This window comes from Aphelocoma coerulescens, chromosome 20, assembly GCF_041296385.1.
Source record: "Aphelocoma coerulescens isolate FSJ_1873_10779 chromosome 20, UR_Acoe_1.0, whole genome shotgun sequence".
In the NCBI taxonomy this organism is placed as follows: Eukaryota; Metazoa; Chordata; class Aves; order Passeriformes; family Corvidae; genus Aphelocoma; species Aphelocoma coerulescens.
In genome coordinates, this window is record NC_091033.1 from 2,871,990 (window position 1) to 2,925,982 (window position 53,993).

Here is a 53,993-nt window from a genome sequence, read left to right on the forward strand (position 1 = left end):
GTCTAATTCATCTTAAAACGCTCTGTTGAAATATGTTTTGATTTAATGGTTTTTTTTGCATTGGCCTTGATGTCTACACCCACCCAGGTAGTGAGCTGGAGGCTGCAGTGCCTCATGAGGAGTGTGTCCCACAGTGCTCTGAGAGGCCTCTTTGCTGGAGCACTGGCATGGATTCTGTAAAATAGAGCTCCCACAGAGCCACAGCTGGACACATCATGCACAAGTTCTTCCTGGGCTCCTCGGTTTGGTTATACAAATCTCCTGCTGCTGCTCCAATAAGTGATTTCATCACAGGTTTAACACTGTCCTCGTCTCAAAGGGCCTCGTTGGGTCTTTCACCACCCTCAGCCAAAAGAGCATCACAAATACTGCTGACTCTTCTAGAGAACTTGGAAAAAGTCATTTTACCTTCCATCAAATCTTTCCTTCTCTCAGAAATTCCTAAAGGGTTTGTTTGGTTTCCTTTTGAGTGATTAGCTTGGAAAACTATAACATGTTTGGAGGTAGTTTGGTATAGTCATCTAGGTGTTAATTCTACCATTTGTTTTATCCGTCAGGATAAACTTGGATTTTATGGGCTTTGGGTGTGACAATAAGCAATCAGGTCAGGAAAATACAGTATCTGTTTTAAATTTACACAAGACAGGCGATATTTGGAAAAGCTAACAGTGATTTATTTGTGTTTCATCCTACTAACCTGTAATTGGGGTAAAATTTCCATTAGTCTCCTCAGGCACAATGACTCTGTCACGGAACATTCCTGGGGCTGTCTCTACACTTGAATTCCAATAAGTTTTCAGTGGAGACATTTTGGTGTGTGACAGGTAAGAATTAAATACTCTGTCTTTGTCATGTGCATATTTTATCATCTGTGTGCTGATAACATTTCAGATGGGACCCCAGGGGGACTCCTATGCTTACAAACGTCCCCTCAGTATAAATAACTACTCAAATTAAATACATTGAAGCAAATATTTGGTATACATATTTTACTGATTTCTGTATCCTGTGTCAATACCTCATGCAATGTGATCTTTACCCAGAAAAGTCAAGTCACTAAGGCTAATAACAATTTCAGTACTTGATTATATATATTCTTTGGTGTGATAGATGAATAGCAAGGAAAGCAAAGCCTCTTTCTAATCAATTCCAGTTACAAATAAGACTTATTAATAAATCAAATATAAAAATACACTACACATAGACGCTATATTAAAAAGTCCCCTTACTGTCATTGGCAGCTTTTTTCCTTTTCCTTTGTTGCCTACAGGTGCCATCCTGTCCTTGGCTGGGTCAGCTGCCATGTGTTTAGGTCCTTGGGTGGGTCTTGGCACTTTGATATCCTTGTCTGAGAGCCCCACCTTGTGCTATATCTCCATTAATGATGTGGATGATGGGGCAGAGTGAGCCCTCACAGGCGTCCCTGTGGGCAAAGCCAAGCTGGCCTAACCAGCCCTGTTTCAGTGGCCATCTGGGTGCCATTGGGGCACGTTTTGTGGTGCTGGTTAGACAATTCTGCAGGCTGGCATTAATATGACCCTTCAAATAAACCCCCAAACCCACAGAAATCCAGAATTCATCATAAAACACAGCTCTCTTGCTAAAAATACCTAATCAGTGCCAATCTCCCTGGTTGTTTGCTCCCTGAAATAACATCCTGCTTGTGATAACATTAACCCCATAATAAAGACTGTCCATTAAATTTTAAAAGGGGCAAATCCAAGCTTCAGAGCTCTCTATTTTGATTGCTATACACATGGGGCAATTTGGAATATCCACTTGAGAAGCAAACGAGAGACAGAAGCCTTTTCGTGTTTCCGACTTGGCTTAGCACTTGGGGTTTAACATCAGGCACCTGCAGATCGTCTGCAAGATGCGGCACTTGCACAGAGCACAGTAGTGACAGCAGGAATTCAAGTGTGGCTTGCAGGTTTTGAAGGTTGGCACACAGTTAGCAGCAGGCGGGGGCCTTGGCTTCAGAGATACCTCGTGTTCAGCATTTTTCTGGAAGACAAAACCAGGAGAATTCATAGACAGGTGAAAGGAGGGTGGCTCGAGGAGTGAACAGAGGGAGGTTCTGGGGGGATGAGCAGGTGGCTGTGGGAGCTGCGTTAGCAGTGCAGAGGTGTGGGGGGGCTGGGAAATGGGGAAGGGTGGCTTGAGACTGACCTTCTGAGCAAAATGACAAACTTCATTTTGACCATGACTGGATGGAGCGCTGGAAAAGGGTCTGTAGGGAGGAGTGTGGCAGCAGCAAAGAAAGGGGTGCAAAAATGTGCACAGATGGTGAAGTTACCAGTAAAACCAATTAAGGTGTTCTGTATGGATCTCCCAGCTTTTCAGATGAGGGAAAACTCCCTGTCAGGCTCTTGTTTGCTGAGCTCTGACACTGAGAGAGCAGGGCAGTGACTTGGCAATGCTCCACCTCGTGAGCTCGGTGATCCTCCATCTGTGGGAATCCTTAACTGCACACACAGCTGAGTGAGTGGAGAAAGACCTCTCATCTCCCCAAGGAGTGCAGCTTCTCTGCTGGGGACTTGGAAAAGTGGAAAATTTTGGGTTGCTCAGCATGTGCCTGGGAGCCAGGAGGGATCTCTGGAGCCCAGGCACCTTGTGCACTTCTGAAACTCAGAGTTATGGAATTGTTTGGATGGGAAGGGATTTTAAAGCCCACCTCATCCCACCCCTTGCCATGGTCAGGGACACCTTCTACTATCCCAGGTTGATCCAAGGCCCATCCAACGTGGCCTTGAACACTGCCAGGGATGGGGCAGCCACAGCTTCTAATTTTCTTTCCACCATTATTGTTTTGCATCTATTTTTACAATATTTAGAGCTTTAAACTGTATGTAAATGATTTAAATCAGGGAATGGCAGTAAAAGCCTTGCAAATGAATGCACTGAGGGAAGTAGCAAACAAGTAGCAAACTGTTCTAATCCAACAAAGTTTTCTGAGCAACCACCTACCTGGGAAGATTTCCTGTTCTCTGCCTCTTTCCTGCTGACTTTCTGGGATCTTCTAGTTAAATCTTCAATGAGAATAGCACAGCAAAATGTGAAATCAATTTTACAGAATGTTATTTCACCGAGATAGTCCTATTTTTGTGTGAGAGGAGGCAGATAACCTGTAATGCCACCTCATTGCTGCATGTTTTGCAGTGATGTTCATCTCAATTCAGAGCGTCTCAACTCTGTCGCTGCTGCTTGTACAAAGCAGAAGAGCAACTGATATTTGTATTTTAGAAGGGATTTTTTACACATTGTTTGGTAGATGCAAACAAGGAATTATTTCAGAGAAATAAAATTAAAGGTCTCTGAAAAAGACTGGGGTGCTCATGCACAGTAGTCACATGGACAAAAGTAGGAAAAATCTTTAGAATTCCATAATTTTTTCTGTTAAAATGTGGTGCTACATGCATAATTTTGGAAGGAATTAACAAGTGTAGCCTGCTTTCCACGAGCAAAAACTGCTGATTTATGCTGAGCATAAACTCTGCATCTGTGATTCTGCACCTTTCATTCTGCAGTGCTTTGCTCCCTCTCCACCCACAGGCTCATTTTACATAATGTTACTTGCAAAGGTGTTTCATTCATGTGCTTGTAACTTTGCTTTCTAAATATATTTGTCACCATATCTATTTTTAGATATTTATAACTAAAATGTAAATTCCATGACTGGGGCTTGTCTTGGGCTCTAACACAGCAAGACTGTTAAAGTGTGAGACACTTCCCAGCTCCCCAGCCTGTTGTGGTATTTTTGGTACCTTTATTCTGTGCGTGTGAGTTTTGTAATTAGCACTAACCTGTATGTAATGGATGATTGGGATAGAAAACATCCATATCCCCACTGCTGAATGGTGGCTCCTTATCTATTCCAGGATCCTCTATCAATATATTTTGAATATTTACTAATTGTTAAGATTTGTAGAGTTGCAGAATGAAGAATAAATATTTTGAGCTGGTTTGGGGGGTTTCATTTATTTATCTTGTAGTGTTATAAGTTAGGGGTATGCATCTCTAAGAAGCAGTGGGGAGAAATGTGTCACAGCTCAGCCCATCTGCCATGGGCTCACTTCTGTGAGAAGATGGAGAAATCAGTTGAAGGCATTGTATTTTATATCTCTGATTTTAATTGGGGTAAAAATGTTTTTGGAATCTTGAGAGTGAAGGCATCAAGGATCTTAAGGACCATGAAATGGTACAGCTTGGGAGGCTGCAGAACAGCACAAGCTTTGCTAAACTCCCAGTTAAAGAACACTGAGTTAAGTCAGGATTCAGAGGTTCAGATTTCTTTGGAAATGCACGTGTGGGGAACTGTTTCTCCTTAAAGATATTTCTCCTGAGCAAGAGCATGGAGAAAATACAGGAAACAAGGTAAGAACCAGAGTGCTTTAAACTAAAGCTGTAAAAGCCTGCAGAAAGGAGCTAAACAAGAGAAGCTTTATTTTTTTAATTATTAGCATTTTGACACAGTTATGGATGTTCTGTAGCTGATTATCTCCAAACACCTGTGAGTTTCTTGAAAGGAGAAGTTGGTGTAAATTACACTGGAAGAGTTAAGGCAGACATGAGGAAAGAATTTTGCGAAGAAAAGAGTTAAGCATCACCCTAAAGAAGTTCTTCCCAAACAGGACAGGTGGTCATCTGCCAGTAACCATAGGGACAAAGCTGGTCCTGTCTTGGATAGATAAATAAATGGCCCCTGGCTCTCCCTTGCGGTGCTCTTTTCTTCCCCTGTTTAAAGACCAGGTAAACTGAGGTTATATTAATTCCTGTTAATACTGTTGATTTCTCTACCACGAGAGCAGACCCTTAAAACCCTCACATTACGTTCTTTTTTCCTCATGTGCATAAGATTCTCAAAGGAAGATTATTGTGGAGGCCGCTGGGCCTGCTGGACAAGGAACGAAAGGACTCCTACGGTGGGATAAGTCCTCGGTCCCTTTCCAGCTCATGGTGACTGAAAAACTTCCCCAGAATGCTTTGTTCTGTTCTGTTCATGTACCCCAGTTCTGCCCCCCTCGTTGGCTCCATTGATACCCCCTCAGAGTTTCTCAATCAGTTCCCTTACCCTGGGCCCCCCATTGCTCTGCCCCGGGACTTCTCTGAGACCTCGCACGAGTGTGGATGCATTAAAGCTCTCCTGCAAACCCTTCTGTGAAAACTCTTCTGGCTCCGTCATCCTGGGACTGTTTCGCGGGCGATCCGTGGGTGTGTGCAATGTGCCGGCGGCACCGAGAGGCCTCCTTGGAGGCGCTTTGGGGAAGGTCGTGACACGACACCAGACAACAGAAACACGACAGCCCATATTAGCAGAAAAACTCTTCAATATAAAGTCTAATAGTGTGATAGGAGCGGAAGCAAAACCTGTAAAACTAAAATAAATGGTCTGATTTTTTTTTTCATTCTTCTAAATTGAGGTTTATCACATTGTCATTCTTGGGGGCTGCAGCCGTGACAGTTCTGCACCCTATGGAGGGCATTAAGCAAAGTTATCCAAATAATCCAGACTAATCAACAGCGGTGTTTTCTGCAAATCTTGTTAATTTGGCACCGAAGGGCAAGTTTTACTCACCTACTATGGAGATGGGTGGAAGATCTGAGAGGTCCATTTTGTTGGACAGGTCACATTCTGTCTTTTCCTCAATGACCAAGTGGGAATCAGCAGCTCTGAACAGGCTGTAGCAGAGCAGGAGGCTGAGGAAGAGGTTCTTTCTTTCCATCGTGGGGAGGAAAAATTCCATTGTCATGAAAACCAAAGTCAGTGAAAACCTGTAGAAGTGATGCAGGGGTATGAATCTCAGCAATGGTTTTCTGTCAGGTTGTGCAGCTTTAGCAACAAATCTCTGACAATTATTTCATTTCCAGCACTTTGCTTCTCGTACTGCAATACCTAAGATTGTAGTTGTAGGAGTGGAAAAATGCTAAGTCAAACAGAACTCCCCGAGATGGTCTTTTTTCCTGATTCCTTTCTCAGAAGGTTTATTTCCCCCTAAGACATGAGGGTCCTCCCATCTGAGCTTTACAATGGTTATTGTATGGCCAAGGGCAGAAACTCAATCACATCATCAAATTTCTCTCAGAAAGTCTTGTTTACAAACTTGTGCTAGAAAACATAGAAAAATAATGACAATTTAAAGCTGCCCACAAATTGTGTTTCCTGTTAATTTTCTTCTCTTAAAAATAAATAATGAAGTAATACCTTATTACACCTCCAAGTGGCTGCTGTAATCCCATATAAATCACAGCCGTGACTCATGTGAGTTATAAAAGGCCCAATGCTGTAACGTGTTTATGTGCCTTGGGGTTATGCACTGAATACCTTCCAAGATGTGGTGAAGCCTGGGATTTAGGATACTTATGGAGGCATCTGAGCTGTGGAGCATGGCCATTCACCTGAGATGACAGTCCCTGCAGGGTACACAGTGTGTGTCACCAGCCTGGACTCTTTTTCTTGTTCTTTCTTGTATTTCAAAGCTGATTTTTATTTCCATGTGCATCAGTTTTCTTCAGTGTCAGAGTTATGGGAGCTGCCAGCCTCCAGATTTGTGGGTGGCTTTGTGTCAGTGAAAAGCTACTCATAGCAGTAAACAGAGTGAGTGAAACCAAATGTTTTGGGCCATTCATCTGGTTGCAATGAGTTCATTACTGGGGAGTTAAAAGACAAAAAGTTTCTGCATTGGGAGGGTTTCAATCTGGTCACTGCTGCTACACTGAGTCTGTTCTGCACTTGCTTCTATAACCCCACTGACCCACTCTTCCCTGGGAGATGATCAGTATTAATGCTTCTAATTCCAAGCGCTTGGGATCATTGCTAAACTTGTCTGTTCTGCAGGCCATGCTCATGTAACAAATCAGTGCTGGGGGCATCGAGGCTGCTTCCACTGGTGGCTGTAGCTGTGCTATGAGGATGTTCACCTCTGCTCTGGAGCTGGGCTGGGAGCTTGGAGGGTTCAGTCTGGAGAAGAGAAGGCTCTGGGGAGACATGGGAACCCCTTCAGCCGTTATCAAAAAGAGGGAGAGCAACTTTTTACCCAGAGAGTGATAGGACAAGGCCGAATGGTTTTAAACTAAAAGAGAGAGATTTAGATTGGAGATTTAAAAGTTCTTTACTCAGAGGGTGGGGAGGCCCTGGCACAGGGTGCCCAGAGAAGCTGTGGCTGCCCCTGGATCCCTGGCAGTGTCCAAGGCCAGGCTGGAAATGGCTTGGAGCAACCTGGGATAGTGGAAGGTGTCCCTGCCCATGTTGGAACTGGATGGCTTTAAGGTCTCCCCCAGCCCAAACCATTCTGAGAGTCCGTGATTCATTCCTGGATCTGTTTGGGCTCCATTGGGATTTGCAGGGAAGCATATGCTGGATCCTTTGTGGTTTATACATCTGAATGAGCTGAAACTGAAAGGGATGTGTGTGACCCTGGAGTTTTACAGGGGAGGATTAACCTCTGGGGAGGAAGTGCTGCTTTGTCTGGACTTGAAATGCTGCTACACTGATTCTGTTCTGCACTTGCTTTTATAACCCCACTAACCCACTCATCCCTGGGAGATGATCAGTATTAATGCACATCTGGAGTCATTCAAAGCAGATGTGAAAGTTCAGACCCTGTCTAGGTCAGAGCCATGGCTGTGTGTAGGAGTCTCTTTTGAATGAGTTGATTCAAATTTTGTAATGTGAGACGTGATGAGCCTTTGATTTGATCCTGAATCACCTACTAGAGGAGAAGGTGCCTCTTGTTTGTTTTGTCTAGAAATTCCAGTAACCGAAAGGAACAAGTCCTGCCATGAGAATTTTTTGTTGTGATGGTAAAATTGTGGGCTTGAATTTTCAGCTATTGCAGTTTAGTAAAGAATCAAGGTGACACATGTGTGTTAATTCTCTACCTACTCTCATCTTGCAAACTCTTGTACAGAAGCTCAGCCCTCGCCCATGGCAATTGCCCATTTATAATGGAAGTATGTGAAAATATTTGCTAGGTCAGGACCCTACCCTGATCTTTTTTCTTATCTTCAGAAGAGTTGCCCTTTTACTGGCTTTTTCCCATCTCCTTTCACAAAAGATGTCCAAACCTCCCTGAGATTTCTTGATGCTTCCTAAAGACTGCCCTAACACACACCTACATGTGTAAATAACCATTTAGGTCATAATGTTCAGGTCACAATTAGAACTTCTTTTCATGTAACTGATTTTACCAACCTGAGTATCCCTGGTGATGTTCATATTCTAGAGGTATATGTTTACAAGTCATAAAATAAATAAATAATTACTTGTGTGCCCAAAAGCTTGTCTATGTTTTCCAAATATACAGTTGGTCAAATATAACATATTGCCTAAAAAACTTAGCCTGCTTAACATTTAAGTTTGCTGATTTTTCAGATCTAGGCTTATAGGGAAGAAAGAAATTTTTTACAGTGAGGGTGGTAAAGCACAGGTTATCCGGGAAGGCCTTGATGCCCCATCCCAGGAAACATTTGAGGTCAGGTTGGAGGGGTCTTTAAGTAACCTGGTTTAGATGAAGATGTCCCTGCTCATGGCAGGGGAGTTGGACTAAATAACCTTTAAAGGTTACTTCCAACCCCATCTATTCCATGATTCTGCGACACAGGGCTTGTCTGTGGCAGGTGGATGGAGACATTTGGGCTCTGATTCTTTCCTTGCCCTGAGCTGGAGTGAAGAGAGCAAGCTGGTGAGCTGGAAGCTGTTTTGCTTTGCACATAGTGGTGTTCATGCTGCAGATTTTTCTTTTTAAAGCAACATTTTAAAGGAACATTAAGTAACATTCGTTACAGGATATGCTCTGGGAGATTCCTAAGATTCCTGTGCTGTTCAGGTCAGCATGTGCTGCCCTGCTGGAGTGTTGGCTCTCACAAAGCTGCCTGATGGACACCACGTTGCCATGCCCCAATGTACTGTTTAAACAAGCTTCCACCCCAGCATGCTGTTTTCATTGTACTTCATTGTCTTTATCTCAGCAAAATTGCCAATGGATGTGATTTAGTCTGAGCAAACAGTAAGATTTTACAGCTGGCATCTCTTCATTTCAAACAGCAACACCTGAATGATGGATGGGGTGGAAATGCAAACCTGGCTCGTTTTGAACCCTGGTGCACGTGGGGGTTTTTAGCCACAAGCACTTGGGTGGTAGGGATTGTACAGCCCTGGGGTGAGGGTTTGAACCTGGAAATTGCACACATTGGTGAATACGCATTTGATCTGCAAAATTCTATCCACTGGCTGGAAAAGCAACGCTCCCTGGAGCAGTAGGATCTGTGAGGTGTGAACAGCTGAGTTCATGGAGGGGTGAAGGAGGAGGAAAGTGGAATCAGAAGTGAAACAAAAAGGTGTTCATGGCCCCAAAACTGCCAGAGCTCGAGGAGTGTTTGGATAACACTCTCAGGGATGCACAGGGTGGGATTGTTGGGGTGTCCTGTGCTGGGCCAGGGGTTGGACTGGATGATCCTTCTGAGTCACTCCAACCTCAGGATATTCCATGATTCTATGATTAATCTTGGGTTTCCTCTTTTGCATCATATAGCAAAACCCTTCCCTAAGTTTGTTTTCTTTTTCTGGCACTAAAGAGAGGTTTACTTTTCCATTTTGCCCATTTTTTCCCTTCTGGGACTCATCAAAGGCTGATGAAAGCAATCAAACTATTTTCCATACCTCTAGCTACCTTCACATCTGTTTCTTTCTGAGCACTTAAATTTAAAAGTTTATTTTCCTTTTGAGCCCCTAACAATTTAGAAGTAAATAGCTTTAATAGTGGAATCTTGAGAGGGTTCCCATTTCCTCAATGTTAAAATGTGTGAGGAGAACTTTAAAATTGATTTTTAAATTTTTGGAGACTTAGTCTTGCCCAGCAATGAAATTTAAGCAGTGAACTTTAGCTGCAGTTTAGCAAGTCGTGTAAGGAAATGGTTAACATGTTGCAGTGGTCTTGATTGTCAAGGGAATAACAGAATTCTATTTAAAACCAAAACAAAGGGAGACACTTTGAAAGTTTGTTGACTGTCAACAGAGATCACAGTACCCTTTTCTGTACCATTGCCTCTCTGCTTTGGATTATTATATTCAATATGTAAATAAGGAATTTCAATCTTTACCCCAATTGTTGCATTTCACAAGCATTTTTCCTGACTGTAAATTTGGAAAATGACAGATGATGGGAAACAACTTCTTTCTAGTTTTAGTCAATTTTTTTGTGGTGTCATATTAAGTCTTCATGGAAATTCGGTTTGTCTGGAAGCACCCGACTATATTCAACACTTGTGAGGAGAACTGATTTCTTACCACAGCTGGTTTCACTCTGTTCAGAGATTTATCTTCATCCCCAACAGAGTGAAGATTGCTCATGAAGCTCAGTTTCCAAATGTTTTGTTTTCTAATCTTTTCACCTCCAGTGACTTTGCCAGGAGAAAGGAAGGCTATTTCCCGGTAAGGGAAGTCTCTGTGTGCACATCCCTCCCTTCCATTTGACCTTCAGTGCAGATTCAGTACACATGGCTTTTCCCTTTGGGAGATATCCCATGTATCCCCATCTGCTACTGATCATAGTAGGAAACCCTCAATATACTCTCAGTTTTCCTCTTTTCTGCAGCACGGTGAGATGCAGGATAATAAATACCACTGCACTGCCCAGAGAGAAGTGTCATGGCCACTGCCAGCCCCAGTGCTTGAATGGACACTTCTCTGCAGGGTTTGTGTTTCATTAGTGCACATCACTGGGGTTATTGAAATATAGATTTAGAAGAAACATAAAGATTTAAGTCATAGGCTAGCTGTGTTGGAATGGGTAGAATAGGAAAGAATTTGGGCCCAGTGAGAGTTAATTAAAATAGTTAGGAGAGCTGGACCTGAAATAGGGTTTTAGATGTTAGTAACTGATTACCAAATAACTGATGATCGGTCATTTGCATGTTTCCCTAGCTGTGCTTAGAATGAGGAGTAGAAACATTGATAAGTTGGTGTAGGGAACAAGGACAATTACCAATTTCCTCCCTTTGTGGGAACCCATCCAAAAGTCACACAAGAAGAAACTTACAGGTCACTAAAGTAATTAGGATTGTTAAAGTTCAGAGAAGCAAAAAGGTCAAAATGAGGAAGATGAGTTACTTCATCTTTTTTGGGACCACTGACCCAATTCAAGACCAGCAACTCAATTCAGAGCACACACTGTGCATGCTTAATGACATTTAAGCTCATTTCCAGACGAAGTGGAGAATGGGAGGTGTTAATGTTATGAATATGCATTTTTATTTTGGATAGTCATAATTTTTGTAAATAAAAAGCTTTGTGTTTGCTTGTATTGGGGCCCTGTGTCTTAGGGAGCCATCCCATGCAGTGCCTGGCACCAAATAAACATGCACTTTCTAACTCTAAACTGTTAGAGAGTCTTTGTCTGTCTCAGTTGAATATCGATATTAGATCGATATTCATATTTTGGTAAATCATTATAATTACCCCAGCACTCCAGCTCTGCCAAACTTGGCTGTTCTGGAAGCCATGAGTAGTACAGTGCTAATCCCACTGGGTTTTGACATTGAATCAGGAATTCAGATTAACCTTTACACGTAACTACAGTAATCATTGCACAAATGTGTTTACACAAGCCACAAGAGCTGTTGTGTTTGTTCTGAACATGATCCCTTATTTATGAGTCAATGATTATTGATTCCACCCCTCCATATATCTATTTGTTCTTATTCAAGAGACAGGATAAATGTCACTATTGGATTGTCCCGTTTGTGTACTTATTTCTGGGCATCATTCATTCTAACTTCTCTTTTCTGATTTGCTCATAAAAAACTGCCCATGGTTGTGGAAAGCAGGTTCCAAGAGTGTTCCAGTCTCACATTTCATTCATTATTTCAGGTCCTGCCTTTGCATTTTGGCTCATTTAAAAAAAAAATGCAAAGCATTCAGTTGTGGTGCTTGGGTCTAAATATAAACTCGGTGTGGTTAGAACTGATCCATGTGCTGTCTATGGAGACAGCCATGTCTGTAGCTGAAAAACAATTTTTTTCAGACTTTCAAACAAAATCAGGTCCAAGTCTTTTTTCTTTTAAGTGTAACAGTTGAGGCTCTTTTTACAGTTTTCCTCTAATGCCTCTACTTAAAACTACTAGCTAATGTTTTCCTCCAAGCTACATAATTTCCCTTAGGCTACCCAGGAATGACCCTGGAGGAAGAGCTGCAAGTGAAGCTTGGTGCTTACACTCCTTCCAGTCAGGGATTTCATCCATCTGCCCAGATGCTGCCAGAGAGGGACATTCCTGCTGCCTGTGTGAGACCCTCGCTCGGAGCGTGGTGGGATGGCAGGACACCAAATTCCTCCCTGTTGTGGCCAGGTGGCTGAAAGAACTCAGCTTTCCCTTTTAATAAAATGGGTTTAAATCCTTTTCCATCTGTATAAAATGGTGTCATCTGCACTTGTTTTCAAGCAGAAAAAAAAAGGACATGAATTTCTGGGATTAGGATTGCTATGGGATGCCAGTGCATTACATCCAGATTTCTGCTTCTTTTCCCCTTTAAATTGAAGCCTGTAAAATACTATTGACCAAAGTCAAACTGGCAAGTGGTGTTGGAGGGCTTCTCTCAGCTCATTCTCATTCCTTTAGTTCTTTCTCCCAGACTCTGTCTGGTCTTTTGTGTATATTTTTGTCATTCCCAAATAACAGGGGCCTGGTCCAAGAGGCACTGTCTCTTCTCTAGTTCCTCTATACCAACCCCACAATCAGTTCACTAAAATGAATTGTGTTTGTTGTACAGAGAGAAGTGCACCAGAGAGAATTCTGTAGTGCTTGATGCAATATGCTGTTTCTGTGCAATTTTAACCTTTTTTAAACTTTCTGAACTCAATCTACCCTTCTTGCTCCTTTTATTTAGATTTTCTGTTTTCTTTCATTTTTCAACCATCCACTGTGCCTTGTTACTTTTGACAGAATTCCCTCTAGGCAAATTTCTCTTGCCTGCCATGTATTTAATTCTTTTTCCTTTGCACTTTTATTGCTTCTCTACCTTGTCCTCAGTATCTCCAGCTGGAGAATCCTGAAGAATGAAGCAGCGAAACTGGATGAGATGCAACAGTGCAGAGACCACATTCAAACACTTAAGCTTGAGAGCAAAAAACCATTTCTGAAGGTAATGACTTCTGGATTTCGAATCATAGATGAACTGGCTGTATTGTTTGCAGCATAACCAAGAGCAAGAACATGATGCAGCAGTGTATAAAAAGGAAATTGAACTCCAGGGTGTGTCTAGAGAAATACTTTGTAACTGCAATATGAAAGCATTTAGTATTCTATGCACATACTGGCCTTCATTTAGAGAACCATGTCCAGTTTTGGTCACCCATGTGGAGCAAAAATGTGTGTAAGTCAGAATAAATGCCAGCAAAGAATAATAATTGCCTGAGATAAAAGGTGATCCAGCAACATCTCCAGTGATCCTGTGCTTTACACCCAACTTCCTTATACCCCACCTGGCAAAAGTTCCCTTTTTTTTGCATCAATCCTTCCTATGACCTCCAACTGTGTGGGGCTCCTTGATGCCTACAGAGCAGTTAGGAAGGTCAGACACTATAAAAAAGATTTGCCATGTGCAGGACTATGCATTGACAGGCATAATTGGGCTTGCATATATTTAAAACTGCTGATTTACAGATGCTGTATACATTATTGTGTAAATAAATACAAATGCAACCGTTTTTAATTCTGTGTGTGTATGTGAGGGGGGGACAGCTCAGCACAGACTCTTTCAAATCACCCTGTGTGTATTTTTCTCTCACAGCTATGCTGGTTTATCAAGCCCCCTGTAATTAGGCATATGTCAGACTGTTCAGACCAAAACCACTTGAGCTTGGATAGGCTGAAAATGAAGAAAACAAATTTCCTTCTGGAGGATCTTCAGCTGAGTTCTCTCTCTCTATGTGCCATCATAGCTCAAATTCCAGGTTAAAAAAAGGTGGGAATCACACTTTATGGCAGCGAGGAGCCAAGACTCACTGGCTTTCAGAGATAACTGTGGTAAGACTGTAAAGGAAGAGTCCTCTTAGAAGTAAAACTTGTCCATCACAGCCTCTACAACTCAGGATAAATGACTCTGCTTGTTCTCCTCTCTCCTACTGCCCACTTGGAGCCATCCCTGCTCAGATGCTCCATTCTTTGTTCTGGATGGACAGAACAACAAGCAGAGGTTTGAATTACAGGAGAAAAGGTTCAGATGAGATGTAAGGGAAACCTTTGCCATGTGCAGGGTAGGAAAGCACTACAATCCTTGCCTGGAGATAATTATTCAGTCTCCAAAGTCGGGGAGAATTAGGAATGAATTAGATGTCTGTCAGTCAGTCTGCCCTGACACTTCTCATATGCAAAACTAACTCAGATGCAAAAAGAGCCCCCAAACCAGACAAAACCACACCCTCCCAGGAACTATCCAGTGTGATGGTGGATATAAAGCACCATCAAGGGTTGGATCCTTGTCTCACTTTTCATACAGATGTCACGCCACAACTGAGGATGGAGTGAATCTCCAAACTAGAAATAGATTAATAACAGAAAGACTAACATCTAAAGAAGTAACTCTGGTGCGAGCTGTGTTCTACCCAGGTGGAAAAGGCCCAGGGAATCAGTAATTCTAAAGCCTGTTTGCAGGGATGGGGATGAATGCTGCAGCTCTTGTAAATGGTTTCAGGGATGTGGCCTGTACCAGAGCTATTGTGCTGATTACTGTGTTTGCAAAGGCTTTAGAAGTGACTACTGTTATGAATGTATTGTGATGTTGGCTTTGTGCATGGTACATAATGTTAGAAAAACTTTACCTAGGTTCTGTAATGTAATACATGACATAGAATGTCTATTGTTTATGTAGTCAATTTAGAAAAGATAGGCAGAGAAAGCCTTCACATTCCTGGAGTATCTTATCAGAGAAGAAGACCTGAAACCAGAGAGAAGAATTTATGGAGGGAGCAGAGATGGAATGGAGCCAAGGAGGAAGATTAGGCTGATGGGACGATACACAGAAACTCCAAAGAATTTATGAATCATGCATGATTGTGACGAATGTGCAATAAGAGATGTGCTTTTAAAGACGATCTTTTGGATGTAGAGGTGTGCCAAAGCTCTGCCAAAGCACATGGCTGTAACACCCTTTTTGCTATTGTCTCCTAATTGTCCCTTTTATTAAACTTTTTTAAGTTTTACAAAAGTGAACCTCTTTTTTCACACTACTGAACCTGTAATTTAGAGGAACCTTGAGAAAGTAGCCTGAAATCCCCAGAACAGGTCTGGATTAACAATGTGCTGCTAAATACCTTGGAGGGAGAAAAGTTGTCATGAAGCTGCAGCTTGCAAAAGCAAACAAGACCATTGGGATCACATGGTCTGATTTCTTCCAGGACAGGCTGGAGGCCCTGCCTGGATTTCAGTACTTCAGGCTTAGTTGAACCAAGTGATAACACCTCTGGTAATTCATTGCTGTAAATTTGTCCTCTTTCAATTTCTAGGAACTGAATCCTTCTAAATCTTCTTCTTCACTGTGGAAAACGCATCTACTTTCTTTTTTCCCCTCCTGAGAGGTGCTTGGATGAGCAAGCAACTTCCTAATAATCTCCCAGCTTGGGTAAACAGGTTGAACCTGTAGAATTACTAAATAGAAATTATTTACTTTTCCAGTTCTTTGGTTATCCACATAGCTCTCCTGTTCAGCTTCCTAAGTTTTCATTAGAGGCAGGGGTAGTGCTCCTTTAGTGACCTTGACTGTGCCAAATAATCTCCTTACTCCACTCTAGTCATCTTTAATCAGGTTCTCTATTTTCCACTCCAAAATTTTGCTAGGATCTGAGTCAAGCCAATGCCCACACAACAACTTAATTATCCACAGGGTCATTAAGTTAGTGATAATTACCTGGCTATTCCCTGTCTTACTGAAAAGGAGCTTCTTACCCAGCTTCACCAACAATTAGCACCTAATTTAAGATGGCTATTTAGCATTCCTTCAAGGGACAGCTTGGCATTTAATCTGTTTCCAAAGAGTATAATTTTGTTTCCTGTTTTTAAGTAATTCTAACATTCTGTTTTAATACCATCAACCTCTTATAATATTTTGTCTATTAAAATGACATGTTTTCCTGGTCCTAGGGTTGTTTGGAGCTGAGGGACAGGACTCTTTGATTGTTTGAAAATGTGCTCTTGTCTTCATACTGAGATTTAGGGTATTTTTTTTGAAAGCATTCTTTAAGTGCTCTCTCCCGTTCCTCATTTTTTTGCATGTTTAAGTCTTTCTAGCTCAGTTGGGGGGAAATCTAAGTTATAATGATTTCCAGCTCTATGGAACTGTCTCCAGGAAAGTGAGCATGTGAAGAGGGGAAACCAGGGAAGTGCCTTTGAACATTGTATGAAAGAGGAAGTTGTCAAGCTATTGCTGCTCCATTTTCACTGTCTAGAGAAACCCCTATTGTAAATCCTTATCCCTTTGCTGTCTTGTAAGAGCTTGCACATGGCTTTGACTAAGAGACATTGCTTTTTTGTCATGTCCTTCTCCTCTCTTCCAATGCATGACTAGATACAGGCTTTACAGGCATGGCTGTGGGAGATTTCCTGTTGGTGTTCCCTTTGAAGCCTCTGTTGTTTTGGGCTTTGTTCTATTTGTACATTCAGAAACAAATTGGCTTTTATGTTACAATCAAGTCACCTAAAAGGTAAAGGGTTTTTTTTAATAGAGTATTTGGTCTGTGACTGGAGGAGGCTGATGGTGGATTTGCCTCTGAAATCCTCTGGGCAACAACAATCCCTCTGGCCACGGTGTTAATGTGGCAAGTAAGAACAATGGTCAATTTATATCTGGTGGTAAAAACAAAATTAATTTCCTGTCTGGCTTTTCATGCTGATCAATTTTAAGCAACTTGCTTGTCAGTCAGAGGGCAGAGCCGGGAGAGGTGCTGAGGTCCATGTGATAGCTGTTGGCAGAGGGTGGGAAGCAGAGTGAGGAGCAGGAGCTGTGGTGGTGGCAGAGGTTCCCACTGAGTCGTACATGCCCAGGAGATGGGATGCAGCTGTGCTGCTTGTGGTGCTCAATCCAGGATGTTGTATCCTGGACTTGCTGGGACCCTGAGTGTTTCTTCCCTGCTCCAGGTGATGGGGCTGGCTCTGATACAGCACAGCTGTACCCCGGGATCAGGTTGCTGGGGGAGAGCTGGAAGGTGCCCCCCAGGGGCTCCCTGCTTCCCTTGGATGCCGTGGAGAAGGGAGGAATTCCTGCTTAGCTAATGGCAGACAGACCTGCTGAAGGGAAACTTGAAGGGGCTATGACTAAGGGGTTAAATTTAAGAGAATGATAAAAGTCTTTGTGTTCCATGTGTAATGGAGTTTCTAAATATCCCATTCTTTTTCCTGCCTGTGTCCTTGGCATCCTTAGTGAGAGGGTCTGGCATGTTAACATTGGTTTGTAAACGCAATTTCTTCTTGAGAATGCCACTTGCATATTGGTGACACATGTTGGCCTGTCCCGGCTGAGAGTGCTGAGTGGTGGGGGGGGTGGGGAGACCTTCCTGGCTGTGGATGGGGAGAAGAGGAGCTTCCTGGACATTCTTTCCACATCCTGGCAAGGCTGTGTTATCCTGACTGTGGCACAGACAAGTAAGAACACTTGGAACCATTGGATTTGCATGGAGTAGCTGCGAAGTTTATCTGTTGTACTCATGTGCCCCCCCCAGAAATGAGGAAATAGAAAATAAGATTATTTGCGTTGCTCTTCTCTGTATGTGGAAAATTCTGGGATCAGGGACTCAGATGTCGTGTCCCATATGGAAGGAAGATATTGGAGCAGTCTTGGGTATCTGTGCAAGATCAATGGGAGATCTGGACTGTCTCTACAAAGCACTGTGAGGCACAGCTTTTCCAGGGAAGGAGGGAAATCCATGTGTAGCCCAGAAGTGGGAAGTAAGGATGAAGACAAATGTCTGGAAGTGACATCAATTAATGGACTAACTGCCCATAGGAGAACAACAAACATTCTAAGAATGAAGTAACGATAGACAAACACCCAAGGAAAAGAATGTATGTTGTGCATTTGGGATGAGAAATGCTGTTCTGGGAAGCAGGAGTGCAAAAGGGTTTGGGATTGTGGTGGAAATGAGCTCACAGCGTTACATTGCTGTCAAAAGTGCTAATGGAGCTCTCAAAGGGGAAAATTGGAGCAACTTCAATAGGAGGGGGAATATATGTTTGAGATCAGTGTGGCTGTGAATAGCCAGAGATCTGCCGGGATGAACCAGGCTTCTCACAGAGATATGATGGAACTCCTTTTATTCTATTGTCAGACCCATGGTTATACCCTAATTCCCCAAGCACACATAAGCAAGCTCCACACTACTGGGTCACAGCTACTGTTCATGTGGCCTTTAATAGCAAGTGATTGGTTACAGATTAATATGCACACGACTAACTAACATAAGTCTTTCCCTTTCTATGGTCAGCATCCCCCTCCCCAACATCCTGTTGCTTGCCACATCAGCATTGCTCTTCTCTTTTTTCCCTAGTCAAGGACAGTTCACTAATATAGCTTGGATTGTGCACATACACATGTCCCTGTTCACTCAGCCATTTCTCTACAGCTGTCTGGAAGGCACTCCAAGAACACCGCTATTTTATTGGAAAGTGTTTGGATTAACCAAAGAATGATCAAAGAAGTCGAAAAGAGCCCCCAAAGCTCAGTTCCTGGAATTCCAAAGGAAGAATGGAGAGTGTCTCAGTTCCTGAGTGTGCTTGGCAAGATTAGAATGAGAATGGGGTGAAAAATGGGTTTTCAAGCAAGATGACAAAGCTCTGATGAGATGAAGCTGCCAGAAGTAGAAGACAGGTCCAAAACATTTCCAGGATTTAGACTGTTCTGGTTCAGTAACAACCATACTTTAGAATTTCTGTCTTTGGCTTTTCTACTACAGAAACTTGATTTTTCTAAGAAATACAGCTTCTAAGCAAAATTGCTGGAAATTACATCATTGTCTGTGTTATGGGCTAGCTAATGACTAGAACTTCAGTTTTATTTAGGATCTTACCAGTCTCTGAAGCTGTGCCAGGAGCGTGGATGTTCACTTCGGCTCTGGAATTTTGGAGACATACAATCATGGAGACAAAGATGTTGCTTTTACAGTTATGGCACTACCACTATGGTTTTCCCACCAACTGACCTACCTCTCTACTTATTTATGTCAAAGTGTTTTTCTTTTTTTCTTTTTTTGTAACTTTTAAAAAATTTTATTTTTCATTAAAAAAAAATTTAATTAAATTTTTCTTTATCTTACATTTTGATATCTCTGAAACCACTTTAGAACATGGAAAATAAGTTACATCCAGAGTGTCAGGTATTGAGTCAGACCTATTGAAGCAGCCCATTTCAAAATCTTAGGAATCTACTGAAAGAACAAGCTTTGAAATTCAACATATAAATGATTAAAAGCTCAGAGTGAATCTTAAATAATCTGTTAGTAGATGTTATTTATATATATATATATATATATATATAAAATATGTAGTAACATATTATATATCTGTACATCTGATGATTCACTATGGGCCACTGGATGGTTCCCCACTGGGAATGGGCCACTTTCTTAATTTTGCTTTTAACCAAGTACATTCCCACCCACAAAAAACCATGGATGTCTCTGTCAGCTGTGCCTTCCCAGAGTGTTCCCCCAAAAGAACATCCCTGCTGCCATCAGCAGCTGGACCTGGGACCTGCAGCTGCTCTGAGCAGCCTTCTAGGGCTTCTTTTCACTGGTGCAGGAAATGCCTCAGTAATGGGCACTTTTGAAAAGTTCATGGCAAAATTAATTTAATGTTTTGCTCTGCCGGGAGATAGGAAGATGCTGATGTGCACACCCAGACATTTTTAACTGGGATATTTCTACTGTCAGGACAAACCCCATATTTTATATTTTGCTAAACAGATAAAATTATAACGTTGAATGGATTTAAAATGCTTAATTCAATACTATCTGTAATGTAATGCCTTTCTCATTATCCCAGGTTGTTTTTTTTAATGGCGTGAGCATTTCAAAATGCAGAGAGAAGCAAATGGAAAAGGTGTAGTGAGTGTTCCCTGCAGGGAGTGCTGCCTCCTCTTTCCTAATCACTGAAATTTTATTTAATTTGCACTAAGTATATTAAAGTTTAACCACCCAAGGAAAGAAATTTGAAATTGTGTGATTTGAAAGAAAAAAATAAGACTATTCCACTCAGGTTCAGGGTTTTTTCCATTAAATTTGCTTTTTAAAAGGAAGGTTGGTCATATGCTAAAAATAAGAAAGTTAATATTTCTTGTATGTAAATATCCTCCATGAACATGCACACTTAATTAACAAGGTGTTAATTATTTAGTCGAGGGTTTTAGTAGGTGTTTAGTCTGCAAAATACCAGGGGCTAATTCATGTGTGTATCTCTCTTTCTGTGTCTGTGTGTAACAGATTGTAGGGAGTGCTAAAGAAAAAAAATCCATATTTAAGATGGCAAAATCCTTCCGTTTTCAGTGAATTGGGGTTTTTTAGGTACAAGAAAAAGGGAACATAACCAGGGAAAATACTCTATCTGTTACCACTTGTGTAATTTTGCATTTGGACTAGAATGCTGTGAAAGCTTTCTGAGCCTGCCTCAGTGGGGAAAAAAATCATTATTCTGTGAAGTGGGAGATGGATCAGGAAGTGAAACTCTGGTATCTGTAAAGCAAACATGAGATGTTCTTGGGGGAAAAAAAAACCCAAACCAGAACAAATAACCAAAGAAAAACCAAACCTGACTAAAACCACCAACAAAAAAGGCTCCAAACCACCACCAAAACCAAACGACAGAAATCCCCTCTCAAGCACTAATAAGCATCAAAAGACCTTTTTTTGATAGATATTGGTTAAACTGTCTAAAATGAGGGACTTCAGACTATCCAAATGAAGTGCCCAGATTCCAAAGGGGCAGGCAGGGAGCAGAGCAGTGATGCCTCTGCAGGACCTTCCCTGGCTCGGGCAGAGTTTCTCACATTAAGAAGATGCCCAGAAACTCCAAAATTTCCAGGCACAGCAGCGAAGGCACTTTAGAACACAGTGAGCTCTCCTCTGCCTTCGCAGTGTGGCTGAAAAGCAGCAGAAAGAGAGCTGTAAAGTATAGCTGGAGAAATAAAGCAGGGAAAAGCAGACAAAAATCTGGACAACAGAAAGAAATTAATCCTTTTTGGAAAATAACGACTGTAATAAAATGACCCATAAATTTGTTCATTTTCCAGTGATTGTAGGGACTATGAAATTGATAGCTTTGCTGCAGAAATTGATGTTGAAAGAAAAATTCTGGTGCTGCAAACAGCAATCAGAAATGATCTCTGCATTTTGTGTATCTTGTTAACTGTGTAAAGCAATGGTTGCTTGCTGAACTCACACAAAATGAAAGAATATTAAGAATACTAATGGAGGACTGGAGAATGGCATGTGTGTAGTGTAGGATTAGTTTTTATGAGGTGCTACAGAGAAAACTGACAGGGCAAGTTAGAAAAATAATTACAGTCTGATGTTAGAAGAGAAATAGTATCATTCCTAAAATAGATAAAATCTAATCCCTTGTCTTTCTGAAAGCATCAGGAAAATAAAGATTTATTTCAACATTGTATCATAATTTTATTTACTGCACTTAGGGGAATAAAATAATGTCACTAATCAATTGGAACAGTGTAAAAATACAGCTGAGGAAAGGTACGTTGTTAATGTTAAAATCATGTAATAAAAGAGTGGCCAGGGATAATATAACATCTAAAATAATTTCAGGAAAAAAGACTTACAAGTAGACTAAACAAAAAAAGCAAAATTTGCAAGAAAAAAGCCTGAAGAGGCAGAAACACCAAACAGAATCGAAACAACCTAAACCACAGGCAGTGCCTGGAAAAGAAAGATTTGGAGTCGAACAGAAAACCGGAGCAAATAAATGCAGAAGAGCAAAATGGTAAAATAACAAAGTTAAGAGAGTTTTAAAACTTCACTGCTTGCCAGACCCGCGAGGGAGATCTGCAGGACTGATCTGAGTAAGGGCAGGCAAATCTCCCCGGCGCAGCAGGAAAACGGGATCGGTTCCGCCCGGGACAGAGAGCGCGAGGGCAATGCCCTGCAGCAGGGTTGCAAGGGTTCTGCAAGGGTTCTGCAAGGGTTCTGCAAGGGTTCTGCAAGGGTTGGGTCCTACCGCAGCAGGAAGGTGCCGTGCCGCTCCCAGGCCCTGGCGCACAGCCGGGCGCTGCTCCCCCGTGTCCCGCGGAGCCGCCGGGCAGCGGCAGAGCCTCGGCACCGCGGCGCTCCCCGCCTTATCCCGGGCGCACGGCAGCGGCGTCGGCCAAATCCCTCTGAGTGAGGATGGCCCGTCTATTCTGCTTCAATCTCTGCTTTTTCTCAGCTCCCCTCCCCACCTCAGCCTCTCTTTTTTTTTTCCCCACCCTCCTTCTCTCTTTGCTGTCTCGTGGAAAAAAAAAAAATCCAGTAGAACGTTGACTCTCAGCCCCTCCTTTTGCCTCCCATTTGAAACCCACGAGGACTGACCTGGGTCTTCAGCTAGAGGCGATTCCAGCTGGGATTTTCCTGTCACTCAGGTAGAAAAGGACAGATAGCAGGGGAAGGAAAAGCCCTGCTGATAAACCCCATCTGCTGTGCTCCACAGTGCTTGTTTTGGGCTCCTTGGTGCAGGACTCCCTGTCTGGCGGGCTCGCTCCCTGGGAAGATCACTGGGAACACTGGGCATCTGCACGAGCAGCTCCTCAGCTGTGCCCGAAGCAGGAAAACTGGGAGCTTTTCATTGATTAACTCCACTCTAATGAGATAGTTCTGTGGAGTCTCTAAAAGTCAAAGTGGCATGGAGGAAAGATTTTTCTTCTTAAGCTTGATAGGGCATGTACAAAGACCAGACGAGTTTACTCAAATGTGGATGCAATTATTCAAAACACATCAAACACGTCCCTTTATAATTCCAAGGGTTACATTACACATCTTCATGTATACTTACTAATACTTTTTGTTGGTTGTTTTGCAGCCATGTGCGTGTCATGAGTGCCATGAGGGTTGAGTTTTTGGGGTTTTTATGCCTACTTGGATAAGTTCTGTGCAAGGCAATAGATAGAAATGAGGAATGGTTGAGAGCTCTTTAGCTGCTGACTGCTCATGTTTGCAGCCTGGGGCACCAAAAGCTTCACACAGGAAGGAATGACACAGCAGCAATGGGTTTTTCAGAAACGGAATGATCAAATTTGATTCAACAGCCTCAAGAGTGGTTGTATAATAGAAGTTGCCTGAGGGGTTGAAGCTCTAATATGAAATAAAACTGCAGTCCCACTGCATTTCTCTGTCTTATTAACAAGGCTGTATTTTTAGTGCTGAGGATCTCATCAGGACTATTCTAGGGTTGGAAAAATGCCTCTTTGGGAGGTCTTTTTGTTACTTTTTTTTTGTTTCTCTCAGTCAGCGTCCCAAACTGTGGCAGTTTAGGTGAGAAAATGATAGTAAGGAACACTGAGCTGACTTTACAAGACTTGAAAAATTTGCAAAAAATCCATGAGGACATGAGAATTGCTGCCTTGGGGCAGGAACCCCCCCTTACAACCCCCAGACTGGAAAATTTTGTAAGTATCTAAAATTGTTTATTTTCTTTTTTACTACTTCTGATTGAAGGCACTAGCAGTTTGTGATGTTGCAGAGTTTTAGACTGCAGAACATCTGCTAAAGGAGACAGTGCTGAGCCTGTGTTTTTTCCAAAAAGCATCCAGAATGTTGGCTAAGATCCTGGGACACTTAGGGATTACCCACCAGCAGAGTTCCTGCGTGAAGGAAAGATGTGTCTGGCCACCAGAAATGTGGGGGACAAAATGGGACCTCTGTGAGTGCTTGGGAAGCAACATTTGAGGGACCAGGTGGAGAGGAAGTTGATGAGGAAAAATACCTGAGTGGTGCTTGGAGCAGCTTCTCAGAGGAGCTGTGGGAAGACACCTGGAACAGGAGGGGGGATGCAGACTTGCATGAACATATGGAATTTCTGAGGCTCTTGAGAGATTCTTTCCCTCGTTCTCTGTTTCACTTTTATTGGGTGATGGGTTTAAAATGAGGCTGAATTTTAGAGGGTTGGGATGTTAGCTTCCAAAACTGGCATTTATAAGATGAAAAACTTCAACAGCAACCAAATCCTTCATCTGAAAGCATTTCAATTACAAAACTTTATGTGCTGATGTCTGCAGGGGAATTTACAGCATTAGCAGCCTCTCTTTTGGAAGTGCAATTTCAAAGTTCAAGTTGAAAATTCTACGATTTTTAAAATCCTACTTAAAATAAAAGCTTAGTCTAAGTTTCCCATTACAAACCCACTATGTTTCAGACACTGCTGTTATCCAAATTACGGTCAAATTCTGTTCTTAGCTTTCCTTCCAGTCTTAAGGCCCTGAATTTACATCTCATTATATTGCAAACATGTATGGGATGCAGTTAATTTTCTCATTTAAAAGATAAAGAAATCCCCGGGATTTGTTCTGTGCTGCTTTGTAAAGAAACTCCATTGTCATGGTGGAGTGTGGTTTGAGTTGTCAGATGTGATGCAGAAAGCCTGGTTTCCATTCACTGTGCCAGTCTTGTAAAAATTTGGTGTGTGAGCACATTTGGCCCTTTTTTTTTTGGCTTTATCTCAGTGTTTCATTCTTCTCCCTGTTTGGCTCTTTTCATTTTCTATTCTTTTGCATTTACAACAAAATCAACATATTTTGCCTTTTCTTATTCCACTTATTCCATAGCTAGCACATCTTGGCTTTCCTTCCTTCTCTTTTGTACATGAATATTTTCCTCGATGATATTTGTTTTCCCCAATTTTTCCAGCCAGCAGTTTCCTTTCCTCTCTGATATGTTTTCAGACTCTCCTTCATCCACTGGTCTTTATCTGTCTTTCCTTTATTCACCTCATTTTTCCCTAATATCCATGCTTTTTGATCTCTCTCAATTCTCCCCATTTTGTCAACCTCTCCATCTTCTCATAATTTCTTGTGGCTCCCTCACCATGCCCTTTATCCCTCTTTGTTCTCTGACCACCTCCTTTGTTCTTCGTGCCACCTCCTCCCTGCACCTTCCCCTTGAGCATCTCCCTGCAGACACCATTAGTGGCATTAGGAATGGGATGGGACAAAAAGAGTCCCCAGAAGGATCTGGGTGCACATGGGGTCTGTTTGCATTCACACCAGGCTGAGCGTGCACCCATCATCTGCAAAGCCCTTTGAACAGTCTGTGGATTGTTACAGATCACGTGTTTTAATGGCCTGGTACTGTCTCATAAAAGGATTTGAAGTCTTTCATGGTATGTTGGTTTTGCACAGCCTGGTTTTTGGTAGCGGGGGGGCCACAGAGGTGGCTTCTGTGAGAAGCTGCTGGGAGCTTCCACCATGTCCAACAGAGCCAATGGCTGATGGCTCTGAAGATGGACATGCTGCTGGCCAAAGCTGAGCCCAGTGAGAGAGGTTGGTATCACCTCCGCACTAACATCTTTAAGAAGTAAATCAAAACAAAGTGGGGGCACAGTCTTTTCTACCCAGAGAAGAGGAGAAGGTGAGAACATGTGAGAGAAACAACATGGCAACACAAAGGTCAGTGGAGGAGGAGGAGGAGGGGCAGGAGGTGCTCCAGGTGCCGGAGCCGAGATTCCTCTGCAGGCCGTGGTGAGACCATGGTGGAGCAGCTTTGCCCCTGCAGTCCCTGGGGATCCCCGGGGGATGCAGAGATCCACCCGCAGCCCCTGGGGATCCACGGGGGATGCAGAGATCAACCCGCAGCCCCTGGGGATCCACGGGGGATGCAGAGATCCACCCGCAGCCTGTGGGGATCCCCGGGGGATGCAGAGATCCACCCACAGCCCCTGGGGATCCACGGGGGATGCAGAGATCAACCCGCAGCCCCTGGGGATCCACGGGGGATGCAGAGATCAACCCGCAGCCCCTGGGGATCCACGGGGGATGCAGAGATCCACCCACAGCTCCTGGGGATCCACGGGGGATGCAGAGATCCACCCGCAGCCCGTGGGGATCCACGGGGGATGCAGAGATCCACCCGCAGCCCCTGGGGGAGGTGCCCATGCCAGAGCAGGTGGATGCCTGGAGGAGGCTGTGATCCAGTGGGAGTCCCGGTGGAGAGAGGGCCCTGCTCCCAGGCTGGAGCAGCCTGGCCTTGGAGGAGCGCAGCGGTTTTGGGAGGACTGTGTGCCCATGGGAGGGACTTACAGTGCAGCAGGTTTGGCAGGACCGCTGCTCGTGAGGGTGGACCCACGCTGGAGAAGGTCACAGAGACCTCTCCCGTGGCAGGGACCCCACGGTGCAGCAGGGGAAGGGCTCCTCTCTGTGAGCAGGGGAAGAAAACGCTGGGTGACAAACTGCCCGAAACCCCCAGCCCCTGTCTCCCTGCCCTGTCGGTGGGAAGGAGGGAGGGGCTGGGGGAAGAAAAGGTGGTTTTTAAGGGTTTATTTTATTTCTCATTGTCCTCCTCTGATTTTGTTAGTAATAAATTCACTTTGCACCTCTAAGTTGAGCCTGTTTTGCCCTTGCAGTGGCTTCTCCCAGTCCTTCATTCATGAAGCCTTCATTAAATCTTTTCTCTCCTCTGCCCAGCTGTGGCAGGGGAGGGTGAGCGAGTGACTTTTGTGGGTGCCTGGCGTTTGACCAGTGTCAAACCACAACGCATGGGTATATGAGATCTGACTTCTCACAACAACGTCTCTTTGATTTTTGGAGTCATGTTCCTGTGACAAAAAGCAGCTGAGCCTTCCTTGGTTTGCTGCATTTGTAGTACAGTGCAAGAATCTTAATTTATTAATAATTTATTAACTTTAATCTCAGTTGCTAATGCTTTTATTGGGAAAACATTGTTATTCTGAAAACTTTCCCATCTTGGCTTAAAAGGTGTTTTTTTCCTAATATATAAATAAGAAAGTGAAATTAAAATTTCTGTTGTTTACAAGTCTGCCACAGGTTTCAGTAGGCAGAAAATTCTCTGCTTCTGCGACATGCCAATATCATCAGGTGATCTAAAAGTATTTAATGAAAGGACCATCTGAAGGGCCACTTACAGATTTCACATGGTTGTGCTGGTCACTCCTAAGAGGAAAAAGAATATGAGTTTTTGGGCAGCAGAACAGTGCAAGGATGGGAAACCCTGATGGAGCAAAATCAAATTTCAGCATTTTCACACTTTGAGATTTGGTTTGGTTTGGTTTATTAAATCCAGGCTGCTTCTCCTGGAAGAACAAGCTCTAAAACTTCTGTACTTGATAATAACTTTCTTTCATCTTCTAATATTAAATGACAGCATTAATAATATGCAATATCAAGTTATGAAGCATCTTGTACTGGTCATCTAATGAGTCTGCTGCGATGTAAATAAAACAAACCCAGGATTAACTTAGATGTGAAATTCACTGCAGTTGAGATAAGCAAAGCCAAAGAACAAAAGTTCTAGTTTATTGGAACAAGATAAAATTCATATCCAGATTGGTGTAAACTCTGGGTAATTCGCTTAAAACATTGTCCAAAGAAGATATGGATAATTGGGTTCAGCACTCCTGAAGATCACCTATGTTTCTTGAGACAATAAATCTTTTGTGCTTTGAAGCTGCTTCTCATTTTCTCAATCAGCCCCATATGAGAAGGGCTACTAATCTGATAATTTACTTGTCAAAACTTGCTAGTCAAGGCAGGACAAAAGCAACAAGAAATGTGGGAAAATTGAGAGATTAATTTGTCCTCGTGGCTTTCAAGAAACTCAACCACTGTAATGGAGATCAAACACATCTCTGAAACAGTTCAGTCTAAGGCAGGGATCACATGGTAGAAGAAAATAAGCAGGGCAGGAATTATTATCTTATTTTATGCAAGGTGTCTAGAGAAAGATAAAACCTGAGTATGCACACATAGAGCACTGTGCTCCAGACCCAGGTGCGATGCAGTCCTCTACTTAAAATACTTGTGTACAGAACCATAGAACACAACCACAGAATGTCCTGAGCTGGGAGGGACCCACAGGATCACCCAGCCCAGCTCCTGGCCCTGCACTGACACCCCAACAACCCCACCCTGGGCATCCCTGGCAGCGCTGTCCAAACGCTCCTGGAGCTCTGGCAGCCTCGGGGCCGTGCCCATTCCCTGGGGAGCCTGGGCAGAAGAACCTTTTCCTGATACCCAGCCTGACCCTCCCCTGGCACAGCTGCAGCCATTCCTTGGGTGCTGTCCCTGTCACAGAGAGCAGAGATCAGAGCTGCCCCTCTGCTGCCCCTTGGGAGGGTGTTGAAGACCCCAATGAGGTCTCCCCTCAGGCTCTTCTTCTCCAGCTAAACAGACCAAGTGCCCTCAGCTGCTCCTCCTGTGGCTCCTCCAGACCCTTCCCCATCCTTGTGGCCTCCTTTGGATGCTCCCTAAGGGCTTAATGTCTTTTTTTACATTGTGGTGCCCAAACTGTCCCCAGGACTGGAGGTGAGGCCTCTGCAGAGCAGAGCAGGACAATCCCCTCCTTTGCCTGGCTGGAGATGCTGGGCCTGATGTCCCCCAGGACAGGGATGTCTCTCCTGGCTGTCAGGGCACTGCTGACTCACATCCAACTTGCCATCGACCAGGACCTCTTCCTGCAGCTGCTTTCCAGCATCCCATTTCCCAGTCTGTCCATGCACCCAGGGTTACCCCGTGCCAGGTGCAGAATCTGGCACTCCCCCTTGTTGAGCTTCACACGGTTGGTGATGGCCCACTTCTCTCATTTGTTGTGGTCCCGCTGCAGGCCCTCTCTCCTCTTTAAGGGAGTCAACAGCTCCTCCCAGTTTTGCATCATCTGTGAACTTGCTCAGTTTCCCTTCCAGTCCAGCATCCAGTTCATTTATGAAGATGCTGAAGAGCACAGGGATGAGGATTGAGCCCTGTGGAACCCCACTAGTGACCCATGCCAGTCTGATGCCACCCCAGTCACTGTCACCCTTTGTGCCCACCCCACGAGCCAGTTGCTCACCCATCCCCTGATGTCTTTATCCAGAGGTGGGATGGACATCCTGTGACAAACAGTATGGAAAGCTTTGCTGAAGTCCAAAAGAATTACATCTACTGGCTTTCCTAGACTGACCAGGTGTTGTTCCATACTCCCATAGAAGTAAATCAGCTGGGACAAGCAGGACTTTGCCCTCATGAAGCCATGCTGGCTGTGACCCAATGACTGCATTGTCCTCCAGCTGTTTTTCAATACTTCCCAGAATAACCTTTTTCCACGATTTTACTGGGCACTGAAGGGACACTGACAGGCCTGTAGTTCCCAGGGTCCACCTTCTTGCCCTTCTTGAAAATCAGGACAACATTTGCCTATTTCCAGTTGGCTGGGACCTCTCTGGATTCCCAAAATCACTCAAAAATTGAGAGAGGCTCTGCAAGGACATTAACAGCTCTTTGAAGATTTTTGGACAAATCCCATCAGGCCCCACCGATTTTTAGGGATCCATCTGGGACAGCAGATCCTGCACAATCTCAGAGTCAATTGGGATTTGATCAATCTCACAATCATGGTTCTCCAGCAGAGGGCACGGAGACCTCACCTCTCCATCAGCCGTTCTTTGCCTCCATCTTCAACAAGAATGACTGACCAAGGAGGACTCAGTGCCCTGAGAATCAGTTTAAGTGCCTGGAATCAATTTAAGTCAGTGCCATGTCAAATCAGACATTCATTAGAAACCTGGGAAGGCAAATGTGAAAGCTGCCAAAGAGCAAAGGCATTTCAGTACAAGGAACGTCAGAATAGAAGTCTGCAGATTTTATACCAGATGTTTTAAAAAGGGAGCAAATTATCACTATCAAGAAAATCCTTATCCATATGTGTGAAAATGGATAACAACAAGCAAAAACATAGGAATGACATGTCTGAAGCATCATACAGGATGAGATTGGAACAATACAACGAGTCATGAGAGTTTCTTTGCAGAAAGGCTACCAGCACTCAGTGAGGTCTCCGATTCTCAGATTCCGATCTGAGCTCCTGATCCCTCCTGAAAGCAGCCAGCTTGGTTAAACAGGTTATATCTGATTAGTTCTTGCTTTTGAATGGGAGTAGATGTAACAAATATCCCAGATATACCAGGTTATGCACATCTGTCTTTGCAAAGGTCAGTGGAAAGCAGTTTAAGACCTTTACTATTTCAGTGGCACATCCCCTGCTGCTGGTTCTGCAGGGCTGCACTGCTATAAAATTATTTTTTTTCTGTGATAAATAATGGAGAAGACAGGCATGTTTGGAGACCATTCAGAGAAACCCCAGTGCTGGCAGTGGGAGAAGCAATGCATGGAGTGAAAGTGAAACCAACCCGATTTATGCTTTTGAGTAAAATATTCTGAGTTGTTGCATTGCATTTTGGTGTAATAATGCTATAGCTCAGGGGAATGTCTTACCTTTAGGCTCAAGAAGTCTCGTGTCCAAATGGTTGCTCTGAAAGTCTGTGAAATCAAAGGATGCTGTTTCACTGGAAGCAGTCAAAAGGACTGAAATCCATGCAGCTACAGGTTGGTACGGGATTTATGCAACATAAAAACCCCCAACCTCCCACTCCCTCTTGATATTCTCTGGTTACTCTTTCCCGATCTTCTCTCATTCCTTTTCATTGCTTGGAAATTCATAATGTTAGTTGTCTTTCGCTCTAATGATGATCTGAAGTATTTCAGCCAGATTTGACTTTATTTCTTTACCCATCGCCCTCATTTTTAGAACCTTGTGGCCAATATGGATAGGATTTTGTTTTGCAATTTAAATACTTTAAATCCCTGAGAAGAGAAATAGAGGGAGTATATTGATAATGGCAATACTGAAAATGTTGGAACTTTTGCATTGGAACAATTATAGGCAAAGTATTTACTGAAAAGCTTTATCCAAAAATGCCTTTCATTATGCAATTTAATAATGGCAACTGCCCATGAACAGTTAATGCTAACCTTCTTTTACACTTACATACTTAATCAGGAAGAGTTTTAGCAGAAGGCTGAATGTTTCAAATTTGTGTTCTAAACTTGTCTGACCTTATCCTGCTTCCATAATAAAAAAAAAAAGGAAAAACTTTAGAGGATGTGTTCTTAGTTAAAAGTTTCTTCACTTGACTGAAGAATAAAGGCAGAAAGAGTGGAGCATTAGGAACAATAAAGGGAAGAGAGGGGCAATGGTAACGTGAGCTGAAAGGTGGCAGATGTACTTTTTATTGTCAGTAATGTTTTCAGGACTTTAAATTGTAAATGATTTTAGGGAAGGAATTTCCATTACTCTGTGAAGTACCTGCTGTATTTCTGATCACTGCAGAACCTGGTGCATCACTACAGCTCAAAATGTCAAATATCTTCACTATGTATGTGTTGAGCTTTTGATGGGATATCCTTCCTTTTCAGATGAGGGTGAAAGAGCAGAAGAGGCTGCTGTCCTGCTGAGTTCTTTATTTCATAGTCTCACAGCTTTCTGAAGGCAGAGTTCGAAGGGGGTACATGATAAGGCCAAGCAGCAACAGAAGCAGCAGCAGGCAAACAGCAAGCAGAAAACCACTGCTGCTTCTTTTTTCTAAACTTACAGAAGTGTGGATTATATTTGTTAATTGACCAATAAGATTAAAACACGATTCCAGTTTTTCTTAACCTATCCTGGTCTAATTCTAACAGTTGTAAGCCTTACACAAGTGTTACACAGGTATTACACAGATTTGCATATACAGTTTCTATCAGCTCTTATTGTTTATGTGAACACTCCATCTAAAAAATGTGAACAGTGTAATTTTATCTATATTTGTCTAAAGTAAAGAATTCTGTGAAAAGGTAACACTGCTGCAGCAAGAGCTGTGTTTAAGGTCTCTGCTGCAGCTTTTCAATGTTTAAGGCACTTAGCATATATTTCTACTAAAAGTTTAAAAATCTATATTTCTATTTCACTTTGGTGTGGCTTCATGTACCTCAGCTTATCCAAAAGTTTTAATTCAACCCCTGTGCTTTGGCTTTTCTCTGGGCCTGAGTCCAGAGGAGCTTTCACTCCAACATGTATGTGTATTCTATAGATGGAAAATGACGTTTCCTAGGTGCTTCAGCATTTTACATTAAATTCTTACATTCTTTGCACTTTAAGTTACAGGCTCTAATGGTTGTCATGACCACCTCATTAAAAGCAAAACAACATTTTAATTAAATAGCCAGTTTACACCCAGCATTCATAGGTTTGTTAATCCATGTTACGTTCATAACATTTTTCATCTCTTAGTGAGTTACTGTGCTGTGAGGGATGTATCTGAACATTAAAACAGGCTATACTGTTGGAATTTTGGAATGTCCTAAATCAAATTTAATTGTTCTGCTACAGCCATAATCTAATTAATCACAGAAAAGGATTTTAAGGACCCTATAATATTCAGTAAGGGTTGCCATTTTTTCAGCCTCAGACGTTTCTCAGTAGTACTGCTGTATGTTTTGAGATAAATCACTACTTTTTTTGTTGCAATGCAGTTTGAAATGCAGGGAAAAAAATCCACTATGAAACCAGCACTGCAATACGTTTTTCATTTAAAAAATTATGTTGGTTTTTACTTTCCTACCATTTAAAAATTAAGATACTGGAAACAAAGATCAGTGGTCTAATTGCCCTACCAAAAAAAAAAAAATAATTCTGAGCTTGCCATCCTCCTTCACCAAATGGAGCGAAAGAAAAACTTGCTAGAATTAATCTAAAAGTGCAAAACTTGTTTAGCATTTGTGCCACTAACTGCGTGGGCGTGAAACCCAGCAGCTGATTTCGAGAGCGAGGCACTGAATTCTTCAGATATTCAAAACTTCCACTTTCTTATTTTCTATACCAGAAAAGCAGTGGACATCTGGTCCTTGTTAATGCTCTCACTGTGTTTACAGGATTCAGAATTCTGTGAAGGTCCTAAAAACAGCTGGTATAAATCTGAAAATATACGATGATGTACCACATTAATAAATAAGAATTGCTGGTACAATAGCAAAAACATTTTATAAGTGATTTAAAACTTAACTTTCAATGAAATCTCTCCTTAAACAGAAAACTAAACTCTCCACAGTGAAGAAACTACTTATTCTCCCCTATAATATAAGGAATTTATTTGAGGCTGGTGTGTGACAAAACTCTGTAAGAAGCAAGAGTATGTTTCATATGAAAAGATGTTTATAAACTTAAGCTGTCCAATTTCTAAAGGCAAACTTATAATTTAAAAAGCAGAAAGAAAACACTATCTTGCTGTTCCGGTTTGGCCAAATTTAGAAATATATCCTCTGAGAGAAGGCACAACCACCCCTCCCCCACCAGGTTCGGGAAAAATAAATTTTCCTCGAAGGAAAGTGAAGGAGATAAAACTATTTATTGAACAAACACACGGGAAAAGGAAAATAATGCTAAACAATAAAATCTCTCGCTGTGGAGAAAAAACCTGGGAAAGTGTTAGAGTCCTCCTATTGGTCTCCTCGGAGCTGGGGCTTGGCCCAAGGCCAGGCCCTCTGTGCTCGGTGGAAAGTCCTCCTGATGTGTTCTAATATTGTAGCAGTCCAGTGGAAAAGGGAGAAAGTCCGAAATTCCAGGGAAGGAAAAAAAAATTCACCTCTCTCTCCGGAGAAAAAGAAGCTGAACAACTGGCCAAAAGCTGACCGGGAAGCCGCAAGCCAGGTGCCTCCTCCCTCCCCTGCCACAGCTGGGAAACCAATGGCTATCTGTGTGTGACCTTGAACAAGCTGCAAACTGCTTTGAAGAAGTTTTGCTCAGTTTTTTCTTCCCCTTCTCAGGCTCAGTTTAGAGGTATAGAAAGGCACAGAAATTAATTTCTGGGCATAGGCAGTGATATGGGATACACATCATAAGGGCACCCCAAGACACCTGCCCATAAAGGAGATTTGCAGAAATTAATATTTTCATTTTAAAAAACCCCTTGTCTCATTTTTTAATATATTCAGTTTTTATTTCACAAAAATTGGGGAGTAGTTATAACCTTCAAGTTTCTACCAAACTCTGCTGCTATTTTAAACATAAAATATATATATCTATTTATGCCTACATATAAGCAGAATATTTAAACTATAGATTATTCTAGCCCCTGTATTTTTGTTTTAGCTTGCTAAAGAAACCATATCACATCTAGAGTTCTCACTGGAGCTGTATCTTCTGAAAATACTTTGTTGTAATTTAAAACAATGATGAAAAATATAAAATCATTAATAACTTATGAATAAAAGCAAAGCATCCATTTACATCATAAAGAATTTACTCACCCCGGGAATGTAGCTGAGGAAACTCTACTTCCAGCCAGACTGGAATGTCATAAAGGTGCTGTACATGGACTGGCAGTTCTGGCTTTTCTCACGGCAAGAAATTCCACTGCAAGTCAGGTGAAACTAATCCTACCAAATCCTTTGATTTATCTAGAGCTTCTTAGGTAACAGCTTTTAAGGCCTTTATCAAAATTTATTTTTCATGAAAAGGAGCCACCAGAGCAAAGGAGGGAAGGGAAGAGCTGTGAGAGCATGAGGGCTCCTAGAACTGCAGTGTCAGCCCAGGGGATGTGCTCAGTACATCTTGTTTAGCTGCATTAGAAATGAACCTCCAAGTGCATTTAGCACATTAACTTTCTCACAGGCCTTCCTCTAGCTGCACTTTGAACATCCTGGTCTGGACTCCTGTTTTTATAAACCAGACGTGAAGTGAAGGAGGGATGTGAGCAGTCTTGCTTATACTGGATATCCAAAACATGTTGGCAGGGGCTGTACTTGGAAGAGTTGTATTTCTTTCCTCCCTCTCTGATCTGATGGCAACTGGGAATACTGCTGTCAGTTCATCCCATCCTTTAGTTATGCAATAGAGGTTTGCACATCAGGTTATTAGGGCACAGGAGACCCACCCACGGGCACTCCTGGGGAAACAAGAAACTTCTGACTTAGTTCTGGTTTGTGGGTTGTGTTACTTGTTTTGTGCCTTTGGTGCTGGCAGCTATCACATGTTGAAAGAAAAGCCCCATGACAAAAGGAAGTCTATTGGTTTGGCACCTTCCTTCCACGAATTACAAAGTGATAGAGTGGACTGGGTTGGAAGAGACCTTTCCAGTTCCACCCCCTGCCATGGGCAGGGACACCTTCCACTAGACCACGTTGCTCCAAGCCCCGTCCAGCCTGGCCTTGGACACTGCCAGGGATCCAGGGGCAGCCACAGCTTCTCTGGGCACCCTGTTCCAGGGCCTGCCCACCCTCACAGGGAACAATTTCTTCCCAATGTCCCATCTAACCAATATCCCTCTGCCAGTGGGAAGCCATTCCCCCTTGTTCTGTCACTCCAGGCCCTTGTCCAAAATCCCTCTCCAGCTCTCTCAGAGCCCCTTCAGGCACTGGAAGCCTGCAATAAAATCTCCCCAGAGCCTTCTCTTCTCCAGTTTGAACAATCCCAATTCTCTCAGTGTTTCTGTATAGGACAGGGGCTCTAATGATGGAATATTGCACTCGTACGAACCACACTCACAGAAAAGAAAGGTGCAGATAGAACCAGAGGAAGTCTTCTCTACCTCTGTCTTGCCTTTGGTCATCACCCTCCATTCTGTGAGTCCAGGACTGGGAGGAGAGGCTGTTCTTCACAGTCACCAAATGGGCCTTGTATTGATGACACTCAAGGGACAACATCAGGACAAGGGGAGAGGAAGAAGTCTGGAGCTACAGCATCCAAACCAACTCCTGCTTCCCTGATGCCTGGACAGGGCACTTTGGTGAAGCGAGTCCTGCTCCTGCAAGACCTACTTGACCATCACCTCTGCTCCCAGGGCCTGGGATAGGTTCTTTTGAATTTTCCTTTCTCAGCTCTGCCTTTCTCAAGTCTAAGGGTATTTACTTGAATGGAAATTTTTATTAAGCAATTACTAACCACGAATAAGCCTTGTGAAGCCTTAAAAGCTTTCTTCTTTTTACTGCACACAACGCTTACAGATTTTTATTTTTGCTAGTGGCATGATAGCAGAGCTGGGCTGAAAGCATTGCACAGGGAGGGCTTTTCCCAGCCCCAGCTGTACCACACACAGGCTGGAGAGCACGCTGCTCAGCGCTGAGGATGGGAACTCCAGCTGCACATGTAAGCAATCCACTCATTCCCGTTTTCCCAAGATGGCAGTAAGAACACAGAACCACTCGAAGCAGATTAAAGATGGGAACCATAGAAAAGATGGTGAAATAATGCCAGGCATTATTTAGTGAGAAGAAATCTCAAGGGCTTTTTTCACAAGTTTTGGGGCAATGCAGGGCCTTGGATGATGGGAGTGAGGCTTTCAGTAGGTGATATATTATCTGGTTATGATACTGTTTTGTAATGATTTTTGCTGAATACAGTCAAAATAGAAAGCCAAGAACAGTTAATCCTTTACAGTTTAAAGGCTAATTCATTTTGAGATGTAACCACAGAAAATCTTTATTTAATTTTTTAAGGGGAAACCGTATAATTTAATTTCTTTTTCAGTATTTTCAGTGGATTTTTTCAGTTGCTCCAATTTCTTTCATTTGAGTCAGGCTGAGCCTGGCCTTATATATGGTGAGCAAACCTTGCCAGAATGAGCTGGAGCCTTCCTTCCAAAACTTTGGATTATTTCATCTTCCTATGACAGTGATCATGCAGGGAATCTCCCCCAGGGAATTTGGTCGTATATTCACCAAACACGCCTCTTCAGGTGCATAGTAATTGAAAATTTACCTGAGAAAAGTAATTACATATTTTTGTCACTGAAGATATTTTAAGAAAAACATCTTTTGCTTTTTCCTAAAAGTGTTACAATTCTGACTGAAGATGCAGTAGAAGATAATAAAAAATTATATATAATATTATATATTACATCTTTTTCTACCATCCCCTTTCAAGCAATGCAATTTTATTATGTAATTTTTCTGTCAGCCTAGAAGTAATAAAATTCAGCACTGAGTAAATATATCTCATAATGAGAACCTAATCTTGAAGTGATTGAAGTCAACAGTTCCAAGTGTAGTTTGGTTGGTCATTTTAAACCATCTGTAAATCCTGGCTCAAGGTTCTGTGTACCTGGAGCAGAAACTCCCAGCAATACCAGTTTGAGAAGACTGTGCAAACGGGCACAAAGGACCAACTTTGAAACAAAATACTAACTTTGAATCAAGGAAAAATAGGTCTTTTCTCAGGATGGCCTAGTTAACCCCACAGCCCCATCAAGATGTGCAAGAAGGCTCTTACGTTTGTGCTTACTTCAGAACTAAGTGGCAAAATCTTAATGGATGAGAATCTGGAATTATGGAAATAGCCAATATTGCCTATCTTTTTTGATCAGTTCTTCTTGAAGTATTTACCATCTTTGCCTGATTTCCTTTCTAATTAGAGTGATTGCACTAAGAACATAACATCTATCAGAACAATTTTGCACCCAGTGAAGGGTGATTTCAAAATGATAATAATTCAGAGGGAAGAGGGGTTGCTTTTTTTTTTTTTTTTTATTTCAAGGGAGACTCCTGCCTTCCTTGGCAGACACCTGTCTTTCAAACTGAGACATAATATTACCCTGATCTGGTCACCAGCAGGTCAAAACAAGAGTGAGTGGCCAGGTAAGGTCCCTTCTGATCCTGCCAGCTTTGGCTATTTAAAGGCATCTGCAGTGGAGAATATGAAATCCTCCCTATGAGGGTGTGAGCCCCTGGCACAGGGTGCCCAGAGAAGCTGTGGCTATCCCTGGAAGTGTCCAGGGCCAGGCTGGACGGGGCTTGGAGCAACCTGGGACAGTGGAAGGTGTCCCTCCCTGTTCATGGCAGGGGTGACACTAGATGGGCTTTAAGGTCCCTTCCAACCCAAACCATTCTGTGATTCTATGATTTTGTGATTCTGTCTCTGCTTTTGCGGGAAATAATGATTTTTGTGGCCTTTCCCTCTGTCTGTTGTAAAACATGAATTAAAAGACCGTAGACCAATACTCAAATTTGTTTTCAGTGTTCAGCTGGATGAAGGAGCATCACTGACATACAGGCCTTGGTGTGCTTGGCTAGTGTAGCCTTTATGCAGGGAGAGAAAGAGGCTTGCAAATTCCTGTTCCAGCTTAAGTGTATTGACCTGGCAAGAACAGACATTCTTCAGACACAAAAACCTTATTTGAAATGGAAAAGAAAAACAAGAAAGAAGAAGGCCAGAAATGCCATCCAGTGAGGCTGTCAGCACAGACCTAAGGAAGATCTCTATGCAGTGCAGGCTGAAAAATACTTCAAAGAGCTTTAAAAATTATCAACAAAATAGACCAGGAGCTGAACTAAGTGTATGTTTCTACATCAGTGGGTTTGTTTTGCATTTGTCTCTTTCACTCCTCTCTCTAGATGGAGCTGCTTGTTAAATAGTCCAGGAAACGGATTCAAATATGTTTTCAGTTTGTTCTGGTCACAGTTACTCTGATTATGGAATTTAATTTACACTCATACTTTCCCAGCCTTCGTGCCTTTGAAGTTGCTGTGGTTCATTACTTTGGTATCAAGAAGATACCAAAGATACCAAGATACCAAGACCCTTAGAGGAAATAAGAGGAGTAAATCCTCCTTTGCTCAGCCCTGCTCAGGGTGAAGCCGTGGAGCTGCCAGCGGAGCCATGGGGACCTTGCACCTCCTCCTGAGCCTCAGGTGTCCTCTGACAGCTCCTTTGTGCTAAACTCATGCCACTGGGACACATCCAAGCAGGACAACTTTTCCAAGGGCTGCCCTGGCTTTGCTTCTGCTTGCTCTGTGTGTTCTCTACCTCAAGGCAAGTGTGATAAAGTTGGAAATCAGGAAGGATAACTGAAACTTGTCATGATGGATGTCAGAGAAGAAGACTGATCTCTTGAATCAACTTTGCTTAGACCTCCAGGGAATGAGCAGTACTAGGGGAAATCTCACAGAGCTGGGGAAAGGTGCAGTAGGTACTCACTGGAGATAAATCCCTGAATGATGCTTGGAAGGAGGTGGAAGTGTCCAGAGCAAAACAGGCACCAAAGAACACCTGAGCTCTGGCATGGGATTCAAGCTGGTGTGTCTTTGTGTGTGGACCTAAGGGTGTGAAGAGAAAGATAAAAGCTGGGCTCTGGAATTTTTAAAAGACCCCAGAGATGAGATTTTGAGATGATCTACACAAAAGCCAACATTTGTTTTTATGACCTAGTCCAGTCAGTAACATTTCCTTCCCTAAAGGGTCCACACACAGGTCAACATTTCCCCGGGCAGTCACGTCTCTGACTTGCTCTGGGCGTGTCGTTCAGTGCAACACCTTTTGTCTGGAAAATATTTGAAATATTAACTATTTTTGGAGGGAAGTTGTCTTTGACTTCTCTCAGACTGCGTGAAACCAACTCTTTTCAGCTCCCAAAGGAAGAGCAAAGACAGCAAGAGTCTGAAAATATCTGGAGATACTTCCCCATGTTGGATTGTTTCAAAGAGGCTGCCCTTGGGACTGCAGTTGTGTACTTTGGTATTGCTGCAGGGACTCAGCTGTGGCTGTTGTTGAGGTGGACATAAAAGCACACACTAGTCATAATCCATCGTCGAGAAAGGTAGAAGATTTTTTATTTTCTCTACTGCTATTCTTATACCTCTTCACAGTGCCTGTGGCCTAATTTAAGATTGGCTGCTTAGCAAACAATGCCAAGGCTTAACAAACAGTGACCATTCAGGCAGTAAACAATCAGCTGTACTAGCAAAAGTATAGTTGCTACATATTATCCACATGTTCTTCCTTGTACACTCTCAATGTCCCATAACAAGAACATCCTCCCCTCGTGTCCAGAACATCTTCTCTCATTGATTACCTTCTTGGCCTTCTCTGTGGGTTTCACTAAAATTGCAAAATTTTACTGTAATATTCTCACGGGTAAATTCTGACTGGTTTCAGGTCTGATTCTGGGAGATTGTCAGTCCAGCTGTCAATCTCCTCAGGTCCCCCCTTTTTTTGTATTACAAAGGCAGTGTTTATTGACTTTTGCAGGGCCCTTTGCAAAAAAGACAATAAACATGGCACAATGAGCAGGATGCAAAAAATAACCAGTAGGATCAGGCATCCAATTTTGAGCAGATTTTTGACCCATCCCGCAATTTGCCAATTGCCAAACAAACTATTGAGCCAATCAGATTCTGATTCTTCACGGAATTTGGACACGCTTGTTTGTAATTTGTTAATGTGGGCATGAATAGATTTTGAATGATCAGACAAATTCATACAAGACATTCCATTGAAATCCTCACATCCATGTCCATGTGCTAATACCAAAAAAATCAACAGCAGCTCTATTTTGCAGTGGAGCCTGCCTTACTGAACCGACACCTGTTCATAATCCAGCTACAGCAAGGGAAGTAGGATTAGCCTGCCAAGATAACCAACATCCTAACTTGTTTAACAGTCCCAGGGCTTTAGCAGCTGCTATTTGTGGAGAAAGGAAGGAGACAGTCCATTGAGCACCTGGTGGCCAAAATTTGGTGTTGTCATCGCAATCAGGGGCAAATGCACGGGTGCTGCGTTTTCTTCTCCATGGTTTATGTTGTAAAATCATAGCTATGTGTCAGGTGTTAACAGTGAGAGTCGTCCTAAGCTGCAAGGACCTCCCTTGATGTGTGATGGAATCGCAGCCCATGCTTGGTCTCTGCAAATAAAAAACACCCCTGGAGGCAAAGCCAGAGGAACAGTAGTAGAGTGTGAAATATGTGGTGAACTGGAATTGCACCAGGCACTTTCACTGGCAAATATGGGTTGGTTAGGAGAAACATCCCATACTTTGGACTGATCAGATCCAGAGTAATTAGACTTAACACAAAGGTCCATTTTCACAGATTCTAAAAGCTCTGTTTCTTGCAGCTCAAGAGTTGCAGGGGGAAGGTATGAAACCCAAGGACCTTAAGCATCAGTGTGATTGTGTGATTGTAAAAGCTTGCTAACTGTCCTAGGCTTTGGCCAGTCACCTATCGGCAAGCCAACAAGGCCGGTAGAAAGAGGATTGTCAGGAGTAGCAGTGGCTAAGCACAGAGTATCTTGCCCTGTCGCATTGGCCAGGGTAACTCACACGTTGGTTCTCGGCTGACTGACAGGCCAAGCAGAAACAGCAGGCACTAAGCTCAGCAAAACTGACAAGGACCATATTGGCACCTGCATTTTTCTGTTACTCGTTGCCATTTGCACTCCAGTACATCCCAGTGCAAGCCAATACCTTGATCACAGGGATATCAGTGCAATACAGTCCTCCTTGGTCACCGGTGCTCGATGCTCTCTCTGGTCGGAGGTAGCTCGAGCTACGCTGCCCAGGTCATCAGCCTGTGTTGCTGTTACCCTCAGGATCTGGCCGAGCAGGTGATGGGATGTTCTGCTGCAAATCAGGATGCACACACCTTGCTGGCACCCACCGTGGTCAGTACCTGTGGAAACACAAGCGTATCCACTCCCCCAAGTGACAAGGTCCCAGGGGCCTTCCCACTGGCTGGTGAGCAAACTCCTTACCCATACTTTAGCTCGAGGCAAATGTGTTTCACTGGTGGACTGCAAGGAATAAAAATGATTTAAAATTGAGGGATTGTTTGAATGAGCAGGTATGGTCAAGTGATTTATGGTATATACAGCTTCCAAAAGTCTGGACCATGGGGTTTCCCCTTGTGTTCTCCCTTTTTGTTTTTCTAAAACAGTTTTAAGTGTGTGATGATCACGTTCAACAACAGCCTGACCAGTGGGAGAATGAGGAATACCAAATTTGTGAGAGATGCCCAATAAACATAAAAGATTCCTAACTTTCTGAGAGGTGTAGGCTGGCCCATTGTCAGTTTTCACACAGACAGGTGTGCCTAAAGCAGCAAAGGCCTGCTGCCAGTGCAAAATGACATCACGGGTCTTTTCTCCAGCATGAGCAGAAGCCCATATAACCGAGGAAAAGGTGTCAATGGATACATGTACATATTTAAAACAACCAAATTCTGAAATGTGTGTGACATCAGTCTGCCAAAGCTGTAGGGCCAAAAGACCATGGGGATTTACTCCTAAGGGTAAAGGTCTGTTTAAGTTATGACAATCTGGGCAGGCACTAACAACAGCACGAGCCTCTGTAGGTGTTTACACAATGTGTGTTCATTTTGATGAAAAAAGGTGTGAGATGTTTTAGCCTGGGCTAGTTCATCTGGCTGAGGAACTGCCCAAACAGGATTAGCTAATGCATCAGCACGGGCATTACCTTCTGCAAGAAATCCTGGTAGGTTTGTATGGCTTCTGATATGCAAAACATAAAAAGGATACAAGCCTTGCAAAACAGCTGTCCATAAAGCCTTTAGCAAAAGAAACAATTCAGCATTATTAACTTCTTTCAAAAGGGAACAATCTACTCGTTGTACAACATCTGCAACGTGAGCTGAGTCAACAATTAGGTTAAAAGGTTCATTAAAATGATGAAAGGCCATGTGCTAGTTTGAAAACAAACCAGTGAGAGGCACCAAGTCAGAATAACAATTTAATGGAAATTAAAGTAAAGGAAAAGAAAGTAAAAGAAAATACTGACAGAGTCAAGATACAACCTGAGTCCCTATTAGGCAGGGTAGTGGTAGCAGTCTGGTGGAATGGTGGCTGCAATCCTCTGAAGTGGTGATCCTGTAGTAGAAGGGGTCTGCTCTTCCTCAGAAAATCCAGCGGTGGCTGTGTAGCTCCTGTCCTCTGGAAATCCAGTGGAGTCCCTTTGATGCTCAGAGTCCCAGTTATATCCATGATGGGATGCTTGGTTCCTCCCTCTGGGTGGAGCATCTCACAATGGGGTAATGAGTCATGAGGCCAGGTGTTGATTAGGCTCGTTAACAGAAGATAGTCCGGAGGGAGTTATCTCTGAGTCATGCAGCAGGACAATGATGGGCCATTAACAGAAAGATAGTCTGGGGGGAGGAGGCAAGGAAGACACTGCCCCACCTGATTTCAACAGCTCATGAGGATGGTAATAGAATACACCTCAACCCAGGACATTATCCACCCCTTATTCTATTACCATCTACATCATCCCAAATCAATACCTTCTTAAACTCTAGACACACATACATATATATATATATATACAATGAAACCCTACACACCGTTCTCACCTAAGATTAGGTCTCCCTGTGGTACACAACGGGTTTCCCCATCTTTTTGCATTACCCACCAAGTGCAACCAGGTCCTTGAGCAAAGACAATCCCACGGATGGGTTTGCCTCTGCGCTGCCAGTTGGCTTTTCTCCAGCGAACCAGCCATCCCCACAGAGCATTAGCTACCATCCACGAGTCGGTGTAGAGATAGAGCCTCGGCCACTTCTCTCGTTCAGCAATATCCAAAGCCAGCTGGACGGCTTTAAGCTCTGCAACCTGACTCGATCCACCTTGTCCCTCGGTAACTTGTGCAACTTGCCGTGTGGGGCTCCATACTGCAGCTTTCCACTTCCTGTTAGTGCCTACAATTCGGCAGGAACCATCAGTGAAGAGGGCATAACGTCTTTCAGTCTCCGGTAGCTCATTATATGGTGGGGCTTCCTCAGCACGAGTCACTTGCTCTTCCTCTTCTTCAGAAGATAATCCAAACGTCTCACCTTCAGGCCAGTTTGTTATAATTTCCAGAATCCCAGGGCGATTCGGGTTTCCAATACGGGCACGCTGTGTGATGAGAGCAATCCATTTGCTCCATGTGGTGTCAGTGGCGTGATGCGTGGAAGGAACCTTTCCCTTGAACATCCACCCCAGCACTGGTAGTCGGGGTGCCAGGAGGAGTTGTGCCTCTGTGCCGATTACCTCCGAGGCAGCTTGGACTCCTTCATAGGCGGCCAAGATTTCCTTCTCTGTGGGAGTGTAGTTAGCTTCAGATCCTCTGTAGCTTCGGCTCCAGAATCCCAGTGGTCGGCCACGAGTCTCACCAGGCACCTTCTGCCAGAGGCTCCAGGACAGACCATGGCTCCCGGCTGCAGAGTAGAGCACATTCTTCACCTCTGGTCCTGTCCTGACTGGGCCAAGGGCTACCGCATGAGCGATTTCCTGTTTGATCTGGGCGAAGGCTTGCTGCTGTTCAGGGCCCCAGTGGAAATCGTTCTTCTTGCGGGTAACCAGGTAGAGAGGGCTCACGATCTGGCTGTACTCAGGAATGTGCATTCTCCAAAAACCTATGGCGCCTAGGAAAGCTTGTGTTTCCTTCTTGCTGGTCGGTGGAGACATCGCAGTGATCTTGTTGACGACCTCGGTGGGAATCTGACGTCGTCCATCTTGCCACTTTACTCCCAGGAACTGGATCTCTTGGGCAGGTCCCTTGACTTTGCTCCTTTTGATGGCAAAGCCAGCTTCCAGGAGAATCTGGATGATTTTCTCTCCTTTCTCAAATACTTCCTTTGCTGTGTTTCCCCACACGATGATGTCGTCGATGTATTGCAGATGTTCTGGGGCCTCACCCTTTTCCAGTGCAGTCTGGATCAGTCCATGGCAAATGGTGGGACTGTGCTTCCACCCCTGGGGCAGTCGGTTCCAGGTGTATTGCACACCCCTCCAAGTGAAAGCAAACTGGGGCCTGCATTCTGCTGCCAAAGGAATGGAGAAGAAGGCATTGGCAATGTCAATAGTGGAGTACCACTTCGCTGCTTTGGACTCCAGCTCGTACTGAAGTTCCAACATATCCGGCACAGCAGCACTCAACGGTGGTGTGACTTCATTCAGGCCACGGTAATCCACCGTCAGTCTCCATTCTCCGTTGGACTTACGCACTGGCCATATAGGGCTGTTGAAAGGTGAATGGGCCTTGCTGACCACCCCTTGGCTCTCCAGTTTACGAATCATCTCATGGACGGGAACCACAGAGTCTCTGTCTGTGCGGTATTGCCGACGGTGTACTGTTGCTGTGGCAATTGGTACCTGTTGTTCTTCAACTCTTAGCAGTCCCACGGCAGATGGGTCATCTGAGAGGCCAGGCAATGTACTCAGTTGTCTGATATCTTCTGTCTCCACAGCAGCTATCCCAAAAGCCCAACGATGTCCTTTTGGGTCCTTGAAATATCCATTTCTGAGATAGTCTATGCCGAGAATGCACGGGGCCTCCGGGCCAGTCACGATGGGGTGTTTCTGCCACTCGTTCCCAGTTAAACTCACTTCAGCTTCCAGTACAGTCAGCTGCTGGGATCCTCCTGTCACCCCACAAATGGAAATGGGTTCTGCCCCCACATACCTTGATGGCATCAGAGTACATTGAGCACCTGTGTCAACCAAAGCCGTGTATTTTTGTGGGTCAGCTGTGCCAGGCCATCGGACCCACACAGTCCAAAAGACCCGATTATCCCTTTCCTCTACCTGGCTAGAGGCAGGGCCCCTCTATTCCTGGTTCTGGTGCATGTTGCTCCCTTCCGGTGAATATGTTCCTGAGGTCCCTTCAAGAGGATCAGTCATACTATCATTCTGGTATCGTCTGGAGTTCTGTGTGTGAGAGACCGGAGCAATGTTGACTCTAGATGCGCTTCTTGTGGTAGTTGTCCCTCTTTTTAGTTCACGTACCCTGGCTGCTAAGGAGGAGGTGGGTTTTCCATGCCACTTACTCATGTCTTCTCCATGTTCCTGAAGGAAAAACCAGAGATTACCTCGTGGGGTGTATCCTCTCTCCCTGGTTGGGGGACGCCGGCTCCTAATGGCAGAGACTCTTGTTGGTTCTGGCGAGATCTGGTAAATCTCTTCCTTAAGTTCCTTTTTCAGTTTCTGATGGCCTTCTTCAATCAAACTCCGGACTTGCTCAGCTGAAAGACTTGTTTCCACGGATGAGACATGGGTGCGAAACGGGGCTGTGACGGTGTCCTCGTAAATCCTCAGTTTGTTCACCAAGACGCCCACCCTGTCCTCGCCTTCCCTCCATTGCAGCGTTGCCAGGTAACGGGAGTACATCTCTGGTCCAAGGCGTGCGAACCTCAACCACATCTGTGATGTGCACTGGACACCATCTGGGCTCTTAGGAAATCTCTCGTCTTCTGAGAAAATGATCTCCAGCACAGCCAATTCCCTCAGGCACCGGATACCTTGTTCCATTGTGCTCCATTTCCCTTGGTGCACCTGGAGGTCTTCTTTACAAAGGTACCTGTCCCTGACACTTGTAAGCAGTCGCCGCCAGAGGCTGAGAGTTTCTTGGGTTCTCCCGATCCCCTGGTCAATGACCACATCCCGGGACAGAGATCCCAGCTGCCTGGCCTCACTTCCGTCCAGAATGGTGTCATTGGCTGCAGCATCCCAAATGCGGAGCAGCCAGGTCAGGATGGACTCGTTTGTCTGGCGTGTGAATTCCCTCCGCAGGTCACGCAGCTCACCCAGGGATAGTGACCGAGTGATGATCTCTGGCTCTGCCTCTTCTGCTGGATGTGAAGGTCCTGCTGCATCCTCATCAGTCACTATGTGGACTGACTTGCTTTTTGATTTCTTCTTCTGCACGGGGGCAACTGCAATCGGTTTGGGCTGTTCTGGTTCAGTGGTGGCTTGCATGGGGACGCTGACAGTGCTTTTGGTTCCTTTCTCCTCTGAGTCAGTCTGCGTAGTCATGGACGCTGTTGTTTTGTATTTGGTCCCTTCCTCCTCTGTGATAGTCTGTGTAGAGATGGACGTTGTTGCTTTGCATTTGGTTTCTTTCTCCTCTGTGTCAGTCTGCGTAGAGATGGACGCTGTTGCTTTGCATTTGGTTTCTTTCTCCTCTGTGACAGTCTGCGTAGAGATGGATGCGGTTGCTTTGCTTTTGCTTCCTTTCTCCTTTGTGACAGTCTGCGTAGAGATGGGTGCGGTTGCTTTGCTTTTGGTTCCTTTCTGTGTGGCAGTCTGTGTAGACATGGTATTTGCTGCTTTGCTCCTTTTTACCTCCTCCTCAAGCAGACGTTGCACCACACTAAGTAGCGTTCTGTTTCTAAGCATGGTGTACACAATGCAGGCCATGGAGAAAAAAGAGAATAGAACTGACAAGAAGATTATACCATCCTTAACATCCAGAGGGAACTCAATATTTTCAAAAACTGCTGTGCCTGGCCTGAAAGGCTGGAAGAAACCACTCTCTACTCCTCCCACCAGGGGCTGGGTGCGATTGTTGAAGAGATCCCAGACAGAGGAGCCCAGACTAGGAAAGCCAAACAAAACTGAGTGTATATTCCGAATGGTATTCATTGCCTCGCAGGTTATTATGCTATAGACATAATAAACCAATAAAGCAATTCTCATACCAGTCCCTGGTTTTAACAGGAGTAACACAACAGGCAGATAGTTCCCCATGTGAGGAAAAATATAGAGAGCAAGATACAGAACCCATGCAGACAAGCTGAGCACCATGGTGAATAGGTTTCTGTTAATACAAGATTGTAATTCTGACTTTCTCTCAGAGCAGGCCCCACGTTGGGCGCCAAATTATGTGCTAGTTTGAAAACAAACCAGTGAGAGGCACCAAGTCAGAATAACAATTTAATGGAAATTAAAGTAAAGGAAAAGAAAGTAAAAGAAAATACTGACAGAGTCAAGATACAACCTGAGTCCCTATTAGGCAGGGTAGTGGTAGCAGTCTGGTGGAATGGTGGCTGCAATCCTCTGAAGTGGTGATCCTGTAGTAGAAGGGGTCTGCTCTTCCTCAGAAAATCCAGCGGTGGCTGTGTAGCTCCTGTCCTCTGGAAATCCAGTGGAGTCCCTTTGATGCTCAGAGTCCCAGTTATATCCATGATGGGATGCTTGGTTCCTCCCTCTGGGTGGAGCATCTCACAATGGGGTAATGAGTCATGAGGCCAGGTGTTGATTAGGCTCGTTAACAGAAGATAGTCCGGAGGGAGTTATCTCTGAGTCATGCAGCAGGACAATGATGGGCCATTAACAGAAAGATAGTCTGGGGGGAGGAGGCAAGGAAGACACTGCCCCACCTGATTTCAACAGCTCATGAGGATGGTAATAGAATACACCTCAACCCAGGACAGGCCATAGTAACTGCTTTTAATTTGACCAATTGTACAGATCCAGTATCCTGAGCCTGCAAGGTCTGCCATCCCTCCTAATTTTTCCAGGTGATAATTGCTGTTTTGTTTTTCCTGACCCATCTGTAAATACTGTAGGCCCATCTACAGGAGTACAACTTAATTTAGGTTTTGCTGATAATGGGGTGGTATTCAGTGGTTGTAATAATCTATGTCTGGGAAAATGGTAATCAATTTGTCCTGTGTAGCTCTGCAGTGGGCTCTGCAGTGCAGAACTATTGGCCAAGGACCATTCAAAATAATCTCGCTGAATAGGGATAGTAAATTTAGCAGGATCTTTGGCAACAATTTGGAGGCATCGGTGTCTACACTTAATAATTAACTGAGCAATCAATTCAAAAATTGTAGTGACTGTTTTTTAGGTTTGTGAGATAAAAACATCCATTCTAGAATATGCAGTGGGTCAGGGGACCAATGATCAGACCATTGTGCAATAATACCTGCTGGATGAAATTCTGGAATTACAACAAAAACAACTACATCAATGTCAGGGTCCCCACGGTACACATGGTGATTGGAAATAGTTTGTTGCACCTTATCTAAGGCTTGTTGAGCTTCAGGGGTAATCTGTCTTGGTGAGTTTAAATCTGGATCTCCTGCTAATATATTGAACAAAGGAGAAAGTTGTGCAGTGGTGAGTCCTAAATAGGGACGCAGCCAATTAATGATTCCTAACAATTTCTGTGCATCATTTAGAGTGTGCACTGGAGTGTCAAATTGAACAGACTGAGGGCATATGTGTACTAGTTTGAAAACAAACTAGTGGGAGACACCAAGTCAGAATAACAATTTAATAGGGAAATAAAAGGAGGGGGGGGGGGAAATAAAGGCGGATAACACTGGGTTAAACCGACAGTCAGGATACAACCTGACACCCTGGTAATCAGGGTGGTGGTAGCAGTCCAGTAGAATGGTGGCTGCAGTCCTCTGAAGTGGTGATCCTGTAGAAAAAGGGGCTGCTCTTCCTCAGAAGGTCTGTGGTGGCTGTGTAGCTCCTGTCCTCTGGAAATCCACTGGGAAGGTGTTGGGGATTTAGTTTAGTCCTAGTTTTTTTTCCTGTTAAAGGAATTTTTTCCCATATGTGTGTTGCTAGGGGACAAATGGCTGTACTTAAGAAAGACAAAAGAGCTGCCCAGTGGGGGTGGGCCTGGCTACTCCTTTGTTTCACCTGGGTGTGGAGTCAGTTCACTCTCGTTCTCAGAGGGAGAAGCTGTGCTGGTTCTTCTCGGCCGTTTTTCTTTCTGCGGAGAAAGATCCCAGGACCCCCGGCCCACCTTCCCTGCCCCGCTGGAGGCCGGGCTGTGGCCGCCCTGCCCCGCTGCTGCTTCGAGCCTTCGCTGCGTTGTAGCCGTGCTCGCCCTGCCTGCCCAGACCTCTAGGGGGGGTTCCCCGCTTGGATACACCTCGTCTGCCATCGGGGATTTGTGCTCATCCCTGCTGTTCCAGCCTGCCGTTCCAGCCTGCTGTTCCCGAGGGTCCGGCCGGACACCGGGATCGGCTGCCCAGGGGTTTGTGAAGCTTTTTTGTTCCATCCCTTCCCGGGATCCCAGGGCACCGGTGCCGCGTGCTCCCCGAGCTCGCTCTGGAGCGCCCCCTGCAGCCGCGGGGGAACCATCGCACCAGCCCTGCTCACCGGGAGCCGCCAGCACCCCTGCCGGCTGCGAGCGGAACTGCACCCGAGGGGAAAGGGCCTGACAGCCGAGAAGGCTGGGACTGGGTTTGGGATTGTTTGCTGTTACTGCAGTAGTTATTGCTGTTTGTTTGACTGGCTATATATCTAATAGTAAAGAACTGTTATTCCTATTTTCCCACATCTTTGCCTAAAAGCCCCTTGATTTCAAGATTATAATAACTCGGAGGGAAAGGGGTTACATCTGCCATTCCAAGGGAGGCTTCTGCCTTCCTTAGCAGACACCTCCCTTTCAAACCAAGACACCTCTGAACCCCCAGACTGGAATTCTCTGCAGAGAATTGTGCCAGCATGGCAAGTGTGGCTGTAAGGGCCTCGTGTCAGCAAGGAGGCTGAGAATGAGGGCAGGGTTTGGGGTGCTGCTAGCCAGCTCTCCAGCCACACCCATGGGCAAGAGCAGCAGTAGAGAGAAATTAATTTGGATGTGCTTTGCTTTGTCAGATAACCCAATCCCCTCAGAGAAGGATGAAATTCAAGACTATTGCCCTGACCCTTGCAGCCCAAATGAAAATGATGGGGGAGTATCTATGTGTAGGTGGTGGCATGCCTTAGGATTATGATTCACATCTCTTGCATGCCAAGGGGCTGAGGCTTTGGAGGTACCAGGCTTTGGAAAGGAGGAGTGGAGATGTGGAGAGCAGCAGGGTTTAGCGGGAAAGAGAACCTTTTGCAGCTGGGTTTCTTTTCGCCATCTTTGTTTCTAAGGACCCAGAAATTTTCTTTCTTCTCCTTCCTAGGAATTCATTAGATTCTCTAATCTGCTGGGATTTACATTCATTACAGAAGAATGTGTCTGGTCTTTCCTTCCTCTTTCTGTTTCTTCCTTTCTTTCTCTTTTACACCATCCATATTTTTATCTCTTTTTTCCCTCTCCTGTAGAGACTTGGATTTCAAAAATCTGCACTTAGCTGTGCCAGTATGGCTGTGCAGATATAATATAATATAATATAATATAATATAATATAATATAATATAATATAATATAATAATATAATATAATATAATATAATATAATATAATATAATATAATATAATATAATATAATATAATATAATATAATATAATATAATATAATATAATATAATATAATATAATATAATATAATATAATATAATATAATATAATATAATATAACATCTTGTTCTAGGCTCTTTGCCTTCTCATGAATGGGAGACAATGGTCTAATGACTGGGGGCATTTCCACTGGGTGATTGACCAGAGTTCATTATTTTTCATCTGTGATTGTTCTGACTCCCTAAGGTTTTGCTGTTGACGATTCTGTCCTACAGATAAAGATGGAAGAAATTCTTCCCTGTGAGGGTGGGGACGCCCTGGCACAGGGTGCCCAGAGAAGCTGTGGCTGCCTCTGGATCCCTGGCAGTGCCCAAGGCCAGGTTGGACAGGGCTTGGAGCAACCTGGGACAGTGAAAGGTGTCCCTGCCCTTTCATAAAGTAGGGGGTGGACTGGATGATGTTTAATATTTCTTCCAAACCAAACCACTCCACGTGCTTCCAGGTGCTATATCCCAGCAAATAAGGATGAACTCTACTGCAGATTTATTCAGTTAACATTGATGTTTTGATCCCCTCTTGTGTTTTTCCCTCACAAGATTGCAAGAATCGAACTGTGTTTTGCTGCAGCCATACTCAAGCCATCCCAACCGCATTAAAACCAAAAGGTCAACTAGGAGAGATATTATATCATAAAATATTTAATAAACATGGAGGCAAGGCTGCTACATCCTTTGTGGCTAATATCTAATGTATATAATATGTTTAGTTCTTTGCTAAGCTATGAAAGACCACTTTTTTTATTCTTTTCAGATATAAGATGTAAAGATTGTGGTGTGGACAAATGTGTACTTTTAAAAATGTCTGGGCAGTGAAGAGCAAACCATTTCCATGTTATGTTTGGGGTAACCTCAGGTGGTGCTCAGGTCTTGACTTCTTTCATTCCAGTGCATGCTATTTTTATTACATGCTTCTGTTCTCAATTCTCTGTCGTCTGCATCAGGAACAGAAAATTAATTCTTTTCTCTGCATTACACAGAACAAATGTACAGGAGTTGCTTTTATGTCCCCCGTTTTGCTCTGAATAACCTGACCAGACCTGAGCACATCCAATGAAGCACTGAAAACCCATCTGATTTTTAGGATCCCTTCTGAAAAATCCAGACTATACCTTAGTACTACTGCTACTGCCAAATCAGTGACCCAGGAGATGATACAGATAGTGAGGGAGTGCTTTTTCCTTATCCGAAGAAATGGAAAAGTGCAGAAGGGTCAGCTGGCACATGATTTGTAAATGCATAAAATGGACTGCTGTGCCCTAGGCCAGGGATTCAGCCAGCCCAGGTGATATCACCAGGTCAGAGGAGTTTCATGCTGACACCTGGAGAGGGCTCAGCTCAGGGAGCAAAATTTCTCAGTCAGCTTCTCAATGTCTGTCCTCCTCTTGGTAAATACAAATATTCCTGTTAGTCTTGTGACTCTCTAGCCCTTTTCTGGATCCTCTTCAATTCTTAACTACGGTTTTATTTCATGTCTATGACTTTCAATCTATATCACTGAGGTAAGAAAAGCATTCTTTATCTGTTTGCAACCTGCTGCCTTTCACTTTGTTGTGTCTTCCCTTGATTTTCCATTAAACAGAATAGAACCTGAATCACTGAGGCTGGAAAAGACTTCCAAGATCATCAATCCAACTGTTAACCCAGCACCACTGTTCACCAAGTGCCACATCCATGTTTTTTGAACACCTCCACTGCTTCCCTGGGCAGCTATTCCAATGCCTGACCACCCTTTCCATGAAGAAATTTCCCCTAATATCCAATTCAAACCTTCCCTGGCACAACTTGAGGCGGTCCCTGTTCCCTGGGGGCAGAGCCCGACCCCCCCGGCTGCCCCCTCCTGTCAGGGACTTGTGCAGAGCCACAAGGTCCCCCCTGAGCCTCCTTTGCTCCAGCCTGAGCCCCTTTCCCAGCTCCCTCAGCCACTCCTGGAGCTCCAGCCCCTTCCCCAGCTCTGTTCCCTTCAGACATGCTCCAGATAACTTAATTTTCCCCTGTAATAGGCACAATCTTGTCTTAGCCTGTCATATTTACACCTGTTCTCTTCTTTAATTTCTTACTGGAATGAATGAATGAATGAATGAGCATAGCTGTACCTTTGCAATTTATGTAACAAACATGTGAAAGCTACTTCAGTGCAAAGAACTTCTAGAAACTTGGCTATTTTCATATTTTTCATAATTTGTTGGTCAAAACATTCACATTTCTTTGAACAGAAGGAATATATTTTATAGTCAGAAATACTGTTTTTGCAGATGGCTCTGTTTCTGTGAAATCTCAATAAATAAAGCTTTGTTTAGGATTGCACTGAAGCGAACAATGTGGTTGGAATTGTGCAGAAGAGAATTAAAGGAGGAATGAAAATTGAGACTGTTTAGCTTTGTCTCAACTTGAAAATCAAGTTTCATGTTTGGGAACTGTTTGTCAAATCAGAAATTTTCAACTGTTATAGAAACCTTACAGAGATTATTGCACTCCCTAAAGTCTTTCTGGTAGAAGAAGAGATGTCACTGCCTGGAGAACCATTTGCTTTTGCAATTTTTCAATTACAAAGACATTAAATCTTTTCTCAAACCCAAAAGAATTATATGAGCCTACTTTTGATCATAAGGGGAGAATTGCCCAGAAACTCAATATTAATCATAATAATTATGATTTTTATGGAGAAGCCACCCAAACTTTTTGGGTCTTAATGGCATATGAGACTGAGGGATGGGCAGATGCTTTTTGTTGCAATATGCATGATCAAGGACACAATTCTCTTTGTAGACAAATATTGGTAGCATATACATTGCTTCACACTTCTTTTTTTCTTTCTTTCTTGACAGACAACTGGAAACATCTTGAGTTTCCTGGGTGAAACCATCTCAAGGCATGATTATGAGCTTTTTTTCAGCCTGGAGTGTCAGTGGTGTCTTAGTCCTTTGCTTCTCAGAGCCATTGGTAAGGATTTGAGCACCAGCACCAAGTCAGTAGTGAGACAAAACCTCACAAGGGATAATGTGATAATCCCCAGAACAGAGTTTTGCAGGAGTGCATGGAGTGCTTGCAGATGGGGTAAATTACATCAAATGTCTTCAGGCAGGACAACCTGCTTTCCAGCTCCTCCTGCTCCCAGACATGCTACCTCTGTTTCTGGTTTCCTCTCACTATATTGAGAGTTTCCATAAGAATATTATTTTTCCATATCCCAGATCTCTCTTCCGAAGTCTTCCTTTTGAAG

The 53,993-nt window shown here is 43.7% G+C and overlaps 1 protein-coding gene across 3 annotated transcripts; it reads right to left on the reverse strand.

The window, feature by feature from the left end:
• Nucleotides 1-1,812: 1,812 nt before the first annotated feature.
• Nucleotides 1,813-34,426, reverse strand: ASIP (agouti signaling protein). 3 transcript variants are annotated; one of them, XM_069034384.1, is made up of 5 exons: nt 34,289-34,426; nt 30,440-30,484; nt 5,576-5,772; nt 2,968-3,029; nt 1,813-2,004 (listed from the first exon to the last, which is right to left on the reverse strand). In XM_069034384.1, the coding sequence occupies exons 3-5, from the start codon at nt 5,748-5,750 to the stop codon at nt 1,828-1,830; spliced, it is 414 nt and encodes a 137-aa protein (XP_068890485.1). In that variant the 5' UTR covers nt 5,751-5,772; nt 30,440-30,484; nt 34,289-34,426; the 3' UTR covers nt 1,813-1,827. The 3 variants fall into 3 exon arrangements, with proteins under 3 accessions (XP_068890485.1, XP_068890487.1, XP_068890486.1); XM_069034386.1 differs by lacking the exons at nt 30,440-30,484; nt 34,289-34,426 and adding an exon at nt 22,557-22,620; XM_069034385.1 differs by lacking the exons at nt 30,440-30,484; nt 34,289-34,426 and adding an exon at nt 22,207-22,356.
• Between the last annotated feature and the right edge of the window lie 19,567 nt (nt 34,427-53,993).

Coding starts and splice junctions, on each gene's coding strand:
- ASIP (XM_069034384.1), bottom strand. CDS start 5,750: ATGACAATGGAATTTTTCCTCCCCACGATGGAAAGAAAGAACCTCTTC. Junction 3,030..5,575: donor TCCACCCATCTCCATAGTAG/GTGAGTAAAACT, acceptor TTCTCATTGAAG/ATTTAACTAGAAGATCCCAG. Junction 2,005..2,967: donor AGAACAGGAAATCTTCCCAG/GTAGGTGGTTGC, acceptor TTTGTCTTCCAG/AAAAATGCTGAACACGAGGT.